The following is a 72089-nucleotide window of genomic DNA, read 5'->3' on the forward strand; positions in this document are numbered from 1 at the left end:
TTGGCTACTGCAGGTAGAGTGTGACTCTAATATGAAACTGAGTCATGTGGAATTAACTGCTCTGGGGACTGGGTGGCAGGTGGAATGCTAAAGGCCCTCCAAGGACACTTATACCATAGGCTGAGCAAATGGGGACAGCCGGAAAATGGGTGAGCCGTCAGCCCGTGTGCAGTAAGGGAGCTGGTCAAGAGGACTCTGAGTCCTTTGTGGCCTTGGTGTGGAGATGTCTGTGTTAAAGCCACACACTTGCCTCTTTACCTATTTATGACAAAAATAGGAGAAGCAAGGCAATTTTAAAAGGAAATTTTAGTTTTTTTTTTATTGTAAACAAATGGGATACATGTTGTTTCTCCGTACATGGAGTAAAGGCATACTATTTGTGCAATCATAAATTTACATAGGGTAATGTTGTTTTATTCATTCTGTTATTTTTTCCCTTCCCCCCACCCCTCCCACCCCTCTTCCCTCTATAGAGTCCTTCCTTTCTCCATTCTTGTCCCCCTCCCTAACTCTAACTCTAAACCTAACACTAACCCCTCCCACCCCCCCATTATGTGTCATCATCCACTTATCAGCAAGATTATTCGTCCTTTGGTTTTTTTGAAATTGGCTTATCTACCTTAGCATGATATTCTCCAATTTCATCCATTTGCCTGCAAATGCCATAATTTGATCATTCTTTATGGCTGAGTAATATTCCACTGTATGTTTACGTGTGTATATATATATATATATATATATATATATATATATATATCAATCACAGTTTCTTCATCCATTCATCAATTGAAGGGCATCTAGGTTGGTTCCACAATCTGGCTATTGTGAATTGAGCAGCTATGAACATTGATGTGGCTGTATCTCTGTAGTAGGCTGATTTTAAGTCCTTTGGGTATAGGCCAAGGAGTGGGATAGCTGAGTCAAATGGTGATTCCATTCCAAACTTTCTGAGGAATCTCCATACTGCTTTCCAGAGTGGCTGCACTAATTTGCAACCCTACAGCCAAATAAATACAATTTTCTCATACTAGACAAAGGGGCCAAAAATCTGCAATGGAGAAAAGATAGCCTCTTCAACAAATGGTGCTGGGAAAACTGGAAATCCATATGCAACAGAATGAAATTAAACCCCTATCTCTCACCCTGCACAAAATTCAACTCAAAATGGATCAAGGACCTTGGAATCAGACCAGAGACCCTTCATCTTATAGAAGAAAAAGCAGGTCCAAATCTTCAATATGTCAGCTTAGGATCAGACTTCCTTAACAGAACTCCCATAGCACAAGAAATAGTTTTTAAGCAAATTTAAGAATCAGTGCAAAAGTCAGAATTTGAGTTGTTCAAATATAGATTTATTTCTCATTCTCAGCTTTTACAGTTCTTAAAGAATTCTCAAAGCAAGAAGTAGCCTGAGAGCAAAGATCAAATCAGGTTGCTAACTGAATGATTTGCATCTTGGATAATGTCAGGTTTCAAAACCTTCACAAATTCCTTCCAAAGACTTTAGGTGGTACTTCCTAGGCGTTCATTACTGGATTACAGGGATCCTAAGAATCTTAGATAGAGCTAGCTCCCCAGCTAAAAATCAAAAGTTAAGAATCTCAAGATGTTGGCCAACAGCTGAAGATTATCGAGGAATGTTTTAGGAAGAGATTTGTTGTGACTTTTGTTTATTTTACTTTAATTACATGAGCTACAAAAAGATTCATTGGAAAACTACATAGCTTTTAAGGTAATTGTATTAGCAGAAGCACTGCCTATTGGGTGAAAAGGGGCAGATAAAGCCCTAACAGAAGCTTCTAGACACTCAACTCTCTATTGATGGGAAATAGGTTGAGAAAATGACTTATCTCTAAATATGGATCAGTTATTATGAAAAAAGGGAAACATCCTGAATGGTAGACAATAGATATTGTAGAAAACTTCTAGACAGCAGACCCGAGCCCTAATCAAAGAACTACCTGTGTGTCTCTGAAAGACTAAGAATTTCTCTGGACCAGTAGTTACTCCGTGCCTCTCATGTTCCCTCACTCTGAGTGGGTGTTGTGATTGCCCTGCCCCTGCTCTAAAGTGTGCACTGGGGATGGGAATGACAGGTAGCTTGCTCAAAGGTCCTTAACATCAGGAGGAGTTACTCCTGATCAACCTGGTCTGTACTGGATCTGACTTATGATGAGAACCTGGACTTCAAGCCAAGACTAATGAGATGAGGATTTGTGAGTCTTGGCAGGGAGTCAATGCATTCTGCCTGTGTAAAGGACTCAGGATCATTGAGGGCCAGAGGACTGCTGAACCTCAGGACGTAGAGGGCCACATGAGGAAGCACAGGCTCTTGCTGGCATCCCCAGAGCTCCTGGCTAACAGCTGACCTAACTTGTCAGCCATGTGAATGAGCCATCACAAAAGTGGGTCCTTCTGCTCCCCATCTGACACCATGTCTCACACCTGCAGCCCAAACTGCATCGTTATGAGCAAACAAGCTGTTGTGGTTTTAACCCACTAAGCTTAGGACAGTTCATTGTCCAGCAAGAGATACTTGAAATGCTTTAATCTTTGGCACAAAAGCAGGTTAGGGTCCATCCTAAAACCTGAACACCACCCCCTCCCCTCTACACACATCCCCTTGCCTTCCAGGATTGCTATTATGCTCCTCCATGTTGGTTTTTGTTGGGTCCCTGGGATCCCTTCCAGTAGCCAGTGGCCGGGTTTCTGCCTCTCCCCGTGATTTTTCACTGGGTCTTACCACGCAACCTCTTCAGCAGGGAAGCTGTGCTTGTTATATGGAAGTTGGGGTTTCCCAGAATGCAAAGCAGAGCAACCAGCCCTTCTTAGGGTATAGGTCTGAAACTGGGGACAGCGAGGTTTCCATCATATTCTATAGGTTAAAGCAGATTTCAAACCCAGCCCGTGTTTATGGAGTGGCCAATACTCAGAGGTGTGAGGGCCAGAAGGCAGGGTCCACGTGACAGGCCAGTGTCACTGGTCACAGTGCAATCCTTAGGCTTATCAGTTGGAGTCCAAGCCTAAAACACAAAGTTTCAAAATTATCATTTGTTTCCTACAAATTGTAGCGATCACCATGTAATGATGAATGCCCAGTCTCCCAGGATGGACTAAATCCACAAAAATAAAAAAAGCAACCCCAGAGAAGGAGTAGACTTTCAGATGTCATCTGGAACATTAAATGTTTTGATTGAAATCATCCTTTTCAATATCAAAGAACAGAAAGAATTCTACTTTCTGGCTGCAAGACATACTCAAGAAAAATCAGACTTTAAATATAGAAACAATATCTACTAAAGAAATATGTGCTTTCCAGCAATTTTTTTTTTAATTTTGGGTGCTGATTTCTCATTAAAAATTATAAAACAGAAGGAAATCAAGGGTTTGCTACCCTAACTGAATCTCAGGTGTTTTAACTGAGGCAGATGAGACTCCCAAGCAGGCTTGTACAGCAGAGCACCACTGTACACCGCAGTGCCTGCCTTCCAGTGACCTGTCTTATGTATCATGCGAGGCCCAAGAATTAGTTACAGGGCAACTGTAAAGACAGCAGCTTTAAAAAAACCTTCTCCGCACTGCTTCTGGGATGTTCCATCCTGCAATTTTGTTTTGCTTTGGAGACATGTTTAATCATCTTCTATCTGATTAATTACATTGTCTCATCGTAGGATAGTCCAGAATGGCTGGCCAATGTATGCTTTTCTGCACGTTTGGCTGTTTTGCTGTAGGAAGGACAAACTCCACTCTTTCAAATTCTAGTTGGAAGAATAGGAAGGTATGTGGCAGAGAAAAAGAAAACACAAAACAAATTCTGATGTTTTCTTAATTTTAGATCCAATTTCCTATTTTATAGATTCCTCTAGCTTTTCAAGTCTGTGTCTAACCTCCCATGTAGTGGCTTTTAAGGTTGACTGTAATTATAATCCCGGTGTCTGTTTTTCTGCCACATACATTTTTATGCAGCACTGCAGCTGTACGTACAGGAGATGAAATATTTGAATAGCAACTGAGGCTGTATGTGCTTTTCACCCCAGGAGATTCCTTTCGAGACAAAGCTGTGGCCAGGATGTCTCAGAGACTCTATCAGTATTCACACAGCTTTTATCTGTGGGTCATTTTCATCCTCTGGTGTGAAAATCAGAGCCTTAAACACGTCCCCTTGTTTACATTACACAAAATGACCAAGGTGGAGGGAGAAAAAGAAGAATGTAGGAAAAAAATTGTTCAATATGACTGTTGCCTGGTGTGGGGAGATGAGATGTGAAACCATAGCTGAAATTAGCATGTGGATGCACATGTTGTACCAACCTCTTGGAATCATAATGCTGTTCTCAGCAAAGCTTATAACCAAGAATGTGCTTTCTACTGGGCTGCTTTAACGGGGCTAATTCTTCTGAATCTGAAGCCTAGTGTGTATGACTATATGTCCCTGGGAATGCTTATTATTAAAGAGGACGTATTGGATTGTGCTTCTTTTTAAAATTTTTATTTATTTATTTGTTATTTATTTTTAACAATTTGTTTATTTTTACAGACTGCATTTTGATCCACTGTACACAAATGGGGTAGAGCTTTTCGTTTCTAAGGTGGTATACAATGTGCTTCATTATTAACAAGCTGACTTCATTGCTTGCCTACAAACCACAAGGTAAGTCAAGATCACTTTGTCCCCCTTTGCCACCATTTTTAACTGCTTGGGATATTCAAAAGTCCTATTCAGCTTGCAGCCAGCTGGGAATGTCACTGCTTGACATAGGACAATAACACCTACTCAGCCATCTCCTTTCTCCAGAGCCCTGGCTTTGGCGGAGGCTGGAGGTTGCTCTGGATTGTGTAACTCACACATGGAGGTAGAGGGCACGGAGAAGGCCAGCGTGCGTGGGTTGCAGGCTGGAGGTAGCGCTGGACTTCTCCCAGATGAGAATGGTCTGTTTTAAAGTGCACTGAGGTCACAGGTCGCAGTTCACCCTCAAGGACTAAGTGCACTAATGTGTTTGGCAGACCCAGACTTGTTAAACAAAACAAAACCCAAAGTAAAGGGAGGGAGGGTGTAAGCCGGCTTTGAAACCTAAACGGCCATTTGCTTTCACTCCTCCAAACCTCCGGGAGATCTTCAGACCATCTTAGGCTAAAACTGTTTATGGCCCCTGGTGTCGGAGAGGCTGGAGGCCTGACACCTGACCTCGCATTAACCTGAGGTTCAGTCCAGAGCCAGAGTCTGGAGGGAAAAATGAGCTGTTCCCTCAGAAGCTGGTGCATTTGATGGTCATGCTCAAATTTACCAACTTCCTCAGATTGTGCTTCAAAAATAAAACCAGCTACTCTTTGAATTCCAAGTAGCATTGATTGGCTTTGTTTCTGCTGTGTGAGTCTTTTTTAAACCTTTTTTCTTAAGTTAGGTTGCCATTGTTCTTTCCTCCGGGATGGCTAGTTCTCGTGGTGAAGAACAGCAGCAAGTTCCTTCTGCAGAGAAGCCCCTGCTGAGTTAATGTTCAAGTCCAAGGCACTTGAGCTATAAAAATCAGGAAAACAGGTATTCTTACATTACGCGTGATACCTTCATTATTTCTATTTTATTTACTTTTGCATTTTTATTGAATGTTGTTTTTGCCAAAAGTGACATTGTTCTCTCTCAATAATCTTAGTATTGAATTTATTCCCTCAGAGGGGAAAAACACATGAAATGATTCCACACAACCCTGGGAAAAATTAACGTGATCAAAAAGTGGCTCATTCCAGTGGAGTTTGTAGTTCAATGATCGGAAAAGCAAAGCAAAGAGGGGAATGATATATTCTTTAAAAAGAATAAGAAGATCTAAAATGCACAGAAATTTCTAGCCATTAAAATCACATAACAGTGAAAAGCAAGAGTTGGAGGAGGGGGGAAATGTTGTCGTGTTCCTTAAGCAGGAAAAAGACGCTCAGGGAGACTCGGGCTCCAGTGAGCGCCGGCTGCTGCCATGCTGTCTGGCTGTCCTGGGTGGCCCACATGAAGCTCAGCAGACAGGACTCAGTGACTGACTCCAGACTGCATGCGGCCACTGTGGCTCTTAGATTATTGTAGACCTTCCTCCCTGGTGACTCCCGGGAAACCACCAGTCACGAGTGCTCCTGAGAAGGGTGCAGGAAAATAGTATTTATTTTTAAATGCTTGGGTCTGGAAGTTCTCAGATTTTGCATTTCTTTCTTTTTTTTTTTTTTTTTTTTTTTTTTTTGCAGTGGGGATCAAAATATTTTTATGGGCTTCACCAGTTGAGCGTCTAGGAATCTGGAATACTCCAAAATCTGAAAGAGAGTATCAGGCTGGTGCTCACGAAGTTTAAACTTTTGGAGCATTTTAGATTTCAGATTTTTGGACTAGGAATGGTCAGTCTGTAGTCCATGTTCCATGAAAATAATCTTCATGTACTGGGCCTTTTCAGAAAGTGAAAGTCACCGAACACAAAGCAAAAGATCTAAGAAATGGTCAAATACAACGTAAATAAATGCCGATTCCCATCAATGTACAAGCCTTTGGAAAAACCTGAAGTTCCTCATTCGGCCGAGCTGTATCCTGTGATTGAAGGAGGTCGTTTCCCTAACTGAGCTGCCTTGTGTGCTGGGAGGAGAGGGTCTGGGCGTGCACATCCAGGCAGTGCAAACTCAGGTCAGGGCAGATGGACTGCGATGTGCCGTCCACGTTCTCCCAGCAACCCTGCGGCCAGCCGACTCCCAGCTGGAATCAGAGACTGCCTGCTCCTGCCCGCACACCACCCTGGATGCCAGCCATTCTGTGGCGTTGGTCTTCTCCTCTCCGTGTGTCCTCTTCTGATGACTGACCAGTGTATTTTCTTATGTTTATTGTGCCGACTGTGTTTAAGACGTGAGGCTGGGCCCACCGCTGGGACGCTTGTCCCCAGAGCCTGGTGTCCTGTCAGGTTCCTGGCTGTGAAGGAGAGCTCAGGTCTCCTCGGTCCCCGCGCCTGTGAGAACCTTGTAAATGCCATCCCTCCTGATTCCTTTAGCGACCACACGTGGTGGGTCCTTCTTAGTGGATGGAAAGTTGGTAGGTTTATAAATAGAACTGATTTTCTAACGCTTCCTCTTCTTGTGCCTCATCTGCCTTGATTCTCCTTTATGATCTGTAAATTGGAGATCCATGTGTTTCCTTATTTATGGAGAATAATAGTCACTAAGTTTCTTGATATTTTTAACCCATAATGAGTGGAATACCATGGAGTCTTCTGGATGTTTTTTAAATTTTGAATTTTTACAAGAAACCTTCATTATATTCAACATTTTAAAAATCATGCACTTATTTCCAGTGTGAAGGAAAAAGCAAACACAAATGCTTGCCCCTTCCTGCTGGCTAGATGAGAAACCAGATCCCTGCCTTCCCCGGCTGTATTCCGAGGTCAGCAATGGCCTGTTTACCCCATTACTTATTTTTAAAGGCCTCCCAGCTTCCAGCTTTAAATTAATAGGCTCGTCCCAACTTGCACAGAATCAAATATTTACCCTCCTTCTTTGGCTCTTTCTGGTTTTAGTGCTGTCAACTAGGATTTTCCTGTTACAAGAAATGCTCTCCTATTTGCACTTCGTCTGATTGGAATGATTGGCTTACTTAAGAACAAAGGTACTGGATGTAAAGCGACTTGAGAGGAAACCCAGGCATGGTCCAATCTCAGGAACAAGTTTACGTGGTCCTTGGAGGGGCCACCCCAGTGGGCTGGTGATGACAAGACTTTATCATGCTGAAGTTTTTCTACACCTCGGCTCTCTTCCTCTCCCACATCTGCCACCCAAAATAAAAAAAACACTAAACAAAAAAGGAAGTATTTATCTATTTTTTTAAAATTAAAATGTACCCTGAATGGCAACCACAAGTCTGATACATCGTAGACACGCCAACATTTTTCGTTTGAATATTCTTATTTTCCATGGCCTAGATACACTTGATATCATTGTTGTCTCTGTGCGCTTGCTTGTCTTGTGTCAGAACAAAAGCCTGTTGGGTTTTGGCATTAACTCCTTTTACTACAAGACTTAAAACATCTTCCTTGAACTATCATAATAAACCGCTTCAATTTCTGCAATGTACCAGGTCCAGATCACTTTTTTCTGTCTTTGTGAAGGATGAGTACATTATACGTGTCACCAGGAGCAAATGCCTTAACATCTGCATTTTCTTAGATTATGTCTGATGACATGGTTTTACTCCAGCATGCTCGTATTATACATTTCAATTTCTGTATTTGCTTTGTCTATATTTTCAATGTGGTATAATCTTCAGTGGTGGGAGGTATTTACACTATTTCAAATTTATTTTTGCCATACATGTGAATGGAGTCAGTGGAGAAAATGGCTATAGATTTGACATCAACTTGCCATTTTGTGACTGGCAAGGACACTCGTATATTTGGATAGACAAGAGGGCTGGCTGCCAACGCTCCATGAAGGTAGCAATTTCTGATGCTTTTCAACAAGTTTGTTTATTTTGACCTTAAAGTAACTTTGTTAAATGAGTCACCTATAAATCTGTACAGTAGAAGTCAAAAGTCTCAGGTCCCTTTTTGGAATAATAATGTTTGAAATAAGGCAGCTCAGCTGTTGTCAATCCAACCTCATTTCAAAAGATAAAACCAGATTTTCATGAAGACAGAGTAGGGAGCCGGGGAGACAAAAACAGATGCAAGTCAGGAAGAGTGGCTGAGGCTGTGACCAGGTTCTGGCTGCAGTGCCACCCAGGCTGGGGGATATGATACTTCTGGCCACATGAGCACCTATTCTGAGATTCACATATGAGGTGGGCGGGATATGGTTGGGCGTGATAAAGATGTGGCTTCCCAGGAAAAGCAAGCAAACAAATTAACACAAAACAGACAGGACAGAGAGGCAGGGCCTTCCCTTAAAGGATGGTCCCTGTCCCCTCGTAGGAGTGGAAGTCTTACCCTGGAAAGGTGGGTACAGTGCCAAGGGACAGGGAGTGTGACTTAACCAGGACCCGGTTACACCTGGAGCTTCATTACCCACCGCCTGGGACAGCTCACTGTGCTGAGGTACAGTCCTCAGGGTGGCTTGCTCACAGGCAGATCTGCAGGCTGCAGAGACTGGAGGTGGAAGAGAAGAGGGCTGGCCAGTCAGGAGGGCAGAGCAGCGGGAAGGAGGTCATGTCGCCTCCCAGCTTTCTGGCTCTCACCATCTGAGGTTTAGAACCCAGCAGCCAGGTCTTTGGAGTATTTGAGAATCAGTCCTTGAAAATGAGAGCAAATCACCTGGTAAATGGTAAGTAAATGGTAAAGGATATTTCCTTCTCAAATCCACAAGGAAATCCTGATTTTAACTCTGGTACATAGTAGAGGACCCAGCTGGAAATACTTTCTCATCCTTCGTCATTCCGTTATTCCACAGATTTCAAACTTGCTCTGTGCCAGCCCCAGAGCTCAGGGTGGCAAGACGGAGCTGAATGAGATAAAGTACAGCCATCTCTCAGTTTCCACAGGACCTTGGTTCCAGGATCCTCTGTGGATACCAAAATTCACAGTTGGCATGTAACTTACAACCTCCTCCCTTGTACTTTAAATCACCTCTAAATTATTTATAATACCTAATACAATTAAATCTATGCACGTAGTTGCTACACTCTATCGTTTGGGTAACAAGGATAAAAACTACGTGTTCAGAACAAGTGTGTTTTTATTGAATATTGTCAATCTGCGGCTGGTTGAATCTGTGGAGCTTAATCCGCAGATACAGATTCAGAGGCTCAGTGGTACGCTGCACTAAGGAGGCAGGTTCTGGCGAGAGAGAAAGACACACAAGCAAGGCCAGAGTCGCACGCAGGACATCAGACAGAGGAGCAGGTAGAGAAGAGTGGGAATGATTACACCCAAGCAGGAGTTGTGCCGAAGGAAGGACAAGGGAATTGGGAAAACCTTCAGACCATAGGGACTCACTGAGAGGAGACTGAGTTTTTTTTTAAGGCAAAGCATTTTTTTCCACATTCCTTTTAAAAGTTCCATATTCTCTGAGTGGACATCATTAGATTGAGAAAATGAAAATTAGAAAGATAGGCAGTGGCCAGACTTTTGGAATGAAGGCCTGGCTTTTCCTATTGATAACTTGGAACTTATCCTCCAAGACCTACTGGAGAGTATGGCCATAGAGGGGCTTTAAGGGGGAAATATATAGCATTTACATACCAGGAACAACTGGCATTCAATTTTCTTGTTTTAAGTGATTATTTTAAGGCCCTGGTTTCCAACTTGTCTGCACAGTAGAATCACCTAAGAATCTTTTGAAAATTCCAGAATTCACACAACATGCAAGAAACTACACCATGTGGTATGTTGGGAAGCCTTGGTTTCAGGAATAGAGAAAGAAAGAGGACATCATTTGGAGCCAGTGGAATTGACTTGAGAAGGTGCACTAGTCGACTTTTAGTTATGTAGTTAGACATTTGAGAAAGGAAGCGAGCTTGAAATCAACTTAAGAAGATGTGAGCTTCACCTTGGCTCATGATCCTCGTTCAGTCCATGGTCATGTGGTCCTGTTGCCTTTGGGTCTCTGAGCACGGTGATCATGGTGGTGGGTCCTATGGCAGAGGAAGACTACAGTCCATGGCAGCTGGGAAACACAGAGAGGAGGGGGCTGGGTCCCATATCCCCTCAAGAACATGCCCCACGCGACCAGCTTCCTCCCTCTGGGCCCTGCCCACCGGGTTTCCACGGCCCAACTCCCCACAGGCTGGGACCAACCGTCAAGAGCAGGACCTCTCAGGGAGACTTCAAACCACTTCAAACGGAAGAGCCGTGCGGTCTAGTTCTTTTTCTTCCATTGGCTCTCTTTACTTCCTCATTTTTAAGTGATGGAGAATGGCTTGATGATGGGGAGCCAGCGTCTCTGGCTGGAGAGAACTACTCAGATGTGTTCACCACGTGGGCCTTTTCTGTTCTGCCGCAGCAGCAGAGGAATGGGCAGGAAGGATGACTTTCCAAAGAGCATGTCCCTGGGTCCGTAAGTTTTCCTCCTTTTCTCTTACGGGTCATGCCTAGGCAGAAGTATTTCCAATACAGCGTGATATTTGTGCTTTGAAACACATGCATTTATCTGTCTAAGTGGGTGTTATGATCAACATGGATGAACTGGAGGGTCACTCTTTCTTTGCTGTTCAATCCAGGTCATGCAGGTCGCGGGCAGTCAACACTAGGCTTCAAGCTTTCCATGATGTCCTGGGTCACACTCTTGCCACTACCCGGGTTCAGACCAGAGCTCTTCCTCAGCCGTTCTTTGATGATGAAGGAGGCACAGTTCATTTCTCTTTTATTGTCTGTGTGTTTTGATTTTTAGTTATAAAACCTACTTTAAAAGTAAGAAAAGAAAAAAACAAGGAAGAAAAAGAAAAGGAAGAAGAGGAAGTGAGAAGAAAAACAAGCAAAACTACAGCAGGTCCAGGCTCTGACCTGAAGCCAAGAAAACTCACCTGAGAAGCAGCAGAAAGATGATGATTCTGCATCCCTGCTGCAGGCGCGGTACATTTAAGCATTTGCCAGAAATCTGAATCTTAAACGAGCCCTCCAGGGATTGGTCGGCTCCCACTTTACAACACTGACCAGCGAGAGGGACGCAAAGGTGTTTCAAGGCACCACCACCGTCCACCAGGTCAGGGCGGCCTCGAGGGCGTTGAACAAGCAGCTGGTGTGGTTCCATGTACGTCTCAGACGTTGCTGTCAACTTGAATGATTTCTCCCATCACAAAGCTGTGGATGAAGATCCAGGCTGCTGCCTCTACTGCCTTGTGACAGGCTTGGCCGCTCTGGATCCCAGACTTTGCCCTCATGCCTGAACCGCACTGTGGGCGAACGCGACTCTCTGTTATTGCTTAGCTTTGTTCCTTCTCAGTCCAATTTCCAAATGTTCCTTCCTGCCTTCCCTCCATTGTTCTCTCCTTCCCTTTCTTTTCTTTCCTTCCTTCCTCCTTCCTTTCTTCTCCCTTTCTCTTCCTCCCTTTCTTTTCCTTCCTTGTGTTCTTTTTCTTTTCTTCTTTTTTTCCTTTCCTTTCCCTCCCTCCCTCCACTCCTTCCTTCCTTCCTTCCCTCCATTCCTCCTCCTTCTCTTCTTCTTCTCTTGCTCCTTCTTCTTCAGTTACTTTCATGGTGACCAGTCACTGAGGGTGCTACCTGGGCTCGACCTGGCCAGTCAGCAACACAGACCCCAGAGCCAGGCGAGCCTCCATCCGAGACCAACTTTGCTGCACAGATGGCAGGTCAGTGGAATGAGCATTACACTCAAGATCAGAGGCTCTGGTCTTGCATTCGGCATGAGGGTGCTTTCAAACAAAGCCCCTTTCTAAAATACAGTTTCTTTTTCAGATAATCAGAAGACTCACTTCTCTGCCTACTTAATGACTTCGTTATGCAAATAAGTGAAAGTTCTGTTATTTCAAGTTAACAGGAAAACTCTCCAAATCCTTAAAAGTGTCTAAGGCGTTGGTTCTCAAAGTTTAGTCTGCGCTGACCCTCCTGGAGCCCGCTGCCAGCTTTTCTTCCTCAGCGGGTCTGGGCAGGGGACGGGAGTTGGCTCTTCTGCCAGGCTTCCAGTGCGCTGAAGCTGGTGGCCGACCACACGTCGGGTCGGGCCTAAGGAGTGCCTGGTCCCGGTGTCCCTCCCGTCCCTGGGGCTCCCTCTGGATCTACCATTCACAGATGACATGGAGAAAGTCAACGCCTGCCGAGAGTAACTTTGGAAACTGTCCAGGAGGGTCGGGCCTCCGAAAGGGCACACCAAGTGGGCACTGGAAAGCCGAAACAGATCTCATGTGAGGAAACCCCAAATCTCCATGGAATATTATTGGAAACCTCATGCTTTCTGAGATAATTAGCTACTTTACTTTTCTGGATTTAGAAAGTGGTTGGATTATCTGTTAATTGAAGCCTGAAGTGGGACAACCTGAATAGTCCCCACCAGCCTCCACGCTGCCTGTATATACAGTGGTGTAGACCCCCAGCCTCCCTGCTGCCTGTGTGTACAGTGGTGCAGACTGTTTTACTGCAATAGAGACAGGCAGGCCTCTGGCTTCATAGTGGATTAGCTGTGCTGTTAAACAGTAGTGCTTAGAGCACACTAGACGATTTCAGCTAGAAAATTAAAATAAGCTGCAACGAACCTACCAAACTCATTGCTGTGAAGCCAACATCACTCCAGCTGAGGGCTCTTGGACCCTACAAAAGGGCTTTAGTTAATGAAATGAGTCTGCTGAAAAACGATGGAACGGAAATCTAAGGGATGGGACTAAACTCTGAGGTGTCAAATGGGGCTACCTCTTTCTGCCGAGAGGGAGCTGGCTGGCTGGCAGAGAGACCGATCATGCCTGTGGCTTCGTGTGTGAGCCTGGCTTCTACTGCACGTCTATGGTGGGATGTGCACTTGACCCAACATCAGAACAATCAGGCTTTTGAAAGAATGATGCGTCAGCCTGACTGGTCTTTCCCATGCAGTTACGCATAATGTTAGATTAAAAAGAAAAGATAGGTCAGCTTAAAGCCCTTCACATGACTTGGATTCGCTGTCCAGGTCCACAAAGACCCAAGCCAGGAAACCCTGGCTCACTGCTCCTTCAGGGCGCAAGCGTGGACCTGACTGGCAACACGGCTCTTGGTTGCCCTCTGCAGGGACAAACACCAGAGCCTCCTCTGCCGGGAAAGAGTCCAGAGACTCCCAGGCCTTGGGAAGATGTGCAGGTTGCCGCAGTAAATTTCAAGGCATGTCTGCCTCTTTCAGGGCCTATCCAGCGTGGGTGATTTAACCAGCAGGCAGTATTTCCAGGAGCTGAGTTTAGTGCCTCCGATGTACAGGGATTTGCTGACTGGAGGAAACGGGGCGATCCAGGCCTGGGACCGACCAGAGGAGGGTGAGAATTTGTTTTCCCTTCCCCCTTCCCGGGAAGGGTGCAGCTTTGGGCGTGGGTGCAGCGAGTGACCTTATGATAAATGCAAACGGAACAAAGTGACAGACACACACACCGCACGGCTCTCATTTCATATATGAGAACTAAAGTCGGCGGAACTAACGAGAAGCAGATCGGTCACAGCTATGTAGAAAATCAATTCTCGGGCATCTTCTCATTCGGGTTTTTGATATTACATTGTTCTCATCTGTCACATGAGGGTTGCAAAGTGATTTTCCAATGAGTCGTTCTTTAGAGAGGAAGTGAACACGCTGAAGACCCTTGCTCGGGGGTCGGGTGCAGTGACCTCTGCCTTCAGATGACTGCTTTCCATGGCCTTCAGCGTTCAGGCTCTTGTGAAAGAACTTTCATGATTCTTCTCCACGAGGCTTTTCTGGGTGACACCAAGTATCAGTTGAAAACTGAGATCTGTAGGTTACACGTGCATTCATAAATCACTCCCGCTGGACTCTTGGGGTGTGGTGAGACGTCATGGTGACCTTGTACTTTGTCATTTCCTCATATATGACTAGGGTTGGAGACTAGTTACCCAGAACGATGGATCAGAGACTAGCCTCTAGTGTATAGCTGCAGGACCCTCGTCTCCTTCAATCCTTTGCATGGACAAGTCTTTAGAGGTCGGGGAACCCTTTCACGGAAGAGGTGCAAACGGTTTCTAAACAGCACTCTGCTCTCTTCCTGTTTCTCTGCTGAAGGGCGATGAACAGGTACTCAATCTTTTGGGGTACACATAGGGTAAGAAATATCTGTGGGGCAAAGGTAGAATAAAGGCCGTGTATCAGGTTGGTACTTTTTCCACCGTAGGCATGAAGAAGAAAAATAAAATTTCAGAGGAACAAAAATAAAGGGGATGGAGACACAGGTCTTGGTTTCCTGTGAAAGGTAATGGAGTCAGGTGACTAAAGGTTTTCAAAGCGGGTTCCACAGGAATACCATCCTATTGGACGTTGGTGCAGATCCCCAACAGAGTCCCACCACCAGGTAGCTGTGAGGCAGACCCACTCATGTGAATGGAGCAGTCCACACCTGGGATTTCCAGGATTTGAGGGCTGGTGAATGGTGGGAGTTTCCAAGAGGTGGACAAAATATATTGTTTTCAATCTTTGTGACCACACGACCTTTCACTGCGTGTTACTATAAAGACCCTGATTTTGATTATTGTTGGTGTCTTTTCCAGCTCTAAAATTATATGAACACATGTTGACAAGGCAGGCTGTGAAAAGAGACAGCATGGGAAGGAAAATAGATATAATTAACTGTGCAATTTGGGCCACAATGGCATTGTTTTGCATTTCTGTGACATTAGAGAAAATGATTATTTTATTCCTTGATTTTCTTCACAATGCCTTACTAGGATAAAGAAACTAAAGAGGAAAAAAATAAACTCACCAGTAGGAAGGGAAATGACCAGAAACTTAGATGGTGAAGGTAGCCAGCATCCAGCTGTGCTTAAAGGTGGCAGAATCTGGCTGTAACACGGAAGCTGTTCTCTATCTTCACTTTTCCACCCTGGTAATTCTCCGAATAAGCCAGTGCCAGGCAGGACGGAGTCACAGTTAAGAAAGAAAAGTGGAGCATTCCAGGGTGAGGCATGGAGATTAGTCAGGGGTTGGGAAGCAAGCCCAATCTAGAAAGATTAGACAAAATAGTTTTTAACGCTTTTTCTCTTTTTTTCGCCTGGGGAAGAGTAAGTGGAGATGCCACTTAATTGTGATTGCTATCACTTGCTGTGTCAGAAAGCAGAGGGAGGTGACCATCAGGCTCCCTTGTCCGTGAGCGGGGACAGGAGAAGATGGTCTGTGCTGTAGCGGGAGGGCATTAGACACCAGCGATGGTTCTTATTCTGAGGGTTTTGCACTACCACTGCAGTTACTGACCATTGGGTTAAGTGAAAACGTCAGTGTCTTAAAAGAGCTTACAAATGAGTAACTAAGAATGTCAACCTTTATCACATCCTTATTATGAGTCGTGTACCTTTTTGGGGCCTTTTTGGGCACTGTGTCCTTTACTCATACATGAACATTTTGAGAAATTATATATATATTTTATCTCCAGTTTATGGATGTGAAAATAAAGTTTCTCAATATTCTCTGTCCTCAGCATTTAGTAGAGTCAGTTCTCGAATGCAGATTAGCCGTGCCTTGACCACCATAGCTGAGCTCCCCACTGGTCCACTGTCTTCACGTAGGCCAGTCAATATTTTGTTGAGTTTCTTCTTCAACAGTAAATACAAATGTACAGTACTAGATAAACCAAAGGAATTTTAAACAAAGAACCAATTTTTCACCTTTCTTGATGTACAGAGGCAAATATGTTCTTATTGGTGAAGGAAGCAGAGCCAACTCTTGTGGCCCTGAGTTATTCTGAGAGTGGGTCTGGGGTCCCCGGGTTCTGCCCTGGTGCCCCTCACCCTGCCTTGAGTTGGAACGATTCTACCACTGAAGAGGAAAGGTGGGAGAAGACAGCAGCAGGAGCAGGCTCCTGATGGACAGCGTCTGTCCTGTGGGTGCCCCTGGAGATACGTCTCGGGAAGAAGTTACAGAAAGATGGCACCTATGTCCCTGAAAGTCAGCAGCCCCTGCCTGTCCGGGGCCTGCGTTCTAGAGTTGGGCCGCGCACAACTCGGCTATGAATGTTTGCATGGATTTGCATTTCCGACTGGATTTGATCACCTGATCCAAAGTATATAAGTCATAATAAAAGGAGAAGGAATGAAGCAGTCCAGCATGAGAAGTGCTGTGTGTAAAATACTACGGGGTTTCTCGTGCGGAATCTATAAAGTTGCTTGTGCAGAAGTTGAGAGTAGAATGATGGTCACCAGGAGATGGAGAGGTCAGAAGGGAGAAAGGGATAGGGAAAGGGAGAGAGGTAGGAGAACTAAGTTCTACTAGGTATTCTGGGATTACAGACAATGAAAATATGTCACATATATATCTATATCACAAGGTCTAGGAGAAAGCATTTCTAATATTTTTAACCACGACAATGATAAATGTGAGGATATAGATATGCTTACCCTGCTTTAAAATTATGAAATGTATATGTGCATAAAAACATCACGTGGTATTCCATAAATATGTACAATTTTTGTCTGCCAATTAAAAAATGTAAAAGGAGAAAGAAAGGCTGTCTGTGTGTTCACTTTGCATCAAAACTTATATTAGGGATGTCCTACCCCTTGGAACGCAGATGCCTTTTTCCACCTCTGGGTCACAACACCTCCAGTTCCGTGGCTGCACCTGAGGTTGGAGGTCATGTCCTGCAGACCCAGAGCAGACCCTGCCAGAAGCTGAACTGGGCAATCAGGGCAAATGATGCAGAATCAAGTCAAACCCAGGGTGTGTGTCAAGCAACCAGGCAAGGGATGTGATGTAAGGACATCGGAAAATATCTAGTCACAACTAAAAGAATGGTGCACAGGAATGACCCAAGAGTGGCTGGATTCTTCTGAATTCTTGCTGGGATCTGGTTGAGTTCTCAATATGTCAAGAGTCCATACATCTCCTTTCCACTGACTTACGAGTGATTTTCCTAATTTTCCCTTAATCTCCCTCCTGTTCACTTTGGGACAAAATTATACTGAAAATTGAATCCCGTACCCTAATGTTTATTATTACCTTGTTCATTTGTCAACCAGTCTGCAAACCCAGAGCAAAAGTTATCCTTGATCAGGATTGCAGCATGAGGACTGAACACCTAAAATATGTCCAGGGTCACTAGTGTCTTTTATAGCACTGAGCAGAATTGCTAATGGCACTTGATAAGCTTCCTCTTCACTGTCCCTGGTAACTACTGAAAACCAGAACAATTTTTTGATAGTCTCCAATCTTGCCTGCCTAAGCCTTTCTCATCAGATGATTATGCTATATCTCATTTTATCAAAAATAAGTAAATAAAAGAGGACTCAAGCCCTCAATTTTGAGCCCTTAGGACTATGTCTGCAAAGATCTTATCCTTTTTGGTTCCAAAGATCAGTCCTCATATTAAAAGGATCAGGATCCTTCCCCCAGGCTGAGTCTCACAGCTGCCTTCTCCCTCAGAGATCTGCTCCTGCAGCTAATCCTATCCTCACCTATGCCTTCAACTTGCAATCTCCATTTCTCTTTTCTCATGGTATATAAACTTGGTGAAATACCACCCATGTTTTTAAAGACCTATCTTCCTCCTCCTGTTGATCTCTCCTTCGCTTTTAACCATGTGTCTTTTTAAAATTTTTTAATTTTTTCATGGTGTGCACTATCTTCCCTTTCATCCACCTAAGTTCCATATCCCTGGGTTTGTTTCTCTCCCACCCCCAGAGGCTTTAGTCACCCATGTCAGTGTGGTCTTTAAACCTCGCCTGACCCCAGCGCTCTCCGGAGCTTCACACACGTGCCTTGGAAGCTGGGCCTGCCCGCTTCCACGCTCTCCTTTGTTTCCAACACCTCTGGCTCTGCCTGTGATACTCTAATTTCGGGTCCTTCCCTCTGCTCTACTCCCAGCTGCTGGAGTATCTAGTGTCCTGCCTTGACCTCCTTCTTCCTTTCCTTCACACAATGTCTTCAGTGATGTGTTTCCAGCCCCTTGGCATCAATAACCACAGCGCAGCTGGTTGCTCCCCAAACTCCACCCCTACCCCAGATCTCTTGCCCAAGCTGCACAAGAGCACATCTGATTTCCTACTGGTCATCCACATTTCAGTATTTCACACATATTTCACAACCACCAACCCACACCCCTCAAAGTGATCATCCTTGACATGGGGAAATGTGAGATGACCGGGAGAGGTGTCAGAATTTCATCATTCCTAGACCAAAATCAGAAATATGAAAAAGAACCTACATTAGAATTTGTGTTGGTTTTATCCACGCCATAAAACAAAAATCAACTGTGATCCTATAGTTGAAAAACAGAGAAGGAAAAGTGGTAAAGAGATTGCGTGCTTGCCTGCGCCATGCGGATCTGTTAAGTGGAAGGCCAGGGCGAGGTCAAGAGCTGGAGGCCAATGGGGCCTGAGCTCTGGGCGAGGCCTGAAGGAGCCCTGCCCCGACTCACCGCTGCGGAAATGAGGGATGCACTCCACACTCTCAGGACAGGAGCCCAGGTCCGCGTTGCCTCCTGCCCCTTGGCAACAGATCCTCAGGCCCGGAGCAGTTGCTAGGTGGATCCTTAAACGTGAAAGCAGGCCTGAGCTCCTGACCCACTTCCCTCCCCTCTTCTTTCTCTCCCTTCTTCTCTCCTCCTTCCGCTGGGCACCTGTCCGCCTGCGGGAAGGGCGCAGTCTCACCTAGAAGCTACGCTCTCTTTAGGGAATTACTGGCACACCCGCTGAGGTGGTTCAGGGGAACAGTTTCCCGAGATCTGGTATCAGTTAAACTGATCGTGTGACCTTCTGGTGTTTAATTTGGTTTTATCTTCTTTCTAAAGTGTGGTGAGAAAAGAAAGGAGTATGATTTATTTACTTTCAAAATACTAAGACATTAGTCATGTGAATTCTAACAGAAATCAAATATGATCAAGGTACTTTTTAAACCGTGACTTTGGAAGTTTCTCAAGATAAAGTTCTTTTTACACCTTTTAATGAATCTGAAAAGTTAATTTGTTTATGCTAATTATCTAAAAAGGTAGCCCTTTAAATGTATTTATACAACCAAGGTATAAATTCTATTATGTTCCACACATTTATTTTAATTAGATAATAATTTTAAAAATTCAAAATTTCTAGACTTGTCCCATGTAAAGACTGATACTACCAATTTTGAACTGTTTCGAAAGTGATAATCTTTGATGTAACTTAAAAATGTGTCGAGAAAATACATCTCATGACCATGCATTAGAACACTTAATACCATGAAGATGGCCAAATGTCCAGGGAATCTATAGATTCAATGAATTACCTACCAAAACTCCCATAGCCTTTTCTACAGAAATGGAAAGCTAATTCTAAAATTCATGTGTAATTTCAAGGGACCCTAAAGAGCCTATTATTGAGCAAAACGAGAGTACTCATATTTCCCTATTTCAAAGCTTTCATAACAAAATAATAGCAGGAGATTGGCATAAGAATAGACATTTTAAACAATGCCATAGAATCAAGAATCCAGAAACAAGTCTGTCTATCTATGGCCATTTGATGATTGACAAGGGTCCAAAACCATTCCGGAGGGAAAGAATCATCTCTTCAGCAAAAGGTGCTGAAAAGAACTGGGTGTTCACGTGCCTTAGAACAACGTTGTACCCTTACTTCACACTATATGGAAAAGCTGACTCAAGATGAACCCACCGCATAAAATATAAGATTATATGACTCTTAGCGGAGAACACAGGGAGAATCTTTTGACCATGGCATCAAAAGCAGAAGGAAAAATTGATTGGACTTTATCAAAATGAATACCTTTGTGCATCAATGGACATTCTCAAGACCTCTATTAAGACAGGACTACCAACATCATGGAGAAAATACAAATCACATATCTGAAAAGGGTCGAGTATTCGAATTATGTAAAAAATTCTGACAATTCAATGACATAAAGACAAACAACTTAAGGGAAGAAAAGGGAAATGAACTTGAACAGACATTTCTCCAAAGAAGATATGCAGATGGCCAAGAAACACATGAAAAGATGCTTGATATCAACAGTCATCAGAGAAATACAAATTAAAACCACATGTGATGTCACTTCACGCTTGGTGGGATGACTGAACTAAATTTTTTTTTTTAATTTTAAAGGAAAATAACAAGCTTTGATGTTTATGAGGAAGGACCTTCATATACAGCTGGTGGGATTGTCAAATTGTGCATCTGCTGTGGAAAACAGTTTGGCAGTTGCAAAGCTAAATACAGAATAACTTATATCTAACAATTCCACAATAATTAAATACCTGTATTCAAACAAGTTGCACTGGAACATTTATAAGAGCGTTATTCACACTAGTCGAAGAATGAGAATAAGCCAAATGTGCATCAGGGAAGAATGGATAAATAAAATGTGGTCCACCCACCCAGTGGACAATATATTATTCAGTCATGAAAGCAATGAGTTGCTGATATATCTCCTCCATGGATGAGCCTTGAACATATGCTAACTGAGAGAAGTCAGACTCAAGAGGACGTACATTCTCTGCTTCCATTGCACAGTCTGGAGCAGTCAATCAATAGAGATGGAAAGTAGATTGCTGGCTGTGTGGGAGAGCGGGAGGGACTGCTCCATGGAGACAGGGTTTCCTTTTGGGGTGCGACGGAGTGATGATCCACAATACTGTGAATGTACTAAATGCCCCTAAATTTACCCTTTAAATCATTAAAATACTAAATGTCACGCTATGGGTATTATACCACAATGAAAATAATGAGTATGTATCCAATGGATTTGATGAGTCATATAATCAGGAGGGGTGATTTTTTTTTTTTTAGCTGGTTAAGAAAACAAAATAAAAAGATGCCAACTGTGCTCAGGTAACACCAGGGTCTTCCACAAGTGATTTTTCATGTTTGTCTTATAAGATGCCAGTGGTTTTACTAATAACTCTGGAAATGGGAGGAACTAGAAATAAAGAAGAATATAATTGTATTCAAGGTTCATATCTTGCAAGAACAGAAAAAGACATTAAGACATCAAAAAAGCGTGAGTGTTGAGACTGCCTTTTAAGTCTTCATGTTTGGGTGGCTGTTATCTTAATGTTTGTGCTGTCTTGCTGAGAGGAAATCTTAGCAATTTCCTGAGGCAAGGACTGTATGGGTGTGCTTTGGAAGAGGGAGGTGGCAGAAGCTATTTGGCACAATGCGTTCAATACGTGTTTTAAAATACAGAGTTTGAAGCTCGAATGCTCTTGTATGCATGAAAGAAGTCTTCTGTGAAAGGAACTTCTCTTTCCTTGTACATGGACAATGGAGAATGAAATATTTCATCCCTTGTAAAACATTTGTTTCTGACTATTGACCAGTGTTTGAATAAAGTACTCGTTTTAGGGGCAAACTTTTTTTTTTTTAATGAACAAATCAAGTCTGTGTTAGTTAAACTTCAGTAGTTTGGCCAACCCTCTCATCCAGTTCTATTCCTTTAAATTTCAGTAACTGCAGGCTCTTGGTCACCAACACCATGAACACATAGTCTGTCATGTCCCAGTCTCTGGCGTGAAGGGAGCACCAGGGTCATTCTACCTGGCTGAGATTCTTCGGGGTTCTCATTTCTGGTGAGTGGGCATAAATGCCTGGGGTCCCACAGAGCAGTACGCTATGCACACCTGTTTAGAGGCCATAACAAGTCAGGAGTAGACGGCAGAGGCTGCTCATGAGGCTGGCCTGACAGACACTTCAGCGTCTTAGTTGTAAGATTAGGTGAACCTGATGCAGATATCAATATTTGACACCACACTATTGATATAGATGACAGAAGGAAATATGCTCATATTAGATTTATTTATTATGTATATTAAAATATGGCACATATATTTGATGATGTAGAAAAAATGATCTGGTTCCTCTATACTTTTGGACAAATGGGAAGATAATGGCCATCTTACTCATCCTTTAAAAAATGAAGTTTGAGTGAAGGGAAATTATCTAACAAATATAATGGAGTGAACATCTGGATGGAAGCTTTTGATGGGAAGTTCTCCAACAGCCCTTCCATCGCCATGACAATCAGAAACCTTTCAGCTGGTGGAACTTCCATCAGTGAAAGTTCTGATGTTGGGAACTGGACCCCAGGCTTGGAAACGCTAGGCAGGCGGGCTTCTGCTGAGCTAAGTCCTCAGCGCCTGCCCTGAGTCCTCTCCGAACCCAAATGAGCGTGCTGCATGTTGTCAAGCCGACGCTGAGGCTTAGGAATTCTTTGTTACAGTAGCACAACCTATCTTATGCCAACACAATACAGCATAGGATCCACGCAAGCTCTCCGTCCAGTATGATATGTGATATCGTGGTGTGCGTGTCTTTACAAATACACATAAAGCTTATAATTTATAGTACCTATTTTGACCATGTTGTTTCCATGGTAAGTTTTCTTCTCTTAAGAAATTAGTGTGAACACATACTAGCTTAGGGATATTTCATCGTCATTCAAACCCTCTTCCTGTATCATCAAGTTCAGGACAATCTGTGGCCCATTTCTACATCCAGACTGGTCCTTACTAATCAGCATTCACCACAGTCTTTCTCAGGGTAACAACTAACTAACATCTGAATTACAGAATGTTGTCTTGCTTTTAGTCTGAAATTCTTGCAACTTAAATCCATAAATTACATCTTCAATATATTTATTTAACTCCCTCAAGCTGTTTTCTGTTTTGAATTACTGATTTGTCAGAAACCGAGACGCTCCGGGAACACGCCACTGCTTGTGTTTCTGAAAGTCAGCGGAAGCCTGCTCCCAGTGGTCTCTGCCGCCTCCTGAGGGGTCTGAAGTCTTGTTGGGATTTTTGCTGAAAATGTCCTCGTTGTAGAATCCTGTAGCTTTCTCTCATCACAGCAGTGATCATTTATTTATGTGTGCAGTCATTTTTTCAAGATTTCTTTCTAGAACCTGGATGTTCACACCAGGAGTATCTGTTTGGTTTACTCCTTTGACCTCTTGGGCCAGTACCAAGCTTGCCGCATAGTAGGTCTTTCATATTTATGGATGAATAGTTGAAAGAACTTTCCAGAGTTGATTTCTTCTAAGTGGTTGTGTGTCTGTTTGTTCTCCTCCCAGGTTCCCCATGAACTTTCATGAAAGGGTTGCAGGGTTGGTACCCCAACTCTACCCCTACTCCCCGGTTTCATCTGGCACGTGGTGGGGACATGATCGAACTGTGCCTGTGGTTCTGAACACAAAGCACATGCGACCCCGTAAATCACTCTGCTTCTTAACTTTTCATGGTTGTGATTTATAGAGGTGACGGGGGGACTGGGTGTCAGGAGGGAATGCTGCACTTGTAATTAGGAAGTGAAACAGATGTTGAAGGCCTCATTTTAAATGATGTTTCCATTATAATAGTCCTCGTTGCTCCGGATCATGTTCTCCTTCACCAATTGAAATTCTCCCTGAAAAGACCTGGTCTCCAGACAGTGTTCCCCACACCAGGGCTTCGCTGCAGTAAAGCAATGAAACAGTTTTGATTCATTACACTTACACAACAAGACCCCGAAAGAGTCCATTTGTAAAGGCACAGGAAGAAAAATCAGGCAAAAGTCTTTTCCTTTTTTTCCTTTTGGAACTAAAATATTGGATATATAGTCATGTTGTCAGGCAGAATGTTTTGCTCTTAAGTTTTTGAATTTACCCAGCTTGCTATCTTGACCCAAATCTGCTTTTTCCAAATGACCAAAAGGAGAAAAGAAAGGACAATGTACCCTGAGCCCACCCAGCCTGAACCTGGCCAGGGTCGCAGATAAGACCCTGCTCACTGGGCCCCGTGATGGACAGCACCATCCAGCTCCCCCAGGGTCCCCCAGCTTGCTCTGACAGAGGCCAGGCGCACTTCTGTTTGCTGACACCAACGCGTGGCAGTAGCAAGAATGGGGTAGGGCAGGTTTCAGTTCATTTAGGATGAATGAGAAAATGGTGTCACTGAATGGGACGGAATGGGGGGACGCTGGCAAGGACCCCAGGCCTGGAGAGCTCTCCTTCTGCTTCTTCGTGCTGCCCCATCCCACCCTGACTACCGGGCGGGGCAGACATGTAGGGCTGAGCTTGGGAAAACCCGAGCCCTCCTGAGTAAACAGGGAGACTTGAGAACCAACGGGCGCCTTTCTCGCCCCTTCAAATGTGCCGAGGACAGAGACTGCGCCCATCAGACCTCCTGATGTGCCGCCATGTGCCAGCAGTGTCACTCAGGGGTGGGTGGTTCCCTGCCAGTCTCGAGCTTCAGGTAGATGCAGACTTCCAGCTCAGTAGAGCACTTAATTCGGCAGAATTGCATTTAGCTGCCTGGTGTGTCTCCGAGCAAGGTTCTCTGGCCTTGAGGTGGACACGCTTTTCTGTCCGGCTTCACCAGGAGAAATGATGGTCCACATCTGAACAGGCTTGTCTGTTACCTCTTTGAATGAGCTGCCCCAAGAAAGGGCTACACATCAGCCAGTGAACAAATGAAACAGGACGAGATGGGAAGTTCGGGTAATGAATTACAGAGATGCTTCAACAAATCTGCTTTGATGTGACCCTGGAGTGCAGGTGTCAATAAGATGTTGGTCAAACCCATGTGATAAAGCACAAGGAAAGACAAATTTGACCTTCCAGTTTAAAAGCCTGCATAAATAAGTGTGCACACATGCGTGCCTCTTTGATCAGTTAATGGACTCCCACTAAAACGCATTTTCATCTCCAAATGGTTGTTAGTCAAGTTTTTCACCTTTGATTTTACATTCCTTCACAATGGCCCTTGACTTCATGGCTTTGCTCTCTATTCTACTTCAAAGAGAGGTGCATATTTATTATCCCTATTGTGCACAGAAGAATGAAAAGCTCTTAAATAGGGCACTGCAAATTTGCACAGAATATGTATCATTATATAGAAGAATGACTGTGTACAGGAACAGACCTGTAAAATCTGACTTGTTTAAAGAGAGATGGTCTAGTTATAGGAACTGCTCCAGCTTTGGATCCAAAGGGATGAGCACTCTTCCTCTCATAGAGAGTCATTCATCAGGTGACATACCTATTTCTAATTAATGGACACCTAAGTTTATTAGACAGTGAGGGCTCCATTATATTTCTATAAATAAATTTGAAGAATAAATCTCTAGTACATAGATGACTCAATGCTATACACAAAATATTTCACTGCAAACTGTAGAAAGCCCACCTCAGACTTGATAATATACTGAAATTTCTTCAAGGACTCTTCTTGAACATTGATGTTTTCATTTTATATTTAGATTTTTTAAATTATTGTTTTATTTTTACATACTGCACTTTGATTCATTGCATACCAATGGGGTACAACTTTTCGTTTCTATGGTTGTGCACGATATAGATTCACACCATTCATATAATCATGTACATAGGGTAATGATGTCTGTCTCATTCTACCATCTTTCATACCCCTGCCCCTCCTCCCTCTCATTTCCCTCTACTTAATCTAAAGTTCCTCCATTCTTCTTTCACCCCCCACCCTCTCACTCCCATTATGTATCATCATCCATTTATATCAGGAAAAACATTCGGCCTTTGTTTTTTGAGGATTGGCTTATTTCACTTAGCATGATATTCTCCAATTCCATCCATTTATCTGTAAATACCATAATAATCTTCTTCTTTATGGCTGAATAATATTCCATTGTGTATATATACCACAGTTTCTTTATCCATTCATCTGTTGAAGAGCATCTAGGTTGGTTCCACAATCTAGCTATTGTGATTTGAGCTGCTATAAACATAGGTATTTTAATTGTAACATGAGAGTAGCAAGCAAAAGTTAGGCTCTATCCAGCCCAAGAGAACTATAGCTGCTGCTGGAGAATGAGACAGCCCAGGTCCTGGTTTCCAGAAGCCTGTATGTGAAGGAACAGCACAGAGATCAAAAGAGAGGAAGGTGACTTATTTGGGTCTTAAGGAAAACTCTGTTCTAATACACATCATGTAAGAAGAAGCGCTGCTAATTTTTCAAGGATTTTTGCCCCTCTGATTCCCACTCTTCAGCTGAGGTTTTGAATAATCATGACATTCAGGTCTGGACAGGTAGCATCATTTCTGCGTGAGACAAGCTGACTCTTCTTGCTGGAGTCAAGGGATGGGTCAATGACTCTCCGTTAACAGCTGTGCTGCTGTGCAAGATGCAGGCAGGGGGCAGAGGGGCAGCTGCAGGTGCTGGTCCCCGGTGTGAGTCCACGGGAAGTCGCTGAAGGTCAGACCGTCGCCAAAGCTCTAGACACTCCACCGCAAAAGCCTCGCAGGCAAGGTCGTGTTTTTGGTACTTGCAGCAAAAACTGAAGAGAAACTGAAAGCATCGCTCACGTTGTCCCGGGGGAGAACTGACCACAGTTTGCTCCACTGCAGGAAAACATTTCACACACATAAAAAGTCCACCGCTCCCCGAGGCAAGGAGCAGAGTTTAAAGTGTGTGCACGAAGGAAAACAAAAACCGTCTCTCGAATGTTGTATGCTCCTGGCAGGTAAATGGGTCATTTCTAAGTCAAGTCCCCTTTGTCTCTTGGCAACTTAGCATTTATTCCTTCACACTCTGTGACAAGAAATTCTCCCTTCCAAAATTCAAGCCATCTGGGCTGTTCGCAGCGTAGTCAAATCCTAGCTAATAAATCACCCCACCCAATGTTCTTGAGAACACAAGTTCTGTCTAATGTTAGAACATTTTAATAAAGGCAACGTGGTATAATCTGTGAGGCCTCAGCACTATCTACTTCATCCAGCTGGGAAAACTATGGCCTCCAAAATTGTCGTAATTTTGAACACTTATATTTGGGAATTCTAAAAATGTGTCAGTTATGTGGGATTTTAACACCACTTACCCATGGAAGAAGCCTTCAGCTTTTACTTGACAGAAGACACTCAGATCACTTAATTCTGTCTGCAGCCAAGTAGAAAAGAACTAAGAAAATCAACAGTTTGGAAGCTGGTTAATAAAGTAAATTCGTTTGTTATAGTAGGAAGTAAAATGTATTTTCAGTGTGGTTTATTTCCCGTATTATTCTCTTTCTTGAGGTTCTGTTAACAAATGAGATACACTGTCCTTTGCTGTGAGAATATACAACTGCTTGCAAATATTAAACCATTAATATTCTCTGTCTCCTTAGGGCAGGCAAGTGGGGAACAAGTTATTTTAAAAATCCAGAATAAATGTGCAGTGACTGTGTGTGTGCCCAAGGGCCACAGCAATGAAGCGCCTTGCACAGAATCGTCCTGAATGATTCATCCTAAATCTTCTTGCTTATTTCTTCATTAGGTAACTTTTCTTGAGAACCCACCAAACTTATGTAATAAAAATAGGGTATGATGATCCTCAACACCGTGCACACCTGTCGAAAGCCCTCAGGAGACTTGCGGCTTAACTCTTATGCATAATGGAGAAGATAAGCAATATTTAGGGGAGGATAAAAATAGGTACCTGTAGCCACCACCAGGCACCCACTGTGAGAGGTGGCTTGAAGATGTGATTTGGCCCAGCCCTGGCTTTTCCCTTGCCAGAGTGACAGGCTGACAATTATGCTGTACGGTTTTGCTGCATCAAGAAGACATTATTAAAAAAAGGTTAACGTCCAACGAGAGTGAAAAATGGTGAAATAACAAAGAATTTAGGGAGAGAATTTCAAAAATGTAAAGCAAATCATAGTGGTAGAATGGAGAAGAGGCGGGGCCTTCGGTGAGACTGGCAGGTGTTTACACACCAGCACGGTGAAGTTCATATCCTACATATCATTTGTGGTCCGAGTGTACACAAACACTTGGGGTAATCGACAGGAGAAGCCATTCTGATATCCAGAGTGCTAACGTCGTAGAAAATATCTTCCTGAGTGACAAACTGTCTGGCTTTTAAAATATCTTCAGAGGATGTTGCTCAGAATAGCCCTGACAATTCACTCCAGCATCCTTCATCACTTGTCAATCAATAAATCATTCAATCATCAATCAATCAGTCAGAGCTAGGTATTCTCATAAACAACCACTTCAGACCTTTTGCATTTCATCAAACAGTGAAATTTTGAAGAAAAAGCAAGGAGCGTGTGGGTGGGGAGGGTCTTGACCTAGAGTTGACATACAGTTGCTAACATTTCATTTCCCAACCAAGATTTTAAATAAAAGATAATATAATACAAATACCATGTGTTGTCACAGGTGCTTAATAAAAGAAATTATATGTTAAATCAAAAGAAAGATAGAGATATATTTCAGATTAATGTATAGTCCTTTCCAATAATAAAGAATTAGGATCTTCCTGAAACATTTCTGTCTATGCAGAGAGAGACACAAGTCACAGACCTGCCCACACACTCAGACACACACTTGTGAGCATGCACACACACGTGTGTATAAAACAACCCTTTGATTTTATGGATGCTAAACCACCATTCACTCCACATTATTGAAAATTGATAGATATTGGAGGGGGAGCTGGATATGGTTTTAACCTGGGAGAATCCACTCTGTGGCTGTTGGCTGCTAATCTGGGTATGGATGTGTGTGCCAGTCATGTCACCCTTGCTCCCGGCCACATGCTCCTTGTCTTCTGAGATGCCTGGGGTGACGGGACTCTCCTACTGATTTGACTGTGCCAGCCCCATCAGCCCATAGGGGGCGCCAGACAGCCTGCAAGTCTTCTGTTCCTCCAGGAGGCTGGGGGTTGGCGAATAGATGGAAATGCTCGGTGCCCACTGGGGCGGCTTAGGGTTGCGCGGATTGCTGGTAAAACCTTTTCTGGGTGGTGGGGAGGTGAGTGTGTTTCTAGAGGACAATTGCGTTGGGGTCAATGGAGGGAATCAGGATGACCACTTTCAAGAATACAAAGCAGAGGGAGGGCAAATTCTCTCCTCCTCCAGCTGGGACTTCTGTCTTCTGCCCAGGTCCTGGGACTTAGCGGAGAGTCCCTCCTTGTTCATAGGATTTTGGGCTTAGACTTTATTATAGTCTGGCCTTCCTAAGTCTTCAGATTTGGAGTATTAGGGGACTTCTTGGACTCCCCCAACCATGTGAGCCAATTTCCACAGTAAATTCTTGTGTGTCCACACGTATCCTGGAACACACCCAGGCCTACCCCTGTGCCTGAGGCCACTGTGCAAATGGGTAGCTGTGATGCCCGCAAAGTATAAACAGTTTCTCCTTCCCTTTACAGAATAGATCGAGAAAACGTTTGCTCAGAGTTTACTTTTTACCCTTCACTTACTAGTTAACTAGATATCTACTTGTTTTTAAAATATTACATTCGCTCTTTCTCTCTCTTTTGTGGAATGGAACCCAAGGCCTAGTGCATAAATTTTATGTTTTAAAAAAAATCAGGTGAGGTTTCTGTTTTCAAACACATGGGATGTGAAACTTTTATAAATGAGTCAGAAGAAACAAGAGACCACGATGAGCAAAAGTGGAGACGCGTAGGTCGATGGGACCTCCCTGAGGGAGCCAGGGCATCCTCCGACTGGAATTGCTGCATTCCTAACACGAAACAAATCAAAACGAAACGAGAAAGTCGGTACCAAGGAGAAATGATAAATGGTCAAGAGAAACTTTTTAATCGCATTTACTAAAATCAGACCAACCGACAGCAAGAGTATTTAGGAACAAGCACCATCGCCATGCCAACAGCAGATCAGAAGAACAACTTGACATTCCCCTGCCTCCGCGCAGTTCTGGTCTGTGCTTTCCTGCTCTAGTGACCTGAAATGATCTCAGGAAGCTGGAAGCTGGGCTTCGATTACATCTCCACCCAGTTCCACATTCCTTGTCTTTACATGGCACTCTTGGGGTGCAAAGAAATAAAAACTATGTTAAGAACAAGAAGAGGAGGAGAGATAGCTCCTTGTGACTGTTATTCCATCTGTTGACAGGAACCACGGAGGACAGGAGTGGGAAGAGAATTTCAGCTTGATCTTCCCTTAGCTGGTATCTCACACGGATGTATGTATGTACACAAACACACATGTATGTGTGTATGTATGTACACACAAAGGTGTATGTATGCATACACAAACACACACAAGTGTATGTATGTACACAAACACCCAGATGTATGTTTGTACACAAACACACACAGATGTATGTACATACACACACAGATGTATATATGTACACAAACACAGATGAATGTATGTACACAAACACACACATACACACACACACACACACTCACACTTAACTGAAAGCAATTGTCAGCCTTTACTCAGATGTTTCTTAATACATGTCTCGTGTAAAGTGGTAACTGCTTTGTGTTTGAGCCAGCCACGGTCTTTAATAAGAAATACACCTGTCTGGTAGGAGTCTGTCCTGAAAGGAAACACAACAATTGGCGGAAGCGCTGTGCATGCCCTTGGACTTTAGTCAATTGGAAATGATCTGATTCAATGATAGTAAGTGTGACCTTCCTGCAAAACACCAGGGAAATGCTCCTCGTGTTGTCCTCTGGGCACGCAGGCTGCCTCGGTTCCAGGGGCCGGCGGACACGGCTGTGTCCACATTTGGCCACGGCCTGCTTCTGCAAATGAAGTTCGTGGAGCAGGGCAGGTCTGCTGGCTACCCTGGTCACGCTGCTTCCAAGTTCTGAAACGTTCACTCTCTTGCCCTTCGTAGAAGGAACTTGGCAAACCCTGCTCTGCAAGAATCGAGTGTTCCTAATGCTATTATCTGATCTAATTATATCAAGTGATCTATCAACTTTGTCTCCTTTCGTTATTAGTCTTCAAAAAACCCAAAATTAAAAAACGCGAATTTGTGCCATCCCGGCCTCCACACTTCTGAAGCCAAGCTCACCTTTTGCTGAGGTTCCGCTCTTCTGACCCTCTTGACCTCTGAGCGACCTGTTTCCTCCCTCTCTTTCCTCCCATCCACACCTCGTGCCTCTCCGGCTGGGATCCTCCGAGACTCCACCTCTGAGCATGGGCTTCTTCAGTCGCCCCTGTCCACACAGCAGTCAGCTCGGGTGAAACAGAACACCCCGCCTCTCCATGCAAGTCCCCCCTTTGCTCAGCTCTCAGAGGAAGCTTGCTCCTTCTTATCGTTGCTATCAGAGCAACACATGCGCACACACACACACACACATACACACCCCACTGGAATGAGAGGACTGAATTTTGAGACCATTCATCTCTGCTTGATGAAGAAGAAGGAATTTCAGGTCATTGTTTTCTGCACTTGTTTAGCTGATGATCAGGCAGGTGAGGCCACAAGAGGAGACACAGGAGAGGCTCAGGAGAGCAGGCTTTGTCAGCCACGGGCCCCAGACATAGTGACACGCCTAACACGCAAGCAAGGTGGGACCCTCAGGTGGTCAGGAGGCAGGCCGCGGGAGTGGGGGGCTACCCCAGGGCCTTTGCAGCGTTCCCCAGGGAAAGCAAGGCAGGGTGGCTCACATGGTTTGGGACTGACTTGCTTACATGTTTTTAGAAACTTTGAGCCACATGGGTGATCCCTTTTTCTTGGCAACTAAAGCAGAGGAAGTTACCTCCTGGGGTGTGGTGGGCAGAGGGCTGGCTTTGGACTGGCTAGTCAGGTTGAGCCTTTTGTTGTCTTTAACAACTCGAGAGTCCAGGGAAGACAGTTCCTTACCAACCAGAAAGGATTTCAAGATGTACAAACATCATAATATACAAAAATAATACAAGTTATTTAGTTTTTCCTCTATTTGCCACACTGTCTGGGATTCTGATATATTTTTCTGAAGAGGGAGATAATGGGAGGAAGTTGCATCTATTCACCGAAATTGTGCATTCATCTGGACATGCCAGGAGAAGGCGGGCCTCTTGGCAAGACGGTTTTGTAATGAGGCTTTTACAATGAGAATGGATTTCCAGAGGAAGACCCAGGGTCTCAGCAGGTACTGATCGGACGGGCAGTCTTCTCCCTGGACTCTCACACCAGCTCTGCACACTGTCCCGACACGTGAGCAGCCTGCAGCCCCTTGGCCCGCCTGCCTCTCCGTCACCTAGTAGCTGGAATGCCATCTCCTTTGCCTGCAATGCTGGGCTCATCAGGATTCTTCACATCCTCCTGCTCTCTGTGAGGATCAGGCTTAAATAACTCCTGCTCCAGGACATCCCTTCTGACCTCCTTGGGCAGAGTTACACACGCCCTTCTCTGTTCTCCCCAGACACAGCCCAGCTAGATCCTCCCTTCCACCTACCTGCCCAGAGCACAAACAGCATGCTGTCTTCCCTCTAGAGGATCGCACTGTGTTCTTCCCCTTCCTTCCTTCCTTCCTTCCTTCCTTCCTTCCTTCCTTCCTTCCTTCCTTCCTTCCTTCCTTCCTTTCTTCCTGTTTCTCCCTCTCTCTCTCTCTCCCCTTCCTTCTTTATTTCTTTCTCTCTCTCTTTCTTTCTTTTCTTTCCTTCCTTCTTTCCTTCCTTCCTTCCTTCCTTCCTTCCTTCCTTCCTTCCTTCCTTCCTTCCTTCCTTCCTTCCTCCTTCCTTCCTTCCTTCCTTCCTTCCTTCCTTCCTTCCTTCCTTCCTTCCTTCCTTTCTCTCTCTCTCTCTCTTTCTTTCTCTCTCTCTTTCTTTCTTTCTTTCTTTCTTTCTCTCTTTCTTTCTTCTTTCTTTCTTTCTTACTTTCTACATTGCCTGAAGAGTACCTGCCATATAATGGGTGCCAGAGAACTATTTATTAAATGGATGGATCTCTTTTAGACACTTTTAGAATGTCAGAAAAAGGATGGTTACAGCTTCATCCCTGTTCTTGTCTCTCCTTCCAAAGGGTAAAACATGAGACAAATTGGACTCACCCCCCAAAGTCTTGAGTTGGAGGTTGTACCTCTCAAAGCATCCAGAGGTGAAAGAACTTCAAATAAGTGAGTTCCCCGGTGAAGTCACAGGGTCATCAGCAGCCTGTAAACTCTGCCTTCCGCTGGGAAGTGCCTGCCCTCTGCTCTGTGAGGGCCAATGGGAGAAGAAGCCTGCAGATTTCCTGAGTGACAGGGTCTCGTTCATAGGAACTCTGAGGAACAGCCAGAGATAAGCAGAGGAGGCTTTCTAAAATTAAACACACAGCCTCGCTCTTTTTAACCCTTCATCTATCAGCTGCTGAAAATGTAATGATTAGGAAGAAAATATCAGTCACAAGTCAGTATTTGGGTCCATTTTTTAAACCAGAGGTTTTGTCTCTCTACATAGTCGTTAAATCAACCAATTAGCAGTGAAAGATTGGAACAGCCCGTTTACACCCTGCAACCCAATGTCACTGACCATTTTTAAAAACTAAAATGACCAGCTGTGCTTCTCTCACCAAGTCACAGGGTTAATTAGAGAGATGACCTAGCAACAATGAAAGCCTAGCTTCTCACCTCCCGGTCGCCAGCTCTGAAAAACAAGAGGAGCCGGAAAGCCCCCCACAGGAGCACCCTAAGGGCTTCACCATGAGATTCTTTAGTCTGCATGTGAATCATGAGTGAAAGGTTGGTTTCTAGCTATTTAACAATGGCACAGGAAATAGTTAAATGCCATTACCAACAAGAAACTTGTGAAACTGGTAATGTTAATGAGGCTCTGTTGCCCTCAAAAGTTTTCCTGAAAACAGGATAAGGCCATTGGTGCTGAACTCACCCACCTGTAGCAAAACAGTTTCCTGAGGGCAGAGTAGACGTGAGCGGAAGCCACACGCTGGTGAAGAGAAAGTCCGAGATGATTTATGTGTGTGGTCTCGCTGGAAATGGGTGGCAGAGGCAAGGAAGAAATTAATGACCTTCCCAGGGCTGCTGTACTGCTCTAATTCTATGGAAAGAGCTGTGTTTCACGGAGCCAGAGTGATAAAACAAGAACGAAAGGAAAACATAACAGGGATTATTATTAAAATATTCTCATAGAGTTGGACAAATTGAGACTCAGTAACATGATTTTCACTAGAATGGTATAAACTACATATATATGTGGACTGATTGACAGATATATGGGAATAATAAGGTAAAGAATGCCCAATGACAGGAACTCCTTCCCAAATCCAATAGTTCAAAAATAATCAAAGTTAGCTTGTTTAGGAAATATCTGCTTGTGCGTACTGTGTGTCTTCTACTGTTCAAAGCACTTTGTGAAGATAAACTCATTTAAGATTGATGACAACAATATATTGTAGGATTGGTATTGTTATCCCAACTGTAATGAGGCCACATAGATTAAGTAGCTTGTTCAGGGGCACATGACCAATCAGTCAGGAGGCTAAAAAGAGGCTGGTTTCAAATCAGGGTCATCTGGCTCCTGACCTGTAACTTTCAACCTTGTGGATAATGGAATTATTCAGAAAGAAAGAAGCGTGATGGAGAACTCACCTAGTATGTGCAAGGTCCTGGGTCTTCAGCGACCCCACCCACACGTGATTCTATTTTCATTTTTGAATGTGTTAAGGGTTGCTTTGTGGTCTAAAATATGGTCAATTTTGGTGAAGGTTCTGTGAGCTGCTAAGAAGAAAGTATATTCAGCTGTTGTTGGATGAAATATTCTATAATGTCTGTTAAGTCCATTTAATTCATAGTATTCTTAAGTTCAAAAGTCTTTACCGAATTTATGTTTGGATGATCTATCTATTGGTGAAGGAGGTGTATTTTAATCATCCATTACTATTGTACCAGGGTCTGTCAGGGGCTTTAATTTGAATACTGTTTCTTTAATGTATTTAGTTTCACCCATGTTTGAGGTATAAATATTTATTATTGTTATATCTTCTTATTGCACTTTGTCTTTACCAGTATGAAGTTGACCTTCATTGTCTCTTCTGATTAATTCTGGTTTGAAGTCTGCTTTGTTCCATATGGGAGTAGCTACTCCTGCCTGTTTTCAGGTTCCATTTGCATGATATATTAATTTCCATCCTTCTACTTTCAGATGGTGACTGTTTTTGCCTGTAAAATATCTCCTGCAAACAACATACAGTTAAGTATTTTTCAATCCATTCTTCCAGCCCATGTCTTTTAATTGAAGAGTTGAGACCACTTATATTCAATGTTACTACAGAGAAATGTCTACTTACTTCTGCTATTTTATTATATTCTTATGTTTAATTGGTCCTGTTTGCCATTTGCTTAGCTGCACTTCAAATGAGATTTGTTCATTTGTCAGCTCTGAGATTTGTTTTTTATTTCTTCTGTTTGGGGTATTTCTTTAAGTAAGTTTCATAGAGTCAGCTTAGTAGTGAGAAATTCATTTATTTTCTGCTTATATTGGAAAGTTTTAATTTTCCCTTCAATTTTGAAGGATAGCTTTGCTGAATATAGCAAATTTGATTGACAGTTATTTGCTTTCAGGACTTGGAACACATCATTCCAATCCCTCCTGGTTTTCACAGTTTGTGCTAAGAAATCAGAAGTAATACTGAATGGTTTACCTCTAAATGTGACCTGATGCTTTTCTTTTGAGACTAAAAATTATATCCTTATTCTTTATGTTAGACATTTTAATTATAATATGTCATTTTAAAATCTTGCCTATTTTGTGTTCTGAATGCATCCTGTATCTGTATGTTCACCTCATTCTCAAGGTTTAGAAAATTTTTCTATTATTGTTTTCCAGATTCATTAGAATGAATCTCATGGTCCTCCTCAATTCCAGTTATTCTTAAATTTGGTCTCTTAATGTTTTTCCAGAGTTCTTGTAAATTTTAATTAAAGTTACTTGCTTTCTTTTTTTAATGCTCTGTGAATGTTCAAGTGTGGTCACTTTGTCTTCCAACTCAAAGATTCTGTCTTCAGCATGGCCTATTCTATTGGAGACAATTTCAACTGAACATATTCTTTGATCTATTGTGTCTTTTGTTTTCAAGATTTGTTTGGTTCTTTTTCAATATCCCTTTCTCCTTATTGAATTTATCACTTGTATCCTGTACTGACTGACTTAATTCAGTCAGTTATTTTTCTACGTTTTCTTGAATTTCATTGATTATTTTTATAATCCTACTTTTGAATTTTTGCTCTGGTATTTATCCATTGCAATTTGGGGGGGGGGGTCAGTTGCTGGTAGATTATGAATCTGAGAAGGCATCATATTACCTTGTTTTTCTTTGTTTTAAATATTATATTCCTGTGTTGAGTTTTATGCATCAGTTGAAATTAATTACTCTTCACCTCTTACTTGTGGACCATTTTAGAGCTTGTCCTTCTCTTAGGAAAGTGTCCTATGGTGACATAGATTGAGATCCTTCATAGGCGTGGTATCCACAGTCTTTGTATTAATTCTCTCTGTTTTTACTATAGCAATGGATGTCTGTGAGTAGGACCTGAGATGCCTCACCAGTCATTTCTACTTGGGGCCTGCTTGTTAGCTTGGGGTTTTGTCTCTTTTATTCTTTTTTGTAGAATATAGCTCAAGTGTAAGTATCATTAATTTGTGTATGAAGCAAGTTTTGACTTAGTTTAGTTGAGCAGTGGAGTCTCTACCCTGTGAACTTTTAGTGTCCCTGTAGGTTTTCTGCATCGCACATAAAGGGTGAACACACACACAAATAAAGGGAAAACACACAAAATATAGCAAGAACCAATATAAATAATATACACATTAAAATAAATACCTGGTTTCTACTATGACATACACAACACTAATTTTTACTGCATAAACAGGAATGGTGAAGTCAGCAATTGCCAAGGGCAAATCCAATAAATAACCATGAACTAAATCTGACATTAAAGCAAACAGCGGGTGTCAACTATGTCATCCACAGCAGTAATAATTGCAGCAACATGAATGGTGGGTGCAGGGATTATATAAACCAATTAGTTCTAAAAGATTATAAAAGTTCAGTTAAGAGAAAAGAAAGTGTGATAGGAAGACAGAAGAGAGTTCACAGTGTTCACACTGTGAACAGAGAGAAGGTGGAAGAGATGTAGCAGGGAATGGTTATAAGGAAGGAGGAGAAAATGTAGGAGAAACAAAGTAAAGGGAGAGGGAGAATTTGGCTGTTAGAGAAACAAGAAGAGAAAGACAATCAAGAGAAGCAAACAAACAGAAACAAGATTAAATTAAAATAAATAAAAATTCCTAACCCTTAAAAGACAAGGCAGGGAAAAATGACTACATTTATAAAATGATAAAAAAAGACACAAATATGCATATGCACATATGTCTACAAACCAATTAGCACAGTGGGAACATTATAAAAGTGGAGAAAATATTCTTAATGAAAAAAAAGAGACTTGCCTCCACTGAGGTAGTCAAAATAGCCAGTGAGAATGAATGGTCACTGCCTGTGAATGGTCACTGCCTATGCCCAACTGTCCTTTTTTCCATTTCTTCTGCCGTGCACTGAGACGGAGGGAGAGCCAGGGCTGGGGGTGGTTAACCCTTTCCTTTGTTGTTGTAATTGTTGCTGTCGTTGCTCACAGAGCTGTCCGTTGGAGTGGCCTAAGACTGAAATTGGTTGAAATAGCTCTCAGTTTCCCTTCTCACCAGTGTAAGGGAGGATGGAGTGGTAGATACTGCCAATTGGAATTTCGTCTGCATAGACAGAATCAATGAAGTCCTAGGGTGCGACTGCGGCTGAGTTTTATGAGGGGAGTTCTGGAGACTGAGGCTTAGGTTCAATCATGCCTCAGGCACATTGTTGGTGGTGTCTGCTCAGGGAGATTAGATCAAAACCCCCCTGCAGCCTGGCAGATGCCAAGCCGTGCTGGGAGTCTGGATCTGAAGCTTCTCCCAGGAATCCTACTCATGGGTCAGCAAAGCCAACTCTCCACACACTACGCCGCCCATGAACACAGTCTTCTTGGGCTGAGTCCCTGAGTGTGTTCACACCCACCTACTCAGATTCAGCTGGTCCCATGAGCTGCCAGACTCCAAGGAGAAGCGAGTTGGGCTCCCCAGGACCCTGGCCTGGGCACGGTCTCCCCTGTGCCTTTTCACGCGTGTTCTCCTGGCACACCCTGGGCCACATGGCAGTGCTCGCTGGGGCCGTGTGGCGATGCTTGCTGTGGTCTCCTGGCCTCAATTTCCGAGTCTCTAAGTACAATACTGAATCGTAGTGAAATCCCTTTTGCACCCACCTCACCACCTACTGCCTGAATCCCAAGCCATGGAGCAACTGGGAATGCAGGCTTCCTCTCCTTGGCCATCTTGAATCTCCCTGCTCTAATCCCATGAGGATCATAATATGAGAAAGTCTTTCTTCACCAGCAATGCAGATGCCTCTCCATCCTCCTGCATCTTCTGTGACATTTTGTACATGCGTCTGAGAAACCAAACTCACTAATTTTAGTGGCATATGGTTGACTACACCCCGGGGTCACCTCTGACCCTGGAGCATGGCTGGCTCCTGCTGTCTCTGGAGGGTTCCAGTGAGTCATGTTTCTGAGCTTTTCACATAGGAATGGTCAGCTAGTTTTGTGCTCAGTCAAACCAGTTGTGCCTGCTCAGAAAAACCTCATCCCCATGGAAACCTCAGCTCTCAGATTGGAAACCTACGGGGTATGGCACACATGCAAGGTCACTAACAGAGCTCTGCACAACACAAAATCCCAGCGCCTATTGCAAATTCAAGATGCTTTCCTCAAGGCATCTTATGAGCACTTCATAAAGGAAAATGGCCCCTGTCAGTTCCAGCAGTTAGAGTACCGGTGAGAACCTGGGCCTTCAATTCTCCTTTGTAGTAGACCGCAGTAGAGGGTCAGGTGAAAGGACTCAGTTTTCTTGGTATCTGACTTCATCAAAGCCGTCTGTGTCAACTGATTCCGTTCTACATGAGTGACAAAGACCAAGAACTATGGGGTGCAGCAACAGTCTGCTAAATTTCTTTGTGTGTGTGTGTGTGTGTGTGTGTGTGTGTGTGTGTGACAATTGCTGAGTTTATAAACTCCAGTAGGACAAGCAAAATGTTGTACTCAACTTTTCTATTAAGCTCCTTTCCTAGTACATTAAAGTCTTAAATGTGTATCCATCAAAGGCCGATTGATCTACAACACATGTCCTGTTTCTGCACATGTTTTCTGGTCTGTAAGTGTATTAATATGCTGCACCATATATTTAAGCTGTTTCTCTGGATTCAGGAAGTGTCCATCTTGCCTGCTTTTCTCATTTGGAAGCTAAGGTATTTAGAGAATATAAAGGTGACAGGATTGCCTTAGGATTCAGGAAAATCATGTCTTGAAGATAACTAACAAAGTTGTATCTTCTACATTACTACTTTTTATAGCTCTTAAAAATACAAGTAAAATCATTTATATAACTTTCAGATCACTGGAGATGTAACTTTAAAGGAAAATACAAATTTCTAATGTTTCCAAGTCTCTCTTTTTCTTCCTCTCATCCTCTGCCCTCTCTCTCTGTATTTGACAGTGTGGCTCATAATCTGGGCTTCATGGTGAACAAAAATGATCTTTGGGACAAACAGATCCGAATTTTCAGTCTCCCACCCACTAGTTGTCTGAACGTAGGTAAACTGCTTAAGCAAAAGTGAGGTTATCATGTGTGCATTCGGTATGGAAATAATTCATAAGCAAGGAGATTGCCAGCAACAGGTAATGTCTCCGAGCATTCCTCTATATTACTCTGAGCAAACACATGCAGTAGCTATCAGCAGCCCTTCCCTTTTCAGCTGTAAGTGGAAAGGAGAAGCATTGCTCTTTAAAATGATAGGGTCTGATTTGAACAACTTGGCCACTGTGAGAAGAAAGGTATCCGTGATGAGGGCAGATTCGGGAGGTGCAGGGACAGCTGGCCCACCACTGACTCTTCCTTCTTACCTTTATTTTCTTTGCTTTGATGACTGGGGAGTTGTGGTATCTGTCTTCAAAGACAGGAAGCTTGTACCTCTGCTGTACTGTGTACCCACTCTTTATGGGATTATGCAGCATTATCTAAATAAACAGGAGCATAGCGAGCACTTCCTCCCCTGCGTGCAGAGCCACTGAGTCAGAATACCATTTCTTTGTAACTTGACACACTGAGAGCAAGATCAAAGGGCAAACCACCTTTCAGCTGCAAGATCTTACAGCACTGACTCAGGGTGAAGGCATTTTTGTGGTGTCTGGAAGACTTTTGGTGGTGTCTAAACTTCCCCTAGGCTGATGAAGAAACTAATGATCAGACACCAGCTCAGTGACCAGTTATAAATTTATATTTCATGTATATTTTGTATACTTCTTAATATCTGATAGTAATATGTAAGTATTGTGTATTGATATTACATTTTATTAGAATCATAATTCTATGTATGTCATGAAAATTATTATATATGAACATAGATTTGAAAGTATTTGTGTTCATACATATATCTATACATACTTTATTTGAGTAATATTGATTCTAGTAAGTTGAGTGACAGTATGTATGAAGATCTAATATAGTAACTCTAATTCACCTGAGAAATACACAGAGCTTCCTTAATTCAGAATGCAAATTAGATTTGCTTTCTTGTTTGTTTTCTTAATTTTTCTTTTTTTACTCTATCAACAAGGTGTTGATTTCATCTCTAAAATAAATCTTATCATGGCTACCATCTTGGTTAAGTCCCAAAATGTAACCTAGAATATTGCAATTGATTTCTAGCACGATTTCTCACTTCCACTTCTTATTCTCTTCAATCTACTCACCAACTGAAAACTGTTATTTTCAAAAAGTAAACCATTTCAGGGTAACCAGGCTTCAGGTTACCCAGTGACATTAGGGGATTCTCTCCCAAATAACATACAGTCTCCAAAGTCAACATCTCACACGCCCAAAGTGAAGTTGGGACAATGTTGGCAACAAACTCAAATCCTTCTCACTGTTTCAGTCAGCTTTGCACCACTCTGATCAAAAGACCTGAGCAGAATAACAGAGGGAGGGGAAATGTTTATTTTTTTCTCATGATTTTAGAAGTTTAGTACACGGTCTGCTGACTCCATAGTTCTGAGCCCAAGGAGAGGCAGAACATCATGGTGGAAGAGTGTGGTGGAGGAAATCAGCTCAGGACACGAAAACCAGGAAGCAGAGACAGAACGCTGCCCACCAGGGACAAAATATATATCCCCAGTGACCCACCTTCTCCACCCACACCCATCATCTTGCTGTTACCTCCCAGTTAATCCATATCAGTGGATTGATCTTGTGATTAGATTGCACCTCATAATCTAATCCTTTCATCTCTGAAAATTTCTGCATTGTCTCATACATGAACTTTGAGGAACACCTCACATCCAGACCTTAACACTCACCATCCAGGGCTGACTTGGGGCACACACAGGTATGGACAATAAAAGGCAGAACTGCCCATTTCCCCCAGAAGTTCTCAGGAGCTGGCCTCTAACTGTGCCTTCATTCTGCTGGGCAGAGATCACATAAACTTGGCAGGTGACATTGAACTTAGGCCCTTAGCTCCCAGTATGTCCTGGTAGTGGCAATCAGAAAAGCATGAGCACCCACAATCTCAGCACTTCATTTTGTGTCATTCTGAGTGTACAGATTCTTCACACTTGGTCCTGTGTCATCCCAGAGAAGCCTCTTCTTCCAAAATAACCTCATTAAAATATGTCTTACACATCACAAAGTTCCCTTACTTTAGGTCTCTTACACAGACACTAGGTAGCTCTATCAGGTGGTACCCCTATTGCCATGAACTAGTTTTGCAACACGGTCTTCCCCTTGTAAGATCTTCATGCCCACGTACAGTAAATTTCTTGCCACTCCAACCTAGGTAGCAGCCAATCTACCCATTGTCTCCTTAAATTTGATTTTCTGTCTATTTCACACAGACGTGGCCTCCCATGTCTGGTTTCTCTTCCTCAGCATAGGTCCTGGAGTGACATCGTGAGGCAGCTTGCCACCAGCAGGGATCCCCTCCCCCACTGCTAGATGGTATCCCCCACAGGCACGCACATTTCCCCTACCATCCGCCAGGCGGTGGACATTGATGCTGGTTCTGGGTTGGGGCTCCTCTGAATAAGGCTAATAGGAATATGCATGCGGAAAGGTTTGTGTCGATGTGAGTTTCCATTTCTGTAGGGTAGATGCCAAGGCGTGGCCTGCTGCTAGATGGTAATTTCATATCTCAGTGTTGGCGTGACTGCCAAAGGACTTTCTATACAGCCCCAGCTCACATTCCCTGCAGCAATGTATGTGGGATCTCTTTCTGCACGCCCTTGCCCACATGTCCGTGGCCACGTCCTGCTTCTTATTGTCTAGTAGGTGTGAAATAGTGCTGCTCTGTGTTACTGTAAATTTACCTAATTACTAGCGACGTTGTGCATCCTTTCCTGGGCTGGTTCAGGTATCCTCTTTGCAGAGATGTTTGCCCACGCTTTTAGGTCATTGTTTGGATTGGGCTGTTTCTCTACTTCTACAAAGTTTAAGAGTTCTTTGTAAATTTCAGATACCTGCCTGTCATTGGATATGTGTTTCACACATGTTTTCTCTCACTCTATTGCTTGTATTTTCATTTTCTTAATTTTGTATTTACATTTACAATTCACTTATGTTTATGACCTGGAATATTCATGTTTCTTTTAAGGTAGCGATAACAACTTTATAATTTTTTCATTTAAGTTGTTTTTAGCATTTTCATTAATATATAAATTATGTCTATATATGAATATATACACAATGTACACAATTTAACATTTTGAAATATATTCACAAAGTTGTATTGCCATCATCACAGCCTAATTTTAGAGCACTTTAATCCCTGAAATAATGTCAGGACCATGGCTGGCTCTTTCTCTTCTCCTCTCCACCCCAACCTCCTTGCCTTAGGTAATCCACTAATATGCTTTCTTTCTCAATAGATTTTCCTGTTGTAGACATTTTATATGAATGGAATCATACTACAAGGGCTTTTGTGATTTGCTTCTCTTGTTTACCTTCGTGTTTTCAAGACTCAGCCTGGTGGGCACATACACTATGGCTTTTTATTGCCCCATATGAGTCCATTGCATGAGTGTACCATGTTTTATTTACTCCAGTTGATGGACATTTGAATTGCTTTCATTGTTAGCTCTTATGAACGGCTGTGTACAAGTTTTTGTGAAGACAAATGTTTTCATGGATCTTGTGACTGCACTTCAGAGTGTAATCACTGGCTTACATGGTAACTTAAGTTTAAATTTTGAGTAACTTCCTAATTTTCCCACTGTGAATGCACCATTTTACATTCCCATCACCAGTGTTATTACCTGTCTAATGAACGTAAAGTGGTATCTCATCATTATAAGCCTCCCCTTTCTTAGGGGAAAAATACAATCAAGCAACTATCCATTGCTTTGTCATAAGCAACCCAAATTGTCATCAATAATAATAGAGCAGTGTGTGAATCCTGCACTAGGAGAAAACACTTGTAGTAGTGGTTGATGGTTTTCCACTGAAAGGACATGGGGCATGATGAACTAAAATGATGAAATGGAAGGCACACTGTGCTTCTACCCTTGCTTCAGAAATACCAACAAAGTGCTCTGTAGCAGAACCGGATGGAGGGCTGGACCCCTGGGTTCATGGCTTCGAGTTGGCATCTACTTAAGATACTCAGGAAGAGTAATAGAGTATCAGTTTCACAGGCCACTGTGAAATCCACATTCCACAGCAAACGTGCAGAGCAGCAGGCTGAGAGGAAGACCCCTGCTCGGAAGCCCTTGCTCATCATGCGGCAGAGGCGTCCTCTCAGGCTAGGCAGAGAGCAGTCAACACCAACAATGTGACTTGTTACTCCTACCAGGGATTGTGCTCTATGCATGACAGACTTTTTCAACAAAAACTAAGTGGTGCCATTCCAATTAGACTAGATTTCAGACTTGTAGGTGAACACATCGGGATTACCCGATGTTGCTGATTCTTCATAGCTTCACTCACAGCAAAACTCCACATCTTTGAAGCTTGTAGAATAACCAGAAAAGACATGGTGCAGTGAGTAATTGTAAAGACAGTGACTATTCCAGCCAGGCCACCTTGAGATGTTTTCAACTGCGCGATGGATCACTCAGTTAACCCATGTTGAAACAGCCAGACTTCTCTCTTAGGTAATATTTCCTAGTGGCAAGAAATCCACTTAACAGAGCAACATGAATGGAAGATGTTATAACAGTACGACTAGATTTCCTGTGGTTGGTTGTCTTGGGAACTTATTATGAGCAGAGACCACGATGATCTCTTTGATTTCCTCTCTAAGAATTGTGTGTCACTGTCTCCCGGCTCATTGGAGCTCTGATGGTTCTCTCCACCATGTCTCTTCTGCCCATTTCTCGGAACATGCCAGAAGGAAGAGGCATTGATCTGGGTGCGGGAAACATAGCTCACAGGCAAAATCAGAAGGGAAGTCAACTGCAGAGTCGAACTGAAGTAAGGGACGTGGAGAAGAAACTGAAGAGGTGAGAACGGCCCATGGCTTGACCAATAGCCTACATGAGCTAGGTCAGGGAAGAATGTTCTAGAAGAAATTACGCAAGAACAGAAAGTCTGCAGGATTATTATTTCACACATAACCCGATATGCTTTACCAGGATCACAGTCCCCAAACATCTAACCTTAGCAACACCCTCTCACCGTTCAGTGCTGACATTCCTGTCTGTACATGTCGAAGTCTTTCCTGACTTTCACAGGATCCCGAGTGCTGCTTCTGAATAATTGTTGTGGAAATGCACAATACCCCTTACCTTTGCCAAACTGAGGCTCTTCCTTAGCATAAAAAAAAAAAAATGTTGCTTAGTTAAGCTGAAAAGAGGAGAGATTTAACCTACATGTAATAAAATCCTCGCAGCTTTACTCGATGTTAACGTTCTGCGTGAACCAGAACTCAAAGCTTTCTTCAGAATTAGACTCTTCACGAGGGGTGCGTTCACTCAAGCCCTGCATTATTACCCCAGAAGCACATTGTCTGTCATTTTTTACTGCTTGCTGCTTAATTAAAAGGGATGTCAGACACTTCTGAAAAGACTCTGGTAAATTGTCAAATTCAACAAAAGAAAGAAAATTTTAGATAAAAAGCACCTTATGTAAATCATGCCTCTCCTCAGCCCAATCTCCTTCCTTCCAAACACTGTTACCATCATTTCAGGAGACTTTTGTCTGGCATTTAGAAATGAAATGAGATTCTCTTATTCACTCCTTGGCAACATTCCCTGAAATATTCTGTTAAGTGTTTTCAATTATATGCCAGTCCCAATAGGATCTCAGTAAGAGGTTTTAAAAAGATTTCTTATCTAGTACATTATATTTTTTAGTTTTCATGCTATCCATGTTGCAATAAATATAGACAAATTAAGTAATGCTAAAAACATAACTTTAAATCGATAAGCTTGTGAATGACTGAACATATGTTCCAAAGGTTTAAAATTTTAGTCATTTCAAGCCTTTGAATTAGAAAGAATATTGAATGTAGAAACAAACAACAACAACAACAACAAAAACAAAACAAAAAAACCCCTAAATATATCACTGTAACCAGACCCCTAGTATTATTTGGTTTTATGGGTTTATTATTTGTTGCATAGAAAATAAATTTCTTATTGGCATGTAACTTATCAAAATTATAAATAGAAAACTCTTTATCTAACATACTTGAGAGAAGAGTCTTTTGACAGAATCTACTAGAATGAAAAAGAGAACTCCTGGCCGCCAGCACAGACTCCATAATTTTCTAAGCTGTGTGGCCTTTTGCAGAGTACCTCACATTCCATACCGCCATCTCTTTATCCTTAATGGGGGGATAGCCTAAGCCCTGCCTATCTTCTAGGAATGGCAGAATATCTAATAACAAAAACACGTGCCCAGGGCTTTGTACAGTTTCTGCCTAAAAGGCAGCTCATTGCTACCAGTCTCTGCCCAATGTGCTAGATCCCATTGCCACTCGTCAATCAATGATGGACTTAGATCCTTTATTCAACTTCTTCCAAACCCTCTTAGCAATGAAGGTAAGCAATGGAGAATGAGATCAGAGTCCAATTTTGTTGGTGGTGACATTTTTAATTTGTTGTCACGTTCTGCTGAAGATTCGTAAGTGCTTAGAAACTTAAGACCCAAGGCTTCAGAAGTCAACGGAGTTGGGAGGAAAGACTAACCTTGCTCACAGAAATCCAAGATGGATTTGCAATAACTGGCCAAAGGGGAACTAGAAGAGCGAAGGCTTTTAGAGCTTGCATATCTATTTTAGCGATTTCTGAGATATGTCTGTTCTTAAGGCACATTTATGAGATTTTTAATAGAAACAAATGAAAGTTACAAGTGAATTTTTATAATAATGAAATCAGGAATGCACGAACATATGTTGCAATTTAGGAAAACATAAATTATCCAAGCAAACTGACCCTTGCCAATTCCTATTGATGAATTAATGAGGTTGGGGCTATTATTGCTGGGAAATCAACCTGCTTGGTTAATTAAAGAAAAAAAAAAAGGTAAAATCCTTTGTCCTTTGCAATTGGGATAAATGCTGTAATAAGTAATTGTTCTCTGAGTAGCAGCTTTTCAAAAGTGTCATTTCATTTCTTTTTTTGCACGTTTCATCGATTTGGATATTCCCCAGAGACGGGAGTGTGCCTTCAGGATGAGATGATTACGGGCCGACAGCAGCTTCCCTGAGAGCCACTTCAAGAGTCATCACAGGCCTTGTCGACTCGCGGGGATCCCGAAAGCACTAGGCCAGGTGGCTACTATTTAAGGTGAAACAGCATAAAATAATCATGTCCACTGGTCAGTTGCAAGCTGAAACGAGAGGTCTGCACTTGGTGATTTTTATAAATTGACCCTTGCGTCGGGGCACGTGGTTTGAGGTTGATATCCATACCCGCTGGCTTCTCGGTTCTCTTCCCTGTCTTGCTGACTTCAGAGCTATAAAGGTCCCAGGGCAGCGATCAAGCTCCTTTCACTCCTCTGCAGATCCCAGTGATCTTGAGCGTCCCTCCTCCCCAGCTGGCTGTAGAGAACATACGTCCCATACTTACAACTGGCTGCTCCGTCCTAGCCATAGAGAGGTTCCTTCAGTTACCTTTCCAAAACCAGCCTTGAGCAACAGGCTCTGTGGAGGAAACGTCACCTAGTGATGATCAGTATGGTTCAAGCTGTGCACTGACGAGGACACCTCCTGGCTGCCAATGAAAACCGGATATCAGGTGCTGAGGTGCACATTACTTATTTTTTCAGAGAGGAGAAATGAAGGATAAAGTTATAAGTTATGGCACCATATAGTCTCACTCCCAAACTTGATTGAAAGTGGCAAAAGGAAATGGAGAGTTTTATTGATGATTTATTTATTTATTTTCCTAAGAAACCCAAGCTGCCTATTTGGACTGCTTAGGTTTGGAAGTAAATTAGATCTGGCAACACCTGCAGATTCTTTATTTAGTCAAAAATATTATTCAATAGATACTATGTACTGGGGTCTGTTTTTCCTGCTGGGACACGGGAACTCTTGACAGAGACTGAGTCCCCAAAGTCCCTGTTTCAATGGGCCTTGCATTCTAGAATGCTAACACTTGAGAAGGCCTTCTCTGGGGAGGCGACGTGGGAACTCCATCCTACACAAGAAGAAGGAATAGCCGTGGACAGTGGATTGGCAAGTGCAAACAGAAGCACAGGAGGAGGAGGTGAGGTTAGGTCATGCAAGGAGATAAAACAAAGCCGCCGTGGTCACTGCTCAGGGACCAGGCCTCAGGAGAGGGGGTTGTGCAGCCAGCGTGGCCAGCATTCATTTAGCTGTTTCTGTACTTTGAAACTTGAAGTGAAAAGAAGAGTAAGAATCAGCACAGCTGTCAGCTCACACGGTCATTGGGGTGAGCCAGTGAGCTTCTGCCCACTCTCCCAAGGCCAGGGAAGATGGAGATGGACAGAGCCCCGGCGTTGCTCTAGGGGACGATTCATGGAATTAAAGAAATGAAAGGCCAACTGATCTGCAGGAGAATGTTCTTGCAAACATCCTGCAAGAAGAGATATTAACATTCTTATGTCCTTTAAGACAGGACAATAACTGATACCTAGAAATTCTAAGAATTTGCTTCTTAAGGAGAAAACTCCATTCATCTACAGAGTTTTCTGTATCAGAAACAGAATTTCAACCATCAGCTCACCATCTTCCAGTTCTTTCTCTAAGGAAGAAGGAGAGTCTGTTTATGAGATCACAGTTTTCAAATATTCTAAGAGTTTTCAGAGTGAATGTTGCCAAATGGCTTTTAGAATAAGAATTTGCAAAGTTAATCTTCAAGAGTTGAGGGAGACTGTTAGAAATCACATATGTGATTCTGTACATACCTATGTATATACAAATGTAAAAGACTAGATTGTAGTGGATGGCAGACTTAGACACTGTGTCTAAGACCCATTGTTCCTCTCACTAGAAGGTGACCTTTGACAAGTTACTCATCTGTCGCCACTTCAGAACTGCACATCATAATATCACCTCCCTGATAAAATTATCTTGATGCTTCAATGATTCAGTGCATGCCCAGGATATAGTACAGTGCTGGGACTTCAGAGAGAAAACTACGTCACTGTTACTTCTTATGTAAAGTTTCCTGGGAATAGAATTTATGTAAGACACCCTCACTCCTCGATGAAGTAAGACAGACCAACCGCCTCACCTCTTCAGGGAAGATCATTTTGAAGTGGCCATAGATTAACAGTCTGCAATAATTAGCTTATCAGTCCATCTGCTTGCTGTTTGCTCTCTGAGGACATGCGCATTACCTTGACCTTGTCTCAGAACACTAGGGTTAACATCACACCTTCTTTTATGTTAACAATTTTAACAAAAGATTTTGTTAAAGATTTTGTTGTCATGTTAAAGATTTTGTTCCAGTCAAAATAAGAATAACTGCTTAGCCTTGAATCCTGCTTCTACTATGGAATATCTATCCCTATCATGAAGGAAAAAGAAAGCTTTTTTAGCTTAAATAGAACTTTAGACATAGTCTTCAGTTAAAGCAATTACGGTGAAAAATAAAACAACAACAACAACAACAACAACGAAACCCCAGCAACAACAACAGCCAAAAAACCTCTGATTTGGTTTCAATAGCCCTTTCAACCAAACTCCAATTTGGTAGCCTTTCGCAAATTCTAGAACATAGAATGTTCCTCCCATAACTAAGACCAGACTTGTGCATGTCAATGGTTGAAACCCTTCAGAGGCTCTTTCCCACACCTAAAGAAAGATCCCACATTCCCTATTCTGCTGAGCTGCAGGATGTCCTCTTCCTCCTTGACACTTCCAGGAGTGCCTGAGCCGTGGTGGTGAGGAGTGAGCGTTTCCTAAGTCCACGTGGCCTGTCCCATTTGTGATTTGGGTTCTGAAGTTGTGATGAAGTGTCTGTCCAGTGCACAGGATTCACAGAAAAGACGAGGCAAATTTGGTCAGTTCTCCATACTCACCTCCACAGTTTATTTAAACTACAGGGTCACTGGACTAAAAATTCCTGCATTTTTATGTACATATGCATCCAATAGAAAAGTCTGGTAACTACTTAAAACCAAATATGCAATATCTTCTTTAAATTATATCCAGGGTTAAATAGTCTTTTCTGTGTTGGTTTAGGAATTGATGCCATCTATTGAGCACATTTTCTCTGAACAAAGGCATTCTATTGTCCAAATCATCCATTTATGAATAAATGTTTAAAGTTGTCTGTAAGCAGGGTATTTTCTCAATCTAAATCCAGATTTCAGAGGATATTTTTAAGAACTTTCTTCTGTATTGCTTTCCCCCATGGCCACCTCTTCTTTCTATACTGCTTTGTCTTCTGGCAAATTTTCCTGTGATTATGTTCCTTGATTACTCCAAGTAGGCTGACTACACATTGGATCCACTTGCCCAGCAGTAAGTTAAGGCCACCATGGCAGGACGAGGCCAATTCAACATTAACGTCAGCCGTAGCTGCCGTTGGGGCTTCCACTCAACCAGCCACATGAATTCCAGGGCCATTAGGACCTACCTTAGAAAGACCGTGGATTTCTCCCCGAGTTTCTGTGTTAGCATTTTCTTTGGATCCCAGGCAACAATCCCGTTAAAGCAGAGTGTATCAGTGACTGCAGAGTATACCTCACCTGCAAGGAAGAAGTCTATGCATACTTCGTAAAAGCCTGGTCAAGGATTGGAGGCTGACCCACGTTTCTCCCAGGGCCAAGGTGGTATAATTGACTTATTTATCTAAAGTCAGGGAATTGACGATTTTGGACCACCTTTTGTAACTAAATTTTAGTTTTTAGGAAGAAAGCAAATTTAAGCCTGGCTTCTATCTACACAAAAGGTGCAATCCCCAAAGATACAACCTGGTAGCTCTGGAAAGACAGGGTTGTTTCAATTGTTGTTAGCCCCCAGGTGGGGCCTCATCTCTCAGGGGCACAGGTTGGCAGAGCCTTCAAAGTGGTTTCCCAGCTGGTCCAAAGGCCTTAAATTTCTGGTTCTCATCGAGTTCAGTCCTTGTTCTTCCAAGGGAGTTGGGCCAATCTGTCCTGTCCATCCACACCACCACCTGGGCGGCATTCATCTGCTCCATGGAACCACTGAGGATGGCTAGGTGGGGGCACGGAGACATCTGGACATGTTTTGCATGAGAGGAGCAAGGACTGAGGCCATCTGCTTTTTCCAATAGATTCTTGGCAAGGTTAAGGGGAAAGGCAATGACTTCATGGTCAGAGTCTTCTGGGAAGGGATGACGGACCCATAAATCAATTACATTTGAGGCACAGGCAATGGTTTGGGAATCCACAGCGGGTGTCCTCCTCCAGGAGAAAGGACCCAGGGGCAATTCTGAAAGCTAGAGATCATTAATGACGCTCTGTCCCCTATACCTCCCAGATGGAAGCTGTCCTTTCCATGTTGCTGGGTGACCGTTTTCCCTTCATTGTCACAGAATTGGAGTGTCTTATTCCACAACCTGATTACTATGACATCATCCTTTTTCTTCCTGATTGTCCCCAACTCACACTCAAACCTTTCATCCGAAAGTGTCAGATGCAGAGGGATAAAGACATCTTTATGAAATAACAGCAGGATTAATTTTGAGTCTTCCAGTTCCCCTCTGAGCCTGGTTTTAGCTTGGAGAGTGTATCAACCAGGCTGAACAAGAGTTTCTCACTGGAGAAAGACACAGAATACCTAGTATGGTAAAGGCAGATTCCGGAGTTTCCAAAATATGTCCATATAATTTCTGACTCCCTTCATACTGATCATGACTCAAGGAGCCACGTGGAGGAGGGAAGAATTCCTTTGTGTAAACAGTTGCATTTAATGATTCAATGCATTACCACAATGAGACAAGAGAGGTGGGAAGAAATCTTTTCAAATCAGTTGTTGAGGAGGCTGATTCACTGCTCAATCATACAGATGCCTGTAAATAGTAGAGAGTGCTGAATGTCCATTACATACTTGGACCATCAATTGAGTTGATTTTGTGATAAAGGCTTACAATGGCTCAGAGAGCCAAAGATCCAAAGCAGATTTAGTGTCTCCCAATGCAAGAGAGAGGGATCAACTTGACAGCAGTCACAAGTGTAGCTTCCATTGGGAGCTTCTGCAGCAGAAACGCAGAGTCCTTTCCCCTGAACCCAGTCTGCGATGGGGTCTGCGTCACGTCTGGTGTGCAGATGGATCCAGTGGTAAGGGAGGCAATGGAGGAGACGGGGCGTGCAGGCTTGATCCACAGCTGGATTCCAATTAATCTTTTCAGAAAACAGGCCTCTTTGAGTTATCAGATTCTCTTTAGTTGGAGATGAATGAAGTTTTCCTCGTTGGAACTGCTGCTGCATTTTATAAAAAGTAAAGACAGGTCTGTGCCAGACCATTCAAGTCCCTGAATAGGCCATATTCATTTGACAAAGAAAGATTCTGTGGCCTTTGCCACCTTGTTAGTCATGGAGACTGAGCTGATCAAACACCACACAGCCACGGCTGACTGAAGAGTCATGAAGCCTCCATGGGTCAGACAGACATTCAGTTTCAACAAGAGCCAATAGCAAACCAAGAGCTCCTGTTTAAAAGCAGTGTATGTGGGAGCTATGTCAGGAAGATGACAAGTCCGACACCCCCATGGACCCTCCAGATGGAGGCGGCCTTCCTTTTCTAGAGGTTCCATTGAAAAAAATTCATCGGTCACACAGACCATAATCTCAGTGAGGTCAGTTGGACTGTGAGCCATAATGGTCTACACAGCACCCAATAGCTGTTGGTTTGGTTCCCACTGAAAGGAAAAGAACCTTTAAGTTGGGTCAATCCACACCTCCATGGTTATCAGGGACCCAAATAGGGGAGCAGGAGCATGTTCAAGTAGAGGGATGTGTTGCTCAGAACGCCATGCGGTGTTGGGCCTGCCTGGTGGTGGAGGACTGAAGGCAGAGCAATTTGATTGTTGGAGGGAATGAGCATTGCAACACCAGTCACGTGGTCCCCAGAACGTTGAGTTGGTGACAGGTCCCCTACATATTACAACTATAACTATATAAATGAACTATAGTGATAACACTATGGTTAAGAACACTGAAATAGAGGCTTCTGGCTTGTCACCTAACAGGAGGTTACATTCATCGTGAAGTTTTGAATAACAGGAATGCTGCAGGGTAAGCCAGCCAGGGGTGACAAATGGCAGCAAAGTTATTCCATTTTTTCATTCCCTTCTCCACCTGTGCTCTTCCCAATCAGAAGCATCTCTCCGACGCCATGGAACCAGGAAGCACTAGCAGATAACTCAAGTCATCTAGACATTCCAATGAAGAAACAGTGGGGAAAGTGGTTGAACGGCACAGAGGATCCACTCACGAGAGTCTGTTGGCCTCCAAAGTCCACGTGAACCCTGCACAAACTGTGTCAGTTGAATATGATGCTTCCTCCTTTGGGATCAGGCTGGAGGGTTAGTCCTGATTTGGTGCTTGTATTGGATGACTCCCTAAAACTTCAAGTCTTTATACTCCTAAGAGTTCCCAGCATGCTTCATCAGATTCAAACAAGCTTTAGCCCCACCTGGAGACAGAGAAATCTTGGCCCAACTTTATCCTTTTCCTTGAAGAGTTAAGGTCAGGGGAGCAAGAAGTGGGAGGGTGCTGAAGGAAAGACCAGCACCATGCCAGGAAGCAAGGCACGGTGGCTGCTCAGGCTCAGTGGGGTGAACTCCTAGTGCTTCCAGCCCACCCAAGGTCCTGCAGGAGTTATGGGGACTCCTTGATCCTTCCTCCTCCTGTCTGAAGGAGAGTGAGCGGAGACTAAAGTACTACTAAATTGTTTCATGCTTTCCAATCCTATTTCAGATCACTCAAGTTCTAAACACCCACTGACAGGTAGTGCAGTGCAGTGGGGAGCCTGCATTCCTTGGGCCCGTCCACCTCTACCTGGATGGGACACATGCCTTGAGAGTGATGCAGAGCGGCCTGGTGGATGTGACTCACACCACGGGTTTGTGTCACAGCTGAAGGACCCTGGGTTTAGGAACCCCCATCTATTATAAGGGGATGTAAGCAAAGAGTGTCATCTTGGCTCCAGAAAGGTACATTATCTTTATTATGCTGCACTGAAAACAAACTTTCTCTCTGCTCCAAAGGAAGGAAAATAGCACCTGACTTTAACACCACTCCGTAAGTGGGTGCCGCTCCTTAATATTCTTTTAAATGAGCCTCTGTCTTCCAAGGCTGTTCACTGTACAGCCTTGATAAAACAGAGCATCACAAAAGACAATCAGTGGTTCTGCCCTCGAGACCTGCAGATATATGAGTGACTCACAGAGAATTCATAGTGCTGTTGGGATGATTAAATGGAATAAAATGAGATAAGGTGGTTTGCAAAACATTTAATAAATATTAGCTATTGTGCTTATTATTCATGTTATTATTTCTAAAGAGGGGACCTTTTTGAAACAGCTAATTTTATTTAAAGCTATGTTCATTTATCATCATATAGTCTTTTGTGTAAGAAATATAACTACATACACATAATATTTTGAAAACCAAATTATGTATGCATAAAGAATATGAAAATAATATTCAAGTCCCAGTATGCGAAAGATTCTAAAGATGGTATAAATTAAAAAATATTTCCTGAGCTCTTATACTAAGTGGCTTTATGCATTTTAATATGGTTAAATTCTGCCATAGTCCTAACAGTTTTAATTGAATGCTTTAAATTAATAAATAGATAATTAATATGGTTTTAACAAAGTGGATACATTCTTTGTATCATTCCCTAACTTTCTTCTTGCCTTTTATCTGTTGGTCTGTTGTACATGTTACAAATGCTTGGGTTTTTCAGAGTTTGGCAAATATTTGTTTAGGCCATCTGCTTTCCCATCTCTAACCTCATCCTTCATCACAGTCATGAGAGTTAATGTTTATAGAAATTTAGCAGGAAAAATAGCACCTGTTTTTGTGGTACCACTCCTAACATAGTCCTAATATTCTTTGTTTTTCATTATGCAAAATTTAAGCATATGCAAAAGCATAGAAAATGGTCTGATTCAATTGGTTTATCTGTAGTTGAACTCCAGTAATGATCACCTTATGGCCTCACCCATGCAAGCACAGAGCCTTTCCACCTTAATATTTTTAAACTTATCCAGATGGAATTTTATTTATATTTATTTCAGTGAATTTTAATAAAGACTGATGTCTGAAGACATAGCCACAATACCTTCATCATGTTTAAAAGTTAATGATTTCTTAACACCATCAAATATCTGGTTGTGTCAACATTTCCCTGAGTGCCTTGCAATTTACCTTAATTTTAATTTTTATTGAGTTCCACTTAATTAAGTAATTAATGGATAAACTTGAACTGGGATCCCAATAAGTTTCCCTATGTGCACGTCTGGGTTTGCCAGGCCTCTTTGTGATTCATATGACTCCACTTGGAACTTTATTTGTTAAAGAATCCATATAGCACATCCATAGAGTTTTCTAAATCCTGGAATTTTCTGACTTTTATCCCTGGGGAGTTATTGTCATATTCCTGGGTCCCTTGAATCTCTTGTATCTGAAGAGCAAAGAAGATTCAGGCTCAGTTTTGCCTTTCCTTGGATGGTTGGTTTTGATGAAATGACCTTACAGCTGGGATGGTGACTTTCCATAAAGAGCGGCTTTAGGGAGTGAGGACATCTCTCCGATGGTCAGTCCAGGTGTGGTGGGTCCTGGGGGCCTGTGGTGTGGTATTCCAGATTCAAAACCTTGATGTAAAGCAACTGGCTCTCATCCATTCAGGTTCCCCTTGAGTGCTGATTACATAAAGGCAAGACACTTACTTCCACCTCTCATTTACCAGTTACCAAAATAATGAAATGACATGTGCTTTAGTCAGCTTTTTCTGCTGCTGTAACTAAAAGTCTGATCAGAACAATTTTAAAGGAGGAAAAATTTGAGGGCTTACGGTTTCAGAGGTCTTAGTCCATAGAAGACCAGCTCCATTCCCCAGGGCTCCAGGTAAGGCAGAATATCATGGCAGAAGAGTATGGCAGAGGGAAGCAGCTGGCATCATCAAGAAGCAGAGAGAGACTCCACTCAAATATATGCCCAAATATACAAATATATACCCAAAGCCACGACCCGATTCCCACCTCCTCCAGTCACACCCACCACTTCAGTTACACTCAGTTAATCCCTGTCAGGGGACTAATTCACTGATTGGGTGAAGACTCTTACAACCCAATCATTTCTCCTCTGAACCTTCTTGCATTGTCTCCCATGTGAGCTTTTGGGTGATACCTCACATCCAACCATAACAACATAAATAACTAAAAGGAACAAATAAAAATAATGAAAATAAGGCAATGATCTTCAGCATCCCCCAAAGGTGTACAGTTAGGATTTTATTTTAAAATATCTTTCTCAGCTCACCACCATGAGCATAGTTGACTTTTGTGCCCCAGAACAAAAGGAAAGTTTTGCATTTCCATATGTTTCCATTTCTCCAGTCCTAGTTGCTGAGAGTTCTTCCAGACTGACTGCTCAGTCTTCATAAAAAAGCATCTCCCTTACTTGTCTGACAAGACATCCATGCCCAGGTCGAATATTTCCTGCCTCAAATCTGGAATCACTCACTTCTCCAAAGTGCCTTATAATCTTATGTGGGGAGTAGTATTTGTAAGTCAAAATCATGACATTTTTAAGGGGAAAAGAGAAGCTCTCCAGATTGGGCATTGAAAGAGGCCAGAAAAATATTGGACTACGTCTTCTAGTAGATGAACAAGGGGTTGGAAGAATTTCTGCTTTTTCTGTTTCCACTAATTCATGATATAAATTGTCTGCAAAAGGTGAAAGAAAGATATAAGTCAAATTTCATCCCTTGGTAGGAAGAAGAGTAGCTATTGTTTGTCTAAGCACATGCTAGAAACCTCAGGGGTATGGCTACATGTTTAGGCTTACTGTTGCTATTAAGGACCCCCTTTAAAGCTAGATTTGCTCTAAGAAGATGTTTGAAAAAACAGGCATGCTTTGCTGTGGATGTGACCGGTTTAATAACACTGCTCTTCATTTTGTTTATGTAGCCTTATTTGAACTGCTTGCTCCAGCCTATTTAGAGCTTGGTACCGTAATTTGGTCTATTTTTGTGGGTAGGAAACTAGGGAGAGGGCTGAAGTGAGCAGAGATGGATGTTACCCTCTGTGATCCCCGTGCTGAAGCAGCTCTGCACTGGGTGACCTGCAATCGCAAGCCGGTGGAAGGCGGCTCCCGGCTGGATGCGCATTTTGATGAGGCTCCTCTGACAGGTCTAATGGAGGTGCTGGCCAGCTGATGCCGAGCTGGCCTCCCGCCCCGGCTGAGCACACAATGCATTCCTCACTCCACAGACCACCGCCTATTTATGGATTCAGTTCAGACTAACTCAGAAATTAAAATATATTTTTGGCTCGTTTCAGAAAACCAAACACACAGGCAAAGGAGAGAAGAATTGTTCAAACTCGGCCACGTTTCAGCGTACAGATGGCGACTCTAGGAGCTGATCCTTGCAAAGAAACCAGTTGACGAGGAAGGTTTGCTTGAGTGCGTTTCTGCTTGGCTTCCAGTCGACCTCCTCACATGGCACTGTTTATGCAAATAGACTCGCTTTGCAGAAACCGGCTGGCTTCAGAAAAACCCTCAGCAGAGCATGAAAACTAAGTCGTACAGCAGCAGTTAGCAGACCTGAAAGGCCAGCTGAATGAGAGCAGGACGCAGGACGGGCGGCAGGAAGACAGAGGGCCATTCTCCTCTGGGTAGGGATGGAAAGGACCGGAGAAGAGCTTCGCCCTCTGCTAGACAGAAAGAGAAGCCTCCAGCCACAGTGGCCCCGGATGTTACACGATGTGCTCAAACACAGACTCAGGTTTCACGCTTTTTGCCACGTCCTTGGTGCCTCTAATACGAGAAAATATTTTTTTCCTCACCCTCCATCTTTTACTCCTCTTAGAGGAGATTTAGGGAAAGAAAATGCTAGCATTATTTACACACTTGCAAAAAAGGAAACCAGTGTTTACTTCCATTCGTCTTTTCATTCGTATCCTGACTAGCATTTCTTATGGGAACAATGAGTGAATTTTATTAATATTGATAGCAGAGGTGAAATGGAAAATCCAAGGTTTTTTTTTTTTCTTATTAATACATATTTTCCTGGATAGAGCACTGGGCACAGGCTGAAAAATCTGCATTTCATTGCAGTAGTCTATATTTAAATGCATTTATCTGAATATGTAGAGCAGTCCATATAATATACATATACACACATATATATTATTTGTACACCATTCATTCATTCAGTTCTAGAAAAACTGCTCTAAGCATAAAGACTTTGTAAATCAATCAGTAGGGATAGGGAACAAAGAATCATAAATTCTAAATTTTTTTCTGTTTCATAGGTGATTTTTTATGATTTTTTTTTTTTTTTTTTGCTATGTGAATAGCACAGATTTCTTTTCCACAGAATTTCCTTGAAAGGTAAGAGGCATAAAATTAAAGGTGGTGATGATACATCTTATCAGTAGTGTGAATAGGACTACTGTTGTGTTTTTTCTTTGTATTATTTATTATAAGTTGGTTTAGAAACAGTTCAGATATCCCTCTCTTTTCCTGTATGAGTGAATGTTTTTCTTAACTGAACATATCCGAAAATACAATGTTACAGATTGCATAATGCAACATGATTGTTTACAAATGCAGGAAGCATTGACACTCTGGTAATGAGTGTGTGCTCATTACTTCAACATAGACTCGTTCATTGCATCTGCTCTGCCCATAACTTTCAGAATTTTATTTTTTATACTAGTATAGGAAGCCATCCATTCCAGTAAGGGATAAAATAAAAAAAGGAAAGCCAGTGCCTCAGAAGGGAAATGAATAATGCACTTGTCATTTCAACAGATCTGCCTCACGTGCCTTCGCTACCTTTTAAAGTGAGGGAGGGGCCTGCAAGTCTTCGTGAAGGGCATTGAGCAATGACCACTAGGGGCTTCACACAGCTTCAGATCAGTGGGTTTGGCCCTTGATGGTCATCGTGTCCCCCTTAGAAGCACATCTCCGTGCTGCGTGGTGAAAAAAGCCAGGAGAGACGGGAGGCGGGGCATCTGCACTTCCTGGGCCCGACTCCGTTCAGGAGGAGCTGCTGACTGCCCTTCATCACTCGCAAGAAGAGCCACAGACATTGGAGGGGAACGTCAGGGGTCTGAGAAAAGGGTTATTTTCCATCTGTAATCGGTTTGGGTTTTGCATATCAATAAAAAATTAATAAACTAATTTCAGGCATATATGACACAGTTAATGTGGAAGGCCTATTGTTCGGAGAGGAATAGTATATTCTTATCAGTGGATTTAAACAGCTATTCATCATTTCCAAAGGGCAATTATTTGGAATCCATTAAACTGGAATTCATAATACCCCTGCATACTGAATTTTAAATAGAAATCTGTATTTAGATGAAGGAATACATTAGTATAAGTCATTAGAGCACTGAAAATCCATGACTTGTTCATTTTTCACTTTTTTTTCACAGATAGTATGAAGCACCAGGGATGTTGGTCTTTTAATAAAACCAAACAAAAAGAACACCAGGCACTCTTTTCAGTAGCATTGCTGTGAGTAATTATGTTTTCTTTCTTTCTTTTTTTAATCTCCATATTCCAGTTTTTCTACTTATTACTTGGAAAATGGCTCATCCCCTAGAAAAATCCCCAATAATCAAACGAAAACTCCAGACTCACAAATGGTAACACTCCTCTGCAGGTGCACCCTCCATGGCTAGCTGGGCAGACACGTCTTGAAAGACCCTACTTGAGAGAGCATGCTGAGGCTCGGGGGATACGCACCCCACATGCACACAGCTTCAGGTAGGGCAGAGAAGAACGAAGACTGAAATTATAGAACATTTAAAACAAATTTGGGCCCAATAATAATTGTAAGTAATATGAGAGTACTCATTATTAGACTTGTTTTAATACATACTTCAGAAACATTAGTTACTAGGTTCATCCATCAGCAGGGCTGCTTTCATTACTGTAAAGTCAGAGAAGAGCTTGCTTACAGACATCAGACTAAACCAAGCAGTACATTTTGTACAATCAATTTATTTAACACCCCGTTCCCCCCCAGAAACTCTGCTAAATAACTTATCACTGAACCTGCTTAGAATACATGACAACTCCAAATCTGTGTCAAGTGATAGAAATTTTTCTATGCTTCTTATCTGCCATCTTCTACCAGCTTGGACTTCTGTTAACATTTATCTGCTAGTTATTTATATTGACTTCTTTCGTAGATATATTTGGCAAAGGGAAAGTTATAAACTCACAGTGATGAAAGATGAAGATAAAGAAGACCTCACCAACCGGGAATATTCTAGTCGAGGCTTTTACTAAACTTCTCCACCCCCGGCCCACATGTCCATCCTCCATTGCATGCAGTCTTCATGCTGCAACCTAAGGAGAAGCAAACAGTGATAGTTATGTGCCCCACGTGTGTTGATGTGTGCTGGCAATAAATCAGATTTCTCAAAAACAGCAGATGGCCCTATGACTTGCAACCTCACTGTGAGGGTGTGAACAGTCTATTCCAACATCCAAAATGTTAACATTTTTCTTGACAAGAAACTAGGTTTTAAACTCATGCATAAGTAAGTATGTGACTCTACTTGTATGTGCATGTATACGCAAGCGAGTACACATTGCATGCACATCAATCAGACTAGAAATTACATGCTAGTAAATATATAAGCCAGGTAACATAGATTTATAGACAATTACAAAAGCTGGAAGGAGTATAAGCCACAGAGTTGCTACCTGAAGCCTTTGATAATATATAGTCATACTAAAAAATGAATAACAATGTGCTTGTGCATGCTACGGCCACAAGAAATCTAGCCCAGCACTAGAATTTATGTTTATTACTGCTTTGGACTTTTTTATTTTTTTATTTATTTTGTGGATACAATTTCATGAGACTTACTTGTGTAGATTATTTTCCTAATCTGAATTGAAAATTTTTACCTTGTTTTTTTTTTAATTCACAAAGTAAAATTCAGCATTTTTACTAAGCAACTTTCAAACTCTATTTCTTGATGCATATTACATACAAGTGTGTGTTATTCATGCTGTCTTGTGGTTTATTATATCATATACTGTGTGTGTGTCTCTGTGTATGAATTGGTGGGCAGATGGCCAGAACAGCTGTTCATAAGAAACCTGGATTCATTTGCTAGGGCCACCTTAACAGAACATTGCAAGTGGCTTAGAGGGCAGAACTTCACTGTCTCACAATTTTGGAAGCTAAAAGTCTGTGATGAAGGAGCTGGTGAAATTGGCTCTTTCTGAGGACTAGGAGGAAGAATCTGCCACGCCTCTCTGCTAGCATCTGGTGAGGGGTGGCAGTCAAGTTTCCTTCCTTAGAGCCACACCAGCCTAGTCTCTGCCTTCCTGTTCACATGGCATCCCTCTTATGTGAATGTCTGTGTCCAAACTCCCCCTCCTCATAAGGACAGCAGTCCCATTGGATTAGGGGCACGGCCTTATTTGTCACCCCGAATGCAACACACTTTAGTATGACTGCAACCTGACACAACTGTTCATAGACAATGACCCTCTTTCCAAAACAGTCCACCTCAGATACTGAGGACCTTGGCAAACAACTTCTGGGGGGGACACAGTCTAACCCATAACGGAGCTCAAAGATGCGGCCAAGGAGAGCAGTCTTTGTGGGCTAATTTAATCAGTGTTTTAAAAGTACACATCTTTGATCCCTCATGTCCATGACATTTCCTTGGTAGCTGAGGTCATCCGGAGGAGTGTGCTTGCCTGTGCAGGTGAGCATTACACAAAGGACTCGGGATTCCAGCTTCCCAGGGTGAAATCTGTTAGGAAGTGGTTTTCAGCTTCTTTTAAACAGTCTGACAATGAAATTGTACTCCAACCGCTCTTTCTAGACCTCCTCGAGTCATTCCTACTTCCTCTTGCGAACCCAGGTGTGAAGGTCCTCCAGCCACTTTGGATGCATGAAGTGTCCCATGGTGGCTATGCAAGCCTGTCCCCACACAAAATGCCCCTTTCTGCCTTTCCATGAAGGGCCTAACCATCTGAATCGAGGTGCCTATTCCTTCAGTGAGACTCATCTCAGCTGGGGAGAAGCAATTTGGGTTAATCAATTCACTTTAAGGAATTAATGGCAACCTATTTAATTTTCCCAAGAATATTTGCATTTTGAAAGAGGAAAATTATTACCATAAATTAGTCTTTTATTAATAGAGATTTAGACAGCATGCAAAACAAAGAATTGCATAGTGCAGAAAGAGATTTTGAAGGAGATAGTGTTCCCCCCATTATCCATTATATCCTACTGTAGATAATAATATAACCTAACGTTTTAATCAGACAATGAGTTTCTCCAATCTGATCATTTACATTACATAAAGTATTGCATTGAGAAGATGTTGGACAATTTAAGACGATTATTTTGATTGATATTTAATGTTCATCGAATTCTTAGGGTATAACATTCTTAGGGTTTACAAAAAGATAGGCCCAAGTATAAATCTTGGATCTATATCACTGGACAATATTGAGCTCATTATTTAATTTCAGAAAGTCCCAACTAGTCTATTTAAAACTAAAATTAAATGACACACACACACACACACACACACACACACACACACACTGTCTGGTACCGTGCCTGACACTCATTCATTCTAAAGTCGTTATTACCCCTGTCCCAGACACAAGGCACAAGATCGGGGGAAGTTGTTTTGTTCCCATGATTTGTTGTCAAGAACCCATACCAACTTGCAGTAACATGCCACCATGATACTTCAGAGACATGCGTGATCAGTTGTGTCCAACAATATAGTACTTGTTAGCCAATTAGGTGGCTGTAATTTTTTCTTTGTCATAACCCAATTCCAGTTTCATGAAGTTTCCTTTGATTAGACTTAGTTAGGTTTTAACAGTTTCCTATGCAGAAAAATGGTGACTTAAACTCTACTACAAAGTTTTAAAAATCATTTTATTAAGAAAATAAGTGCATGCAAACTGAAAAATGAATTGGTAAAATTCATGGAGCAATGAAATTAAATTTTTAAAGACAGAGTTGGTTCTGATCAATTAATGGAGCCTTGGAAATTTCTTCTTTCCACTCCATCTGAGAACAGTTCAGGAGAAAGACTTGTCTGATTTTCTAAATAAGAGATGATATATAAAGATGAAGAATGTTTAAGGTCATGGTTTAGATTTACCCTTAAGCTTCTATCAATAATTAAGCCCCCAAACCTTCGAGGCAACAATTCTTTTTGTTTTCAAAGGTTAATTGCAGGGTTTTTCAGGGTAGTTCTGGCCTTTCAGCAAATATCCCATTAGCAAATTAGTCAGCTAGCTCAATGTTTCTGATTATTTGTGTCTGTTGCGAGCTGTTAAAAAAAAAATCCTTCCAAGTCCATGTGTGCCGTTCTGTGTAATGTTCGGGTATGAATGACGTGCCCATACTCTATAATTGTGGTGGCTTTGAATACGATTCGTACAACAGAGGGAAAGTTATGTGGTTCAACCTCCGAATTCTCTATCATGTCTGTTCTTGTAGTCTAACCACCTGCCTTGCATTCTCATTCACACATTAACTTAAAAATGAGTGAATCGATACTGCCCATCAGTCAGAATCGCCTCTGGGGTCTCCTCCAGACACTGTGGTCTAAGCTAATATTGGTCTGCTGTAATGTGGGTCACCCTCAGTCATGCTGCCCCTTCTGGCTAGGAAGCCTGCATTTACACAGTAAGGAGTTGGGACTCCAGGTCTTGTTCTCCTTTTGTTCACAATGATCCCATTCCTTGAGATGTGTGGCGCAGAACTGTGTACCTGTGCAGCAGAGGTGGGTGCTGGGGACACCGAGCACCTGAGATCAGCCACAGCCACTGTGGAAAACCGGAGGTGGAGATAGCAGAGCGGTGTCAAGTGTTCCGAAATTTGCCTCTGGGCACATAGACAGTTGAAGAGTGTTTGGGATGGTTTAGGATCTGTTTGCAGTTAGAATTTGAGGATCCAGTGCCAGGAAACAGCACCTGCCTCACGCTGGCTTCGAACTACTCACCTCAGGTTGCTAGTGAGACAGGGAAGCTGACTGGACCTGATTAAGTTTTCCTTGTCTCCATTTATCAAATTAGTAAAGGCAAGGACTGGATTTTTGTGTTACTGCACTTTACATAAATGTGTCTGTTAAACTCAAACTGGCATCTTTGTGTGTGTGGGGGGGTATGATTTGATTTAGTTAACAAATATTTGATAAGAACCAGGAGGGTTGGTGCACACCTGTAATTCTAGCAGCTCAGGAGACTGAGGCAGGAGGATCGCGAGTTCAGAGCCAGCCTCAGCAATGGTAAGGTGCTAAGCAACTCGGTGACACCCTGTCTCTAAATAAAATACAAAGCAGGGCTGGGGATGTGGCTCAGTGTTCAAGTGCCCCTGAGTTCAATCCCCAGTACCCTACTCCACCAAAAAGAAAAAGTATTTGATAAGAACCTACTACACACCAGAAATGACATGAGTTTGGTCAGAGGGGAGGGACTCATACTGTTATCAAAGGAGTGTTTGGTTGTTTTCCCAAATCTGTGAGTCTTACATTTAGAACAGAGAGAAAGGTACCACATCTGAAAGGGCAGCTTTGCAGCCCCTCAGCACTAATCCCCTGAGATGGCTGTCTCTGTGTATCGTCCTCATAGTTCTCTTCTTTATGGATAGGGATCTTTGAAAGTCCGACTGTGGCTGATGGTAGAGTGCTTCTTGTCTGATACCTGGGAGGCCCTGGTTTCAACCCCCAGCACTACAAAGGTAAAATAATAAATAAATAAAGTTAAAATTCAACTTGTAATTTTCCAAGTGTGAGCATCCTAGAGTTTCTTAATATGTCAACCTAACTAAATCAGCAAAAGTAACCTCAAGAGTCGTAGACAAATGTAATTACGTGTTTGGACACTCAGCTTTCCTGCTATCACCTCCTGTTCCAGGATGACATCTGATGACATCTGTTGAACACTTCAGCCATGCTGTCTCCTGGAAGATGCAGGTCTTACCAATCCACAACAGGACATTGGTGTGATTTGACTCCTGCTTCTAATCTCTTTAGTCTAGATATCTTTTCAGGTTTTCATCTGTTGAATCTGAACAAAACTTAATTTCAAAAAATTCCTAAAAGATTCTTGTTAGCTCACTGGTGGGTCTGTGAGCTCAATGAACTAACTAATGTCTCTGGCTGAAATAGCTATTAGAGCTGAGCGGTTCCTCATGCTCTTCCTCTGAGGTTGTTAACCTCCACTCCAGACACTTCCTGCCAGAGGACTGAGCTGGAAGTCCAACCTGCTATTCCCAAGTGAATGTGACGTAAGATCAAGACCACCACAGTCTGTTCCCTGAGATGAATCCTGGCAAATATAACTAATTACCTGTTTCCTTCCTACCAATAATCCTAATTTGTGCATACTGAAAAAGAGGCTTATTATTTGTTTGAACTCTCCCAATAGGCTGTGAAACAGTATGTCATCAGTCACATGAAGCCGTGATGCACACGTGATTTAGCTTCCCGGCATATCAAGTGTACTCCAAGATTTTGGAAAAAAAATATAAAAGTAGTGCTTCATGAAGCATACAAAGGCATTGCTTCATTAAATATGAATATCCATGGAATAGAAAATGCACCCTCCATTCCAAGTTTTGAGATAAAGAAAACATCAAAGGTCTATTTCTCTGCCATAACTCTTACAGTCCATTTCCTGGATATTTTTTTCCTTCTCCTACCTCTCTGGCACATATTTATTTTCTTCTCTGCCATGGAGAGTTCTAATAGCGTGGCATTTGAAGAGTCTTCAAGCGATGTGTGTGCATGATGGTGGTCAGGGAAGGGGTGAGAGATGAAGTATCTGACATTGAGATTTCTCTATTCAAATGACATTCTTATGTCTAAAGACTTATTTGAGGGTAATACCAAGTTTGCTACTGATGTAATAGAGAAAATAGAAATAACACAAAGAGATGACATACAACTCTTAAATACATGAATACTAACTGGCCTCCTTTGTTGAAAAAAAAACAAAAAACAGAACCAAAAACTTAATATGTAATGATCTGGAAGAATGCTTTCCTTGCCATATACCTTCCCTTGACTGTAGTTTTTTCAACTTTGGAAGACATCCACTTGGCTTAAATGGTAGCTATCCATTTGTGCCCCGCAGTTATTCAGCTCAGAAGCTGCCTGTATGCTGAAGTGTTCTTTAATACCCACAGGCCTTGGAATCTATGCCTTATTTTCCAGACATTGAGAGCAATTGCTGCCTTGCTATATCTATATCTTATCTGTCATTGTTTTGATACATTCCTATCTCCTTTGCTCAAATTTTTGGTTGTGTTGCATTTTTCTGCATCATATCTATACAATATATTTATAGCACGTGTGCCTAGATCACACATGTTACATATATTGTTTGTGACTTATGTTCAATAAGGATTTAATTATCAAAATTTCTATAACTACATACAGATATTCAACTTATGTTGGGGTTACATCCCACTAAACTCCTTGTAAGTTGAAAATATTGCAAGTCAAAGTATATTTAGTACCTCTACCCTTCTGAAATCAGAGTTCAGCCTGACCTACCTTAAACATACCCAGAGCACATATATTAGCTGATGTTTGGGCAAACTCATCCTACACAAGGCCTATTTTATAGTAAAGTGTTGAATATTTCGTGTAAAGCAGATTTTCTTATCTGCATGGAATATATTTCTCCATCCCTAGACGATGCCTATAACTTCATCCCACTAAACCCTATTCATGTTGTTTTTCCTCTGTATACGTACCTATGATAAAGTTTAAATTATGAATTAAGCACAGTGTGATATTAACAATTACTAACAATAAATTTGGGCAATTTTCATAATATACTATGATAAAAGTTTTGGGCCTCTCTTGTAAGAGACATGACAGATATTTATATTTTGGGACTACATTTGACCCCGGGTAACTGAAACTACAGAAGGTAAGACTGAGGATAAGGAGAGACTACTATAATTTACTGAATAGTGTCCTGACAGTAAAAAGCAGAATGATTGTATAAGTATGTTTTTGCACCATTATAAAGAAAAAGAAAAAAAAGTCTTGAAGTCGAATCATTGTTAATTATGGACTATCTGAATCATGTTAGAAACGTACCCACTTTGGAAAACATACTCCAAGGAGCAATATCTGCTGGGCGGTGCCAGTTGACATCTATTGTGAAGGACTGTGTTAGTTGGGGCTCACCAGAGAAATAGAAGGAAGAGAAAAAACAAACGATGCAAATGCATGGATTTGTTAGACTGGCTCACATGGTCAGGGAGGCTGAAGACCTTCCACAGTGACCATCTGCAGGCTGGAGAACCAGGGAAGTTGGAAAGATTGTGCAGCCAACAAGGCAGAAGCATCCGAACCAGGGAAATGGGCTATCTAGTCCCTAGTTCCAGCTGAAGGCTGGGTCTAGGAGGGCCACTGGCATTAAGTCCCAGGGCCAGAGGCCAAAGGACCTAGCATCTGAGTTGGAGATGAACAGCAGCAGCAAATGTGCTCCTGGCCCCCAGGAAGAAGAGCCAGAGAGCGAATGAGAGAAAAAGGAGAACGTCCCCCTTCCTCTGTGCTCCTGTTCCATCTGGCTCTCCAGCCCATTAAATGTTGCCAGCCCACATTGAGGGTGGGTCTTCTCCACTCGGGTGACTGACCTAAACACCAGTCTTCTCTGGACACACCCTCACTGGCGCTCCCCAGAGAAGTATTTATCAGTTCTCCAGGAATCCTTCAATTCAGTCAAGTCAACGTGCAAATTAACCAGCATGAATGGTGCTATGAAAACTAATTTGAGGAATACCAAATTTAAAAAAATGTTTTAAACGTATTACAAGATTATTTGGAGTCTTTTGTATATAATATGTGCTGTGGGATTTAAAAGGGGACTATACAGCGGTTGCCAATCTTGTTTCACAGTAGTAGTTCATCTCCAGTTGAATATCTTGACCAAGGAACTAGAATTTGATAGGGCAGATTTCAGAAAACAGAAGATATTCAGGAAATACTAAAGGGATCAATTTTGTAGTTTGAAGCTGAAGATATTGGAAAAGTGCCCCCTATCAATAATATTTTAACTTCTTGTCCTGGGAAACAGCTTTCACGTCTTGACTTGGTCCCAGGAAAGATCCAGTGTTGGCCAAGTGTTTAGCAACTAACTTCTTTAATAATTAGTCAAGATAATCGAGGGAGGTTGTACCATTTATCTAATCAAGTATTTATTGACCTCTGAATAAATGTTAGTACAGAGAGAGATATAAACATAACCTATGTTCTCGTGGCCTTGACTCCAGGGACTCTAGGGCAAAGATCACTGTTGGAGTATTTCTCCAGCTGCAGCCCAGAGACGGCAAATATATCTGGAATTCCAGCCTTATCAAAGAATTACCCCATCCTCCAGTCCTCGCGTGCACACACACAATTTTGAGAGTCCAGAAAAAGAGTCCATATGTTTTGACAGATTATTCCTCCAAACTACCTTGTAGAAAACATCCTCTTCCTTATTCCTGACTCTAAATGTTTCTGCTTCCCTGAACTCTTCGTGTTTTTAGGCTCCGTGAATGTAATCTGCCATGGATTCTGATGATGAATGGTGTCCCATGAGGAGTTCTTGGGCTGGGTATTATCCCAGTGACTACAGTTGCCTGCCTGTTCTTGGCACCTGCTCTCACTGCCACAGAGACCTGGGAAATGAACCCACACCATGGGGTTGGGAGGTTCCCGAGTGTCCGTGGAGGTCTTGGCAGATGTTACCATGGTGTTCTCCACGAGGAGACTCCGTGTCAAGGGGCTGTTTTCATGTCGTGCCAAAATCTCCATGGGCTGAAGTTAGGCATTTTTCGTTCAGAGCTTTTAGTATTCTAAGCTCAAGTTCTCTCTCAACAAAATGGATTTAAAGGTGACTCTAGTGTCTTACAAGGAATGTAAAGTAGTCGCTCCCAGGTTTCTCTCTCAGTCCTTTCTCACTCCAACTCTCAGAGAACAGTTCCAAGCTAGAGAACAAATCTGAGTCACAAACACTGTAAGTTCCACTATCTCCTCTCCCCTCCTCCCATGTGACTGGAGGCTACCACACCCAGCTCTTCTGCTGGGATCTTTCATCCCTTAAATAGGTTATTTTCCGGTAGGTTCCTCAGGCTGTCACATACTTTCATCATAAATCTTTGAGACCTATCCAGATAATCTATATTTTTAGATGATTACAGATGGAAAGAAAAATGGGCTTAAGCATTAAAATGTGTTGTCTCTCAGGGCTTTTTTTCTACTTCCAATCGAATTAAATAGCTAAACCTATCAAGGGTTGCAAGGTAGGACTGAAGACAAGATTATGGAAGGCAGCTTCTTTTTCTGCCATTTCTAAGTCTAAGTTCCATGAAGAGGTATTACTGGATACCTAGGAATAAAAGGGCAGACACTTTCGAAGGCGCAAACATTTGCGTTAGAAAAAGAACATTTTCTCTAAGCTGAAGAAAGGTGGGTTCTACAACCCACCAGGATTTGGGATTCAAGAACCACTTTCTCAGAACACAGTAGGGACGTTGAATTCTAGGAACGTTAACTGGACTGGACCCAGGGAACTAGAGCTCCCAGTCAGGAGAAAGCCTCCCATCCTATGTGACGGAGATGTTTCAAGGTCCTAAGGGCCCCACTCAGGCATACACAATGGCCTTGGACATGTAACTGGGGTGGACCAAGCACTACAGGACTCCATGCTTGTCTTCTGATGACTAAATGATCACGAGGGAGGGAACCCCAATAAAAATCTGAGTTGAATTTCTCACTAGTCTAGATTATGGAAACTTGGAGTTAAAATTAGTTTAATTTGAAAGAAACAAAAATTCTTAGGTAGGACTTGAAATTACAAGAATAATTTATTTAACTGCAGAACGCAACCCGGGAACACCAACACGTCATCAGAATCGTTGATCTTATGGCATCTACATCTGATGATTCACAACGCCTGCCTTAAATCTTTCAACAGTGCAAAGTCACCTATGGCAAAAGCCCAAATAAACACTCACCGTAAGCACTGTAAAATTTCAGAACCAAACATATTTTTAAGCATAACTGTGGGAGGAGCTTCAGAGAGATTGAGCAACATCTTTTAGGCCATCAACAGAAGACAGGCGTAGACGGCAGGGAAGGGGTGGGGGTGCATTTCCAGGTGGCCTGATAGCCTGAGATAGGCAGGGCAGAACCAGATTTTCAGGAGACATTGCAGCAGACAGGGATGAGGGGTTGAGAGGCAGATCCTCTGAGGAAGCAGGACACAGCTCTGGACTTGAGCACCACACCTTCCAAAGTCTACCCGTCCGCAGAGGCCATGCAGTTCGGCATGCAAGTGAATGAAAAGAACCATCTAATGACCTAAGTTTCCTTCCACACTCTACATTACAGACAGCCTCCAATTAGTAGCAGATGTCATTCAAAAAGTAAGAACTAGCACTAGGCTTCACTGTAGGTAACGTACACTGTGCCCAAGCCTTGCTGTAAATAGGCCCAGGCAGCCCTAAGGTCTCCGTCTCACACATGGAGTGACTTGTTCAAGTCACATTGTTGGCCAGTGCTAAGGCACCGAGCTGTGAACCATGGTCAGGTCCACTTCAATTAACGATGCCATGTTATCTCTACTCTTAAATACTACCATAACATGCTAACAATTCGGTAGGAAGATTCTTATATTCTAGGAGAACATACAACAAGAACAATTAATTGAAAGGAAATAAATGTCTGTCTCTAAATTTTTTTTAGCTAGAACTTAATGTTTGAGGAAATGTTGGATGATGTTTGAACTGAAATTGAGTATTCTGCTGATGTAGAGTCCTGTCCTACAGTCTGGAAGATACATGGAATTTAAATCAATGAACAAGCACAATCGGAAGACAGTAAAATGCCACTCTGCTGAGTCAGAGAACGTTTTTAATTTAATTCAATATTATCAAAAGGGGCAAACCAGTTGTTTCTATCTACAATGTTGATAACAGGAGAAATGGTAGAATGTAACTACAGCGTGTTGATTGATGTCCCCCCACAGGTATGTCCACCCAGAGCCTTCAGTGTTCCTTAAGTGGACATGGGACTTTATTTGGGAAAAGGGTCTTTGCAGAGGAAATTAAGTGAAGGACCTGGAGAAGAGACAACCCTGGATGAGTGTAGGCCCTGAGTTCAATGACCACTGTCCTCAGAGAAGGGGGTCATGATGACAGAACCTGAGGAGAGGCAATGGGGAGGCTGAGACCAGAGCTTAGTCACACAACCCAAGGAAAGGCGGGAAAGAACTCTCCCTCAGAGACTCCAAAAGGAACCTCCCTCCCAGCACCTTGGTTTGGGATTTCTGGTGTCCAGAACTGCCAGAAGACAGCCTTCTCTTACTTTAAGCCACCAGTTTGAAGTAATTTATTATGGCAACCCTAACAAATTCACAAAGGAACTGCCCCAGGAAACCACTTACAATGACAATATGTGGTTTCAACCGCAGCGCCTCAGCCTTCAAGATGCTATTTGTTCAATGTGGAGTGATGTTGGCCTTGCACCCAAATCAACAGTTTTCCCAAGGACAAAACACACACAAAATCAAGCAAATAAAGAAAACAGCCCTCAACAGTGTACTGAACTTGGGCTTCCAGAAATGTGCCTAAGTGAATTTTCTCATAAGCAGGAGTGGAAAGTAGGAGGAAGTAACAGACTTTGTGGGGGACTCTCTGCTGTGTGTTAGAGAATTCTGTCCATTGCACACGCAGCTTCACGTGAGGGACACTACCTGCTTAGAAGGACACGTGCGTCCTTACCCAGCCAAGGACTCAGAATTTAGATTCCCATATCCTCCCTGTCCTCGACTTCAGACAGAGATACACTTGCCTGCAGTGAGCCAGGTGCTGTGCTCGGGCAAAACGGAGTCCAAGTATCCAGCTGTAAATCCCTTATGAACGCCCCACACACGAAGCATAGCCTATGAATTTAATTACTTCTGCGATCTATTTTGTTTTCATGAGACCCATACTTTAATAGCATTTTTTTTGAATCACAGAAACACTTGATTATGTAACCGCCATAAAAGAGAATTAGTATTCTATGAATAATAGGCTGCATTTAGATACAGAGACCCAGCGAGATCCGGGGCTCATCCTTCAGTGCCACGCTCGCAGACTGGATCTATCAC

This window comes from Sciurus carolinensis, chromosome 7 (genome assembly GCF_902686445.1).
Source record: "Sciurus carolinensis chromosome 7, mSciCar1.2, whole genome shotgun sequence".
NCBI classification, from domain to species: Eukaryota; Metazoa; Chordata; class Mammalia; order Rodentia; family Sciuridae; genus Sciurus; species Sciurus carolinensis.